This window comes from Arachis ipaensis, chromosome B2 (assembly GCF_059453495.1).
Source record: "Arachis ipaensis isolate K30076 ecotype BB chromosome B2, ASM5945349v1, whole genome shotgun sequence".
Taxonomy (NCBI): domain Eukaryota; kingdom Viridiplantae; phylum Streptophyta; class Magnoliopsida; order Fabales; family Fabaceae; genus Arachis; species Arachis ipaensis.
In genome coordinates, this window is record NC_142437.1 from 93,274,559 (window position 1) to 93,346,647 (window position 72,089).

A 72,089-nucleotide genomic window follows, 5' to 3' on the forward strand; every position below is an offset into this window, starting at 1 on the left:
TCTGGGTGTGATTCTCTCTCTCTTTCTCTCTCTCTCTCTCTCTCTCTCTCTCTCTCTCTCTCTCTCTCTCTCTCTCTCCTATTCTGTTTCTGTTGCACTGGAGACAAAATTGAAAAATATCTCTTAATCGGTTGAGACAAAAAAATGTCTTTTGACTGGTTACTTCTCTTAGGCACTGATTACCATCAATTGGTATCAGAGCTTGGTCTCAAAGAGATCAAGTTTTGCAGCTTGGAGAAAAGATCCTGATGGCGGCTAACAGTGGCTCAAATCGGGTGGCCTATACTCTGACAGAAGGGTAGTCAAGTAACAGACCTCCATTCTTCAATGGAAAGAACTACAGTTACTGGAAAGAAAGAATGAAGATATTTGTTCAATCTGTAGATTACAGACTTTGGTAGATAATCCTGGAAGGTCCACAATTTCCAACCACTACTGGAGCTAATGGTGTGGTTACTCTCAAAGGTGAAGCTGATTGGAATGATGATGACAGAAAGAAAGTAGAGCTCAACACCAAAGCGGTCAACTTGCTCAACTGTACAATCAGCTTCGAGGAATACCGACGGGAATGACGATGCACAACAGCAAAGAAAATCTGGGACAAACTTTAAATTACTCATGAAGGCACAACTCAAGTCAAGAGATCCAGAATAGACATGCTGAATAGAGAATACGAAATGTTCTCAATGAAGGAAGGAGAGACGATAAATGAATTGTTTGAAAGATTCAACGTCATCGTCACTGGCTTGGATGCTATGGGATCACATATTCTGAATGTGTGCTTGTGAGGAGAATATTGAGATGTCTCACAAAAGAGTGGGAAACCAAAGCAATAGTGATAGCTGAAAGTAGTAACATTGATACTATGACCTATGATGATTTGAGAGAAAATTTACTTGTCTTTGAAAACACATATTTGAAAAAAGATACAAAAAAGAAAGGAATTGCTCTCAAATCTGTTACTGAACCTCTGAAAAATGAATCCAGTGATAACTCTTCTGAAAATAAATTTGTTTTGTTTGCTAAGAAATTTAGGAAAATGGTGAAGTTGAAGGAACAAAATAAAGGAGGCAGCTCAAGGAAGTCAAAGAGGAATCTCAGTAAAGTAATCTGTTACAACTGTAAAGAAGCTGTGTACTTCAAGTCTGATTGTCCAAAATTGAAGAAGGAGGACAAGCCGAAAAAAGGAAAGAAGAAAGGTCTCATGGAATCTTGGGAGGACTTGGAAAACAACTCTGATGAAGATGATGAAACAGAAACAAAGTCTCAAATGTGTCTCATGGCCGACATAGTTGATGAGGTAATATTTCCTGAACCCTCAACTGAAGACCTTCATCTTATGATTGATCATCTTTCTGAAAAGATTAAATGTTTCTTAAATGAAACCAAGATCTTGAGTCTCAAATAGAAATACTAAAAGCTGAAAATGGTTTTCTTAAAGATAAATTAAGGGAAGCCAAAACCACCGTTAATCTTGTTGAGGAAAACAAGCAATTGAAAGATGAACTTAAAAGTTGTGAATATCACCATTCAGTGACTGCAAATTTAAATTATTTTGAATAAAATGAGTAGCTACATAAAGAGATAAAAAGACTTAAAGAGGACCTAGACAGCTTTGCTCAAAGCTCTGAAACTTTAAATCAACTCTTGGCTAGCCAAAAACCTCTTTATGATAAAGCTGGTTTGGGTTTTCACAAATCTGAAAAATTTATTGAGAAATCTTCTTTTACCAACTTGGCATCCACCTCGGATGACATAAAGTTTCAAAACCCAACAAGCTTTAGGAAAACAGCAACTCAAAAATTTTGTAGATTATGCAATCGGAATGGTCATTTCCCTATTCAGTGCTTTATAAGTGAAAGAATGATTGGAGATAAGGTTTACAAAATTATTTGTGATTATAATGGCTTGGGACAAAGAAGATGATTTGACATCAAAGGATCCAAAAAGATTTGGATACCTAAGGTCACTTAAACTTGTTTCATAGGTTTGCCTAACATCCAAAAGAAAGGACAACATATGGTATATGGATAGAGGGTGCTCTAGGCATATGACCGGAAAGTCAACATTCTTCATCAAGCTTAATGAGTATGATGGAGGCTTTGTTACTTTCGGTGACAATGGAAAAGGAAAAATAGTGGCCATAGGTAAAGTGGGTAAGAATTTCTCTTCTTTCATTAATGATGTTTTGCTTGTTGATGGATTGAAACATAATTTACGAAGCATTAGCCAATTATGTGATCTTGGATATTGGGTTATTTTTAGACAATTGGAATGCTTGGTTGTATGTGAAAAATCCGATGACATTTTGTTTGAGGCTAAAAAGTGCAATAATGTATATGGATTAACACTAGAGGACTTAAAGGATCAAAAAGTAACCTATTTTACTTCTCTTGAATCTGAAAAATGGCTTTGGCATAAGAAATTGGGTCTTGCAAGAATGTACCAAATTTCTAAGCTTGTTAAGAAAACTTTGGTTAGAGGAATTCCTAATATTAAATTTGATAAGGATATTATTTGTGATACTTGTCAACTAGGCAAATAAGTAAAATCATCTTTTAAACCAAAAGAAGAAATTTCCACTAAAATGCCATTAGAAATGTTACACATTGATCTCTTTGGTTCAACTAGAACTCAAAGTTTGGGGGTAAACATTATGGTTTGGTAGTGGCGGATGATTACTCTAGATTTGGTTGGGTTCTTTTCTTAGCTCATAAGAATGATGCATTTCATGCTTTTTCTTCTCGTTGTAAAAAGATCCAAAATGAAAAGGATTTAAAAATTGCCCACTTGAGAAGTGATCATGGAAAGGAGTTTAAAAATCAAGATTTTGAAAATTTTTGTGATGAACTTGGAATACCACATAACTTTTCATGCCCAAGAATACCTCAACAAAATGGGATTGTTGAAAGAAGGAATAGAAGCTTTCAAGAAATGACTAGGGCAATGCTTTGTGAAAATGATGTTCCAAAATTTTTGTGGGCTAAAGCTGTAAATACAGCTTGTTATATTTTGAATAGAACCATCATTCAAAAAGGTTTAAAAAAAAACTCCATATGAGCTTTGGAAAGGAACCCCACCCAATCTTAAGTATTTCCACATTTTTGGATGCAAATGCTTTGTACTCAACAATAAAAAAAATCTTGAAAAATTTAATCCAAAATCTTATGAAGGAATGTTTGTTGGATACTCCACCACTAGCAAAGCATTTAGGGTTTATCTCAAAGAACATAGAACTATTGAGGAATCCATACATGTGACTTTTTGTGATACTAATTCAATTCCCATTGCCTCTTTAGATGATGATGCAGGAAGTAAAGCTGATATGAACCATCAAGCAAGTCAAGAAAACTCCAAAATTGTCCCAAGTGATGAATCTGTCCGTCCAGAAACGTCTCATCAAGATGGAAGAGACATTTCAGTTTTGTCTCCTGAACAAGCCAGAGAATCCAGAACAGAGCTGTCCACTGAAACTCGTCAAGGCAGAAACATTCCTCAAAGGTCACGTGAATGGAAATTCTTGAAGGATTACCCACATGAATTCATCATTGGTGATCCCTCACAAGGCGTAACCACAAGATCCTCAAGCAAAAAGCAAAGCGAGTCAAGCAATGTTGCCTTCTTGTCCCAATTGGAACCTCTCAATGTGAAGCAAGCTCTTGAAGACCCCTCATGGGTTAAAGCCATGAAAGAAGAGCTAGAACAATTTAAAAAGAATGAGGTTTGGACTCTTGTACCAAATCCAAATGGTAAAAAGGTAACCAGTACAAAGTGAATTTTCAAAAATAAATTGGGTGAAGATGGTAGTGTTGTTCGTAACAAGGCTAGACTAGTGGCCCAAGGTTACGATCAAGAGAAAGATATTGATTTTGATGAGTCATTTGCCCCGGTAGTAAGAATGGATGCAATTAGGTTGCTTCTTGCCTATGCTGCCCACAAGGGCTTTAAAATGTTTCAAATAGATGTCAAATGTGCTTTTCTTAATGGTTTTATAGATAAAAAAGTATTTGTGGCTCAACCCCCCGGTTTTGAAAGCAAAGAGTTTTCAAATCATGTTTTTAAACTCTCTAAGGATCTTTATGGCCTTAGGCAAGCTCCAAGAGCTTGATATGAAAGGTTTAGTGCCTTCTTGTTGGAAAATAATTTTCAAAGGGGTACCACCGATACTACTTTATTTATAAAAGAATCTAATGAGAATATCTTACTTGTTCAAGTTTATGTGGATGACATTGTGTTTGGATCGGCCAATGAATCCTTGTGTGAAGAGTTTGGAAAACTTATGACTAGTGAGTTTGAAATGAGTTTAATGGGAGAATTAACCTTCTTCCTTGGTCTTCAAATCAAACAAACTCCTAGTGGCATCTTTATTCACCAAGAAAAATATGCCAGAGTTAATCAAGAAATTTGGTTTTGAACATTCCAAGCCAATGGGAACTCCTATGCATCCAAAAACTAAACTTGACAAGGATAAAAATGGAAAAAATGTGGATGAAACAAAGTATAAAAAAATGATAGGATCTCTCATGTATCTTACATGCTCTAGGCCAGATATTGTTCAAAGTGTGGGTGTATGCTCAAGATTTCAATCTCACCCAAAAGAATCCCATCTTTCGGCCGTTAAAAGAATCATTAGATACATTAAAGGCACATGTGATTTTGGCTTGTGGTATCCTAAATCTAATTAATTCTGTGCAGTGGGGTTTTGTGATACAGATTATGCGAGAGACCGATAATGGGTTGCTTCCTTGGAAGCTCACTAAACATGTGGTCAAGTAAGAAGCAAGCCACAGTTGCTCTGTCCACGGCTGAAGCTGAATATATATCAGCCACTGCATGTTGCTCTCTCTATTAATTTGGTTAAAAACTCAATTGAAAGATTATAAATTGAAAATTAATAGTATACATCTGTTTTGTGATAACATTAGTGCAATAAACATTTCAAAAAATCCTGTACTACACTCTAGAACCAAGCACATTGAGGTTCGGTATCACTTTATTAGGGAACATGTGCAAAAGGGTACTATTGATATCCAATTTGTAAAATCTGAAGAGCAACTTGCTGACATCTTCACTAGACCACTGTGTGAAGATAGATTTTGTTCATTAAGAAACAGTTTGGGAATGATGGATTTGAGTTTTGTTGAAAAAATGTGATTTTTATGCCTCTGTTTGTTTTTGTCTTGTAGGCAGTAGGGAGACAAATCTAGGTACATGATGAACAAGCCATTAAACAGGGGGAGACTGAACTTTGATGCCTTGGACTCAAGCCCAATCAACCTCCTTTGAAACCCATTCCATGATACTGGCTCATTAATTCTTTTTGCATCATGCTTTCAATAAAATTATTTTAACTTATTTCCTTTCACTTCATATCTTCAAAAAGGAAGTTTTTGTCAAATCAAATCTTTTTTTCATATCTTCTCCCACTTTTCAAGGAAGGGTCTTTTCAGTTATTTGTTTTGATTTTAAATTTTCTTATTAAACCGTTTCTCATTAATATTGGGAATCTTAAATGAGATTCTCTCCACTAAGCATTTATTGTGGCCTAACCTCTCTCCACCTTCTACCCTCTTCGGCCTCTCTTCAACTTCTCCTTCTCCACTCCATTCTTTCCATCATGAGAAAGAAGCTTGCAACCCGCAGAAGTACCCGAATCTCCATCACCGAAAATCGTCTATCTTCCAAAGGTCCTCAATCACACACACATATTCACATTCACTCCCACTCGCCCTCTTCACTCTCTTCTCACTTAATAGATTCCATGGAACGTAAGGGAATCCATGCAAGAGCATCATCAAGGCAGGAAGCTGCTTCATCTAAGAGGAATACTAAGGGAAAGGAGCAAGTCCGTGAAGAGAAAGAAGAATCACCACTTCCATCTCCACAACCGTCACCACCACCTCAGCATTCCACCCTTCATCCCTCAAGTCAGTCTCAACGTTCAAAAAGGCCAGTTCTTCATGACACCAGAGAACTCTCAAACTTGGACTCTTTAGATTTCAAAAACAAATATGATAAAAGCCACTCCCACTTTGATCCTGCCTGTTTCATATCTTGCGCTGCTTTTGAATTTCACTCACAAGTTTTGGCAAATCGTCATCTTTGTTCTTCTTATGTGGTAAATCTAGAAAATCTTTGTGAAAAAGGGATTGATTTCATTGTATTTTTTTTATGATCTTAAATTGGCTCCTCTCTTCAAAATTTGAAAACCAGTTTATCCGAACCTGGTTCGAGAATTTTATGCTAACATGATATTTCATGATGGAGCATTACATTCATATGTCAAAAAGGTTCATCTCACTTTGAATAGAGATACTGTAAGGGCTATTTTGGGGTACTAAGATGAAGGAGTCAGGGCATACATGTCTGGTAAATGGGATAACCATGTTGGTGTTACCCTTCAAGTAGCCCTGACTCGGGTTTGTAAAAATTTCTCTGCTCTTGATGGCACAACTCTGACCCACAAGGCTCTCGGACTTGTGCGAGCCTTGGTTCATCATATCATTAATCATATTTTGATGCCTCAAAGTGGTTCTTACCAGCGAGTTACGGTTTGTGATACTCTTGTGCTATTTGCTATTCTAAATTCTGCATCCATTTCATTTGCATATCTTATGGTGAGACACATGTGGGACTGTGTCCGCAGTGATAAGAAAGCAAATCTTCCATATGGAATGTTTCTAATTTAAATCTTTGAGTACTTTAATGTGGATCTCAGCAATGAGTCGGTTGAGAACAGGGTTTCCACCATTAAAGGCGGAGGGGTTCCCGACTCTGTAAAAGGTAAAAAGGGCAAGAGTTCAACGGCATCATTGATTTCTTATAGTGAAAGTGATAGTCTTCCTCCTGAATCTTCTCGGATTTCTGAAACTATCAAGGATGTTCTGAATGAGTTCTCCAACATGTCTAGCATGATGGTCAGGTCCTACAAAGAGGCTCGAAAGCAAACATATGAAAATGAGAAGGCCTGGACCAAATGTCATAAAAGGGTAAATCTACTAATTAAAAGCTTGGAGAAAGACATGGCTCATTCTGAAGGAGAAGATGACCATCCTGATTCTGATATAAATCTTTTTGATGCCTAAAGATTTGCTCACTGCTGCTTATGTTCTTGAACAATTTCTCTTATGTTGTCTTTTTGGATTTAGTTTCACTTGCACTGTTTTATGTTGGGATGACTGTACTCAATAACTTTGATACTCTGTTTGTGTTTTAATATCAAATATTATGCTTGGCATTGCTGTTTTATCTGTTTTGCAGGTTCCCTCCTTGATGACAAAAGGGGGAGGAAAATTAAAAAAGAGCTGAAGGAAAATTAAAATAGGGCTGAATTGAAAATAGAGTTGGGACTGCCAATTCTTGTGCTCTGTTTTTTGAGCCCTTTTGATTATTGTTTCATGCCATTTTTTGATGCCTTGTTTTGGTGGCTGAACATTGTGTTTTAGTGCTGGCTATATTTTTTTTATTGCTTGATTTGGTGCTTTGATTAATGCTTTGAATATATTGCTTTAAGCAGTATGTTGAGTCTTGATCATTTGTTGATATATACTCTAAATGTACTACTCTGTTTCATATTTTGTAAGATTTTTTAGCAGCATATTTTTAGAAGGATAACAACTAGAAGCCATGATTATGATTATAAAAATATTTTTACTCAAAATCAGGCTCTTGATAAATATGATTTTTGCTTCTTTAGGTTCCATATTTTGAAACCATAAAATATTTGTTTGGAACTATTTAAGCATGTTTACAGATATTGCTTCCATTGGATATATGAAGACATTAAGGGGGAGCAATGTGATAAATTGAAAGGGGGAGGATTCGGCCAAAATCTTTAAGGGAGTTCTTTAAATTCTAATCCTTTTCAATCCATTTTTAATAATGTTTGTCATCAAGGGGGAGATTGATGAGTTTGGAAAACTTGAAATTATTGTGATGATCAAACATAATCAAAAATGTTAATTAGAAAAATTGTTAATTTAATATTTGCTTCCAATTGTTTGGTTAATGGGTTTGTTAGTGTGCAGGAAAATTGAAATTAATTTTCTGTTGGGCCAAAAGACAATATAAGCCCAATGTGATGAAAATGTAATCAGCCTTTGTGCAAAAATATTCCATGCAGTATTGGCTGAATTATTTTAATGGATAGCAAAGGTAATTGGGCCAAGAAATATGTGTAGATCCCAAAACAAATCTTCTTCTTAGACCAACAAAGCCTTTGGTCCGAAATTGAAGGAAGAGAGAAAGACTCCAAGCAAAGCCACGGTTACCTACTCCCCATTGTGGATTGGAATTCAAAATCAAACTTGGTTAATTGCACAGGTAACCAAAACTGAAAATTAAATTGAGTTAATTTTACATTGAATGCTTTGTATCTTCTCTCTCCTCTGTCTCTTATTTTCGGTTGTTACTTCGATCAGAGAAAAGAAGCAAGAGCAAGTTATCATAGAAATTACAGTGAAGCTATGAAGAAGAAAAAGGCTAGGTTGATGATGGCCTTTGTAAAAGGAAGATCCAAAACATGGTATGGCTAAGATCTTTTCCATTGAAGGCAAGATTTCAGGAAGAAGCTTCAAGATCTTCCATACCAAAGATAGGAAAGATCCATCTCGGTCAGAGAAAAAGATCTCAGTGGGTAAAGCTCATCTCCATTTTTGTTATTCCAAGACAGAAGGTAGCTACATGAGCTACGTAGAGGAAGAAGCAAATATGGAAAGGAATGAGCTGTCAATGATCAGAGATTCATCAAGGGTCAGAGTTCTTTCTTGGAGTCAAAGTCAAGATCAAGGGCTCAGATTGAAGAAGCTTGATGAGAAGGGATGAGAGAGGTACATGCATGTTGATTTTCGATTTTCCTCTCTCTTCTCTCTGTCCGAACCGAAACTGCTTGAGTGTTGGAGAAGATGTTGGTGGCTTGGTTGAACCGGTTTTAACCTTGGAAGCTTCCCCTTCTATAATAAAGGTGAACGGCCAAGGTCGAGATAAGGAGAGAAAGCACCGAGTTCTCATAGCTACCCGAAGCTAACAGAGTTCTTCTCTTTCAATGAGTTTCATTTTCTTTTCTTTTCTTTAGTTTTGTCTATCTGAGTCTCATGGTAAAAGACAAAGAGAGTGAGGTTTGTAAGAAAAAGCCAGTGAGAGAAAAAAGGCAGTGAGCAAAATTAAAGAAAAAGTCATAGATGTCTAAGAGTTCCTTAGTACATCTGTATGTTGTGTTTCATGATCCTGTGGGGATTTCCTTGCAAGTTGGGTTAGTACTTTGCAGTTGAAAGTTTGGTAGGTGTCCAAGTCAAGTTCAGATTTGGAGATAGAATCTGGATTTGTCCCAGATAGGAATGAGTAGTTCCTAGGAAAAAATTAGTGTATGTAATCTGATGATTATAGTAAAATTCCGTCACTATTGTGATGGAGACTGGATATAGACTGCATTGCACTTAGCAGCTGAACCAGGATACTTTTGGGTGTAATTCTCTCTCTCTTCTACTCCTATTCTGTTTTTGTTGCACTGAAGACAAAATTAAAAAATATCTCCTAATCGATTACGAGACAAAAAGAAAATATCTCTTGACTGATTATGAGACAAAAAACAGAAATATCTCCTAAAACTATTTGAAAAAGCAAAAATTAATATACAAGAAAAAGGGGCTAAGATTCAATCCCCCTCCTCTTAATCACTTATTACCATCAATACTACATATAATCATATTACAATCAAACACATTCTAAAATCATATTACATAATCTATCTAATTATAATTAAACGCACTGAAAGTAATAATTAAACTCTAAATCAAAGTTTAACTTCATCATATATTTATATTATAATCAAACCCGCTTCAAAATTATTTTACAAAATTCAGCTATAATAAACGCGTTTAAAATAATAATCAAACTTACGTATGAAAATCAAAATTAAAAAAAGTTGCGAAACTTTCTTAATTAATTTGAAAAAACTCAGCTTTTGTGGCTCAATTTTTCACCCTACAAAATATGTGCTCTCTCACACTTTGTTTTATTTTAAATTCTCAATTCATAATAAGCAATTTTAATTTTCATATACACTTGTTAGCTGCATGAACATGTTGGAACAGAAAAGGAAAATGGACTAATATTAATTATTTATTTAATTATAGATCAAACTCATTATGTTTATTGTACTTACTATACCCCATATGGAGAAGAAAATAATAAAATATAATAAAAAGTCTTACATCAACTTTAAAAGTTGAAATAAATAGCAGAATAAAGTAATAATTAGATAGCTGAAAATTTTGATTTTGAAAATTTTGATTTTGGACTAATTAGTTTTTGGAAAAAATTAATTTGGTCTTTTATTATAGCAAATGATGAATACGTTGTGTCCTTCGATCAATTTATCACGTAAAATTTAGCGGTAATGTTTATATGTACTATTAACTATTGTGAGTATCTATTTATAAAAGATTCTTATGTAAATAATAATTTTTATAATAAAACTTTACTTGTTTTAATATAATTCATGATAAATAAATAACAATTAATAAATATTATATAAAAACTTAAAAAATAATAAATATTTTATTATCCAAAATCATATAATTTCTATGCTCACATGATAATATGAGAACATATATCACTACAAATAACAAAATAGACAATTTCATTTTGTTTCACATTATTCATTAAGAAAAGAACATACATATTCACTATTTATTATTATAAAAGATCAAATTAATTTTTTTTTTCAAAAATTAATTAATCCTTGGTCAAAATCATGAAAAATTTAATTGTCATCTTACTCTCCATGGTACAAGGAAATTTTTTGAATGTGAACATGATTATGTTTCCTTATTTCTTCTTCTATGACAAAATGCAACTAAGCTTCACTGCTCCATCAGTGGTAACAAAGCAACCATCGTCGCTTTTGGATTTCAAGGAGAATCAGAAGTGCTGAGAAGAGTAGAGTGAAGCTCGCTGTGAACGAAGAGGAGAGCGAAGGACGACGATCTGCAAAAGAGAAGAGAAGAAAACTTTCTGATTTTACATGCTGAGCGTTGCGTTGTTGGTGTGGGTGTTGAGCGTTGTGTTATTTGTGCTGGTGGCGTTGATGCTATTCTTTGAGGTTGTTCTGTTTTGGCGCATGAATGATTGTCAGAATAGTTATGAATTATTTTGTATACATACATATAAAAATACAATGGTTGATTTAGTAAGTGTTGCATCTGGTTGCTCTCTGAGTTTCATCACTGAAGATAAAATTGTTCCGGTTCCTCCACGCTGTATTGCCAACAACTAAATGAATATGTCACTATGCCATCAACTAAATTACATTAAAATCAATCTACCAATGGTGGAAAACAAAAGCCATCCAAGATTGAAACTTAAATGGTTGAAAAGCATGGGCATCCATAGATGTAGGTATATATCATAAATAATCAGCGGAGTCAGCCAGCAATATTTTTATTTATCGATTAGTCTTCTACATTAATTAGCCACCTTCACAACACAAGCACCTATTTGACTATATATACAACACTAATAAATCAACCAGAGTCAGCCACCAATAGTTTTATTTATCGATTATTAACAAAGCAATTCCTTCATAACCTTTCTCTATAGCTTGCATATCATGAACATGGCTTCCTCAACCTTAATGTTATTCCTTCTAGTCTTGTATTTTTCATTTCAATTCTCATCTTCTTTAGATGCACTGAACAAAGGCCACTCCTCTCTCTCAGTGGAGAAAGCTGAAAAAGACGTCATTGTTTCAGAAAATGGCATGTTCTCCGCCGGCTTCTTCGAAGTCGGTGATAATGCCTTCTCCTTTGCAGTATGGTTCACCACAACGGCTACCGTTGCTTGGATGGCAAATCGCGACAAACCCGTGAATGGAAAGCGCTCAACGCTTTCTCTCTCGCGCACCGGTAATCTTATTTTGGTAGATGCAGGTCAGTTCCAAATATGGTCTTCTGAGACGGAGTCAACTCTTCCAACCGAGTTACGTCTTGGAGATAATGGCAATCTTGTTCTACGAGAGTTGCAAGGAGGACGTGTTCTGTGGCAAAGTTTTGATTTCCCAACGGACACTCTTCTTCCCGGACAACGTCTTACCAGAAGAACACAATTAGTTTCTTCAAGAACAGAGAGTAGCCATTCCTCTGGTTTCTATATGTTGTCCTTTGATGATAGAAACGTTCTTAACCTTCTTTACGAGGGCCCTGACGTGTCAAGCTCTTATTGGCCCGATCCTGATCTCACAGTTTGGAGCGCTGGAAGGTTTATTTACAATAATAACAGAATTGCGGTACTAAATTCTCTTGGAGATTTTAATTCAACGGATAAATATAATGCAAGAACATCTGATTATGGCGTGGTGCTGTCTAGAAGGTTGACAATCGATCATGATGGAAATCTTCGAGTGTACAGTCAAGATCTATCACAAAAATGGTACGTGTCATGGCAAGCCATTTCTGATGGTTGCATCATTCATGGGATCTGTGGTGCTAATAGTGTTTGCAGATTTGATCCTCAAAATGGAAGGAAGTGCTCATGTGTTCCTGGGTACAAAGTAAAGAATCAAAGTGATTGGTCTTATGGATGTGAATCCACATTTGATGCTACGTGTGATGGAAGTGACTTTACTTTCTTGCTACTGGACCAAGTTGAGTTCTATGGCTATGACTCCAATTACGTGGCCAATTGTACCTACACTGATTGTGAAAGTTTGTGCTTGAATAGTTGTGAATGCAAAGGATTTCAGCTTTCATATGACAAGGATGTGGGCTACTTCAGGTGCTATACAAAATGGAAATTACTCAACGGCCATTTGCCAGCAGATGCAGGAAAACTAACCTACTTGAAAGTACCCAAACGGAAGAGCTTCCCCAACAGCTATGGAGACTCTGCCATCAGAAACAATGGTTGTTCATTGAAAATTCATAGAGAGTATTTGAAGAAAAATGTAAGCCGTTTTGTGAGCTTCCTTTTGTGGTTTGCCACTGCAATCGGAGTTCTTGAAGTGGCTTGCATTTTGGTTGTTTTGTTCTTAATCAGGCGCCGGCATAATTCTCGCATAGATCCACATGGCCGTCATCTCGGAACAGTGGGATTCAGAAAATTTAGTTATTCGGAGCTAAAAAAGGCAACAAAAGGATTCAGCCAAGAGATTGGAAGGGGTGCAGGAGGCATTGTATACAAAGCTCTATTGTCGGATCAAAGAATTGCCGCAGTAAAGAAACTCAATGATGCTAAGCAAGGAGAAGGTGAATTCCTTGCTGAAGTGAGCATCATTGGAAGGCTCAACCACATGAACTTGATTGAAATGTGGGGTTATTGCGCCGAGGGAAAGCATCGGCTATTGGTGTACGAGTACATGGAAAATGGTTCTTTGGCAGATAACCTCTCATCCAATACACTTGATTGGAGCAAGAGGTATAACATCGCTCTCGGAACAGCAAGAGGTTTGGCATATTTACATGAAGAATGCTTGGAATGGATTTTGCACTGTGATATAAAACCTCAAAATATTCTCTTGGATTCAAATTATCAACCCAAGGTTGCAGATTTCGGATTGTCCAAGTTATTGAACAGAGATGTTCTCAACAATAATCCAAATTTCTCAATGATAAGAGGAACCAGAGGGTATATGGCGCCTGAGTGGGTTTTCAACCTAGCAGTTACTTCCAAAGTGGACGTTTATAGCTATGGAATTGTTCTCTTGGAGATGATAACCGGAAAGAATCCGGCAGCAGATATTCAAGCAATTAATGGAGAAGAACCATACAATGGGAGGCTAGTAACATGGGTGAGAGAGAAAAGGAGAGAATGTGCATCTTGTGTGGAGCAAATCATGGATTCTACAATAGTGTCAAATTATGATGAGAATAAGATGGAAGTTTTGGCTAGAGTGGCATTGGAGTGCATAGAAGAGGACAAAGAAGAAAGGCCTACCATGAGCCAAGTCGTTGAAATGCTTCAAAGCCAAGATTATGATCCTAATAATGGTGGAGCATAATATTAATCGAGATTTTCAAGTGGTTTGTCAGTTAGTTTTGCATGCCTAAAGAAAGCCTTATCTCGGCTACATGTACCATGTATGTAGTTTAGATTGTTCACATAGAGATCTCGCTGGCCGCCTCATGCAAGTTCTCTAATTTGTACATTTTAATGCAGGATCACACAGCAATGTAGAATCATACTCTAATCTAGAGAACTTGTGACTTAATTTTGTGTGTGCAAGGTATGTTTTGAATTGTGATGTATTCTTGATGCCCTTTTTAGGTTGAAATGAGTAAATTATCAATTAGTGAGGAATAAGCAATTCCAAAAATGTTTAGCCTGAAATGTCTCTGTTTGAGTGTGGCTGAATGATTGTACGTTGTGTTTACATTTGCATGGTATGATTGTAAGCATTCAAATGATGGAACAGAGGAGGCAGTGCTTGCTGAGTTTATGGCTTTGGATATACATGTAAAGATCAAAGTTATGAAAGTGAAAATGATTGATAGAATGTGGCTTGAAGACTCATGCTTAGTAATATTTAGATGTTTCTTAATATAGTTTAGGAAGAATACTTGATTGGGCTATGTATAATGCGAATTAGTCCCTTTTATTTATGTTTTTCTCTTTCTGCCTGATTTGGTTAATGTACATGGCATTGCAGTGGTTATTAATATAAAGAATAGATTCAGAGTTAATGAATCTATTAAACCAATTTTCGCCTTGACTTTTTAATTTCGAATGTTGTTGCAAGTAGATATATACTTGCAAATCTTAAACATGAAGCCATAATTTTTTCTACCATGACTTGCAATCATGAAGATTGCAACACGTGTGTTATTTTTACCTTTCTTTCGGTGCCAAAAATGCAACTTCATCTTCTGTTACATGAAGACACTTAAAGTGAACGGTGGGTATAATTGGAAAAAGAAATGGGGATGCTGGCCGCTCAGTACGCACTCGAAACTTGTCAAGGTATTTATTTATTTTCAGCAGCGTGAGTTATTATCCCACTATCCTTGTTATAATAAAGCATGAAAAGACCCTGGAGGCAATATGAATTTCTTTTTTGGAAAAGGAAGGCCTGTAGCAATTCAATGCTTGGTTGCACTCTGGCTAAGATGTCTCAGAATAGGACATCGCCTACTGCAGCCAAATGGAGGAACATTTCTTAAATCCTCAGGGAGGAAGAGCTTTTCTTCTTCCAGATAAGTCCAGAACCATTGAAGTAACCAAATGTAAAAGATCAAGGAGTCTACATGAATAGAAGATGATATCTGGGGGCAAAACTTCCTTCGTCATTGAGGAGGAAAGAATCTCTCAATATGAATAACCCAAAAATTTGGTACAACATCTTCAACAGATAATTCTTAACAGGTACTTGTTTTTGCCCTCACCCAAAACTCACTGCATGTTCTCCAATTATTACAATGCTAATTGTTGGAATGAAAATTTTCATTCTTTGTGTCGACACATCCAACCTTTTCTTTTCTTTGTGTTTTTCTTACTTCTATCATCTTTAATCCATATTGATCAGCTCAAGATTGTTGAAGCTTTTATCTTCTTTTTTTGGTGTTTGTTTATGCAGAAACTAAATATTAGTATTCCAATATGCTTTTCTTTGTGAATATCTGTAATGTCTAATATACTCATATGGTGTTATATAGTTTGTGATTTTAAATGAAATTTTAGTTTCATTTTATAAGGAAGACTAAAGTGTGAATATTAATGCAAGGCTGAGACATTGTCCGTGTGTTGCAATTGCTGCTATCTCTTGAACTTGTTTATGTGTATTTTATTGGCTATATAAATAGGCGAAGTCTCTGGTGGCACAAAAGTGGTGATTACTGGTGGCTAATATTTGACTTGCCAATAGAAAAGTAAAATGTTAATATTGGAAAGAATCAATAGAGCACTTGTTTATTGTGGTGGTAACTTTGTCATTTTGTGATCCAACAACTTGAATGTCCATTAGCAACGTAAAATGGGTTTAAGAAAAATAAAAAATTAAAATAAAAGAGAGAAAAATTTTTTTTACCGCAAGTCCTTTGTAAATTAGATATTGATTTATTAGAAAAAAATAACTAAGTTCCAAAAATAAATGTTAGATTAAGGAGCTATTTTAAAATATTTTTTATTAAATAAAAAGTGTTGCACTTTTTATGATTAATTAAATGAATTTTAATTTTTTATTTATTATAATTTATATCAATTACTCATATTTAGAATTTAAGATTTAAAATTTAAAATTTATTAATTATAGCTAGAATAATTATATAATTTTAAATATAATAAATATATAATTATAAATATGACATACATAAAATTATAATTATTATATTATATAAAATAATTTTAGATATCTTAGATATCTATTATATATTACTAATTTTATAATAAAAATGTATCACATAGTCTCATTGCAATTGAAATCAAATATTTTTCGCCAAAATTAAATAGTTATCTTCTCTTCTCTCTCCCTTTTTCTTTTTCTCATCTTTTTCCACCCACTTTATTAAATGGTTATAATTATAATTTTAATATTTTAATTTTAATTTTAATTTTAATTTAATTATAATTAGAAAATATTATGTTGCATATTTTGATGGTTAAATTCGTAATTAGTTATTAATAATGATATATAAGAGAAATAGAGTGGGTGAAAATGTAACATCCTAACTTTTAGCACGTCATGATCGTACCAAAATTGAGGCGTTACTGACCTGTTTTCTGTATTTACTATTTAATACTGAGCCGATTTCGTGTTTTAATTTTTAAGAAAAAGCCGAAAAGTTTTGTTTCTTTTAATTAAAATCATATATTAAAGATCTTCAAGCAATACTAGTCACATAGTTATTAATAATAATAAATATCATACAAAAGAATTCAAATGAAACTCAGATACAACTCCTATCTCTATGTATAAAATAAAATCTTAACTAACAAAGGCGAGAAAATTCTAGGAAAGCAACTCAACACATAAACTTAACTCAAATAAGGCTAATAATCACCCGCAACTTCAAACTAAGTCTTCGAGCCTATGTCACTGAAAGGGTGGAAGATTTTGGGGTGAGAATAAACCATGCGTTCTCACTAGGGAATGGGAATGCCGTAAAAGTAATGAAATAAAATACAAATAATTAACTTTAATTAATAAAACTTGATGAGTTTGGAAAACTTTAATTTAAATTTGATGATGAACAAACATTATTGAAATAATTAATTACAAAATTATTAATTCTGATTTTCATGAAACTATGTTAATTAATAATTTTGTGATGCAGGTTTACTATTGGGCCGAAAAATAAAAAAAATGTTGCAAGCCCAAATCAAAATTTACACTCAGCTTTGTTGAATGTTTCCTATACTATAATGGCTGAATTGATTGTTTTGTTAATTGGGCAAGCAAATTATGATACAAGCCCAAATGAAAAGTCTTGGTACAAGACCAAAACATGCTTGGTCCGAAAAAAAAAGAAAAGAAAGCAAAGGTTGCAATGCTTGCAACGGATAACCACTTTCATCACATGCTGGATTTTAAGATTCATTTAAATTGTATTAATTGTCTTGAAAACATGAAAGAGAAAAAAACAAGTGATTTGATGGCATTAATGGAAGTCTACACGTTGCCACACAAAGCATGGAGAGTTGCACCTAATTAATTTATTTTTGATAACACTCATAGCCTTGCTTTTCCTTTTCTCTTTCTCTACTATTTCTTCTCTCTCTTGGTCATTTCCATCAGGAAACATAGAAGCATTAGCAAGCTATCAACAATAAGAAGAAGGAGCTAGTAAAAAGACCATCACAATGATGGCAAGAAAACATAAAAAATGTAGTGGCTAAGATCTGCAACCATGAAAGGAAAAGATATGGTGATGAGATCTCAGCCTCTCCATACCAAAAATGGATAAGGAAGATTTTGGCCAGCAAGGAGAAGATCTTGGAGAAGATGGCTTGTCACTACTTTTGGGTTCACTCATCACAGAAGATAGCTAGGGTGGCTACGTGAGGGAGGAAGCAAAAGTGGAGCAGAAGAAGCCATCATCATCATGAAGCATCAAGGGCCAAAAATCCATCTTGGAGAGCAAGCCAAGGATGGAGCGCTCGGATTGATGAAGAGTGATGACCAAGGAAGGACTAGAGGTAATTTCATGTTGGGTTTTGCATGGGTTATCTCTTCTCTCTCTCTGGCCGAACCGATTTTGTTCTTGGAGAAGAAGAAGTTGGCTTAGTTTTTGGTTTCAAGTGTGGAGGCTTCCCCTTTTTATAAAAAGGGAGAACAGCCACGGCTTGAAGCAAGGAGAAAATGTGAGAGTGCAAGGCACAGAGTTCTCAGAGCTACCTGAGCTAACAGATTTCTCTTCTCCTTCAATGTATTCTGTTTTGTAATTTTCTGTTTAATTTTGTCATGTCTTGAGTCTCATAGAAAAAGGCAAACAGTGAGGTTTGTATGAAAAATCCATAGAACGGAAAAAGGCAGAGAGTGCAAAATTAAAAGAAAAAGCCATAGATGTCCTTAGAATTCCTTTGTTCATCTATGTTGTGTTTCATGATTCTGTGGGAATTCTCTTGTAAGTTGGGTTAGCACTTTACAGTCTGTAATCAAGAAGATTATAGTAAAATTCCATCATGGTTGTGATGGAGACTGGATGTAGGCTGCACTGCACTTAGCAGCTGAACCAGGATATATCTGGGTGTAATTTTCTCTCTTCTCTACTCCATTTCTGTTTCTACTGCACAGGAGCTAAAACTGAAAAATATCTCGTGCCAAGTGACGAGACAAAAATAAAAGTCTTGTGGCTAGGGACGAGACAAAAATAAAAGTCTCGTGGCTAAGGATGAGACAAAATCAAAAAGTTTCCAGAAGTTGTTTCAAAGGTCAGCAAGTGTTATCAAGCGAAAAGGGGGCTAAGATTCAACCCCCATTCTCTTAGCCACTGATAACCATCAATTGGTATCAGAGCTTGGTCTCAAAGAGATCAAGCTTTGCAGCTTGGAGAAAAAGATCCAGATGGCAGAAAGCAGTGACTCTAATATGGTGTCCTACAACCTCACAGAAAGACAGTCAAGCAACAGACCGCCTCTTTTCAATGGGAAAAACTATACCTATTGGAAAGAGAGAATGAAGATCTTTGTGCAAGCAGTAGACTACAGCTGGAAGATCATCTTGGAAGGTCCTCAATTTCTAACTAACACAAGCGCAGAAGGAATAGTCTCTCTTAAACCAGAAGCAAGCTGGACCGAGGAAGATAGGAAGAAGGTGGAGCTAAATTCCAAGGCTATCAACTTGCTCAACTGTGCTATCAGCTTCGAGGAATACCGACGGGTATCACGATGCACAACGGCAAAGAAAATCTGGGACAAACTGCAAATCACTCATGAAGGAACCACCATTGTAAAGAAGACTCGGACAGATATGTTGAATAGAGAATATGAAATGTTTGCAATGAAGGAAGGAGAGTCCATTGATGAACTGTTTGAACGATTCAACATCATCATTGTTGGCTTAGATGCTCTGAAAATTACGTATCCTGATTCTGTGCTTGTGAAGAGAGTGTTGAGATGTCTCACAAAAGTGTGAAAAATAAAAGCTTTAATTATTTCTGAGAGCAGTAGCTTAGATTCCATGACATGTGATGATTTGAGAGGAAACCTTCTTGCTTTCGAAAACACTTATTTGAAAAAAGATTCAAAAAAGAAAGGAATTGCCTTTTCTTCTGTAACTAACCCTCTGGATGATGAATCCAGTGATAACTCTTCTGAAAATGAGTTTGTGTTGTTTGCCAAAAAATTCAGGAAAATGGTAAAGCTCAAAGGCAAAGGCAGCAACTCAAGGAAAATGAAGAAAGACCTTAGCAAAGTAACTTATTACAACTGCAAGGAAATGGGGCATTTCAAATCTGAATGTCCCAAGTTAAAGAAGGAGGAGAAGCCAAAAAGAGGAAAGAAGAAGGGACTAATGGCCTCATGGGAAGATTTGAAAAATGACTCAGATGATGATGATGATGAGGAATCCGAGACCAAGTCACAACCATGTCTCATGGCAGATCACATAGATCAGGTAGTCTTTCATAACCCTAATACTGAAGATCTTCATCTTATGATAGACCACCTTTCTGAAAAAATAAGATGCTTCTTGCTTGAAAATCAAGAACTTGAACAACAAGTCACCATTCTCAAAGCTGAAAACAGTTTTCTTAAAGAGAAAGTAAGGGAGGCCGAAACTGTTTGTGATCTTGTTGAAGAAAATAAGCAGTTAAAAGCCCAAATTAGGAGCTGTGAAAGTGACCATTCTATTGTTGCATATGTTGATTGTTTTAGAAGGAATGAAGAGTTGCTTAAAGAGGTCAAAAGGCTTAAAGAAGACCTAGCCAAGTTCACACAAAGTTCTGAAAATCTGAATCAAATCTTGGCTAGCCAAAAACCTCTTTATGATAAAGCTGGCTTGGGGTTTTATAAATCGGTTGAAAAATCTCATTTTGAAAATATTGCTTCATCTTCCAATGATATAAGATTTCAAAACCCAAGAAACTTTAACAAAACAGCAACTTCAAGATTTTGTAGGTTATGTAACCGAAATAGACACTTTCCCATACAATGCTTTTTTGGTGAAAGAATGATTGGTGATAAAGTTTGCAAAGTTATTTTTTATTATAATGGCTTAGGACATAAGAGATGGTTTAACGTGAAAAGATCCAAGAAAATTTGGATACCTAAGGTCACTTAAGCTTGTTTTGTAGGTGTGCCTAGCATCCAAACTGAAGGAGAATATGTGGTATATGGATAGCGGATGCTCTAGGCATATGACCGGAAAGACAACCTTCTTCATAAAGCTTGATGAATATGATGGAGGACTTGTCACTTTCGGTGATGATGCAAAAGGAAAAATAGTGGCTGTTGGGAAAGTTGGTAAAAACTTTTCATCTTGTATAAATGATGTCCTTCTTGTACATGGTTTGAAACATAATTTACTTAGTGTTAGTCAATTGTGTGATTTAGGTTTTGAAGTCATTTTTAAGAAGTTTATATGTTTGGTTGTTTGTGAGAAAAATGGAGATATTTTATTTGAAGCTAAAAGATGCAATAATGTGTATGGATTGACTCTTGAGGACTTGAAGGAACAAAATATGACATATTTTACATCTCTTGAATCTGAAAAATGGCTATGGCATAAAAAGTTGGCTCATGCAAGCATGTACCAAATTTCTAAACTAGTCAAGAAAAATTTGGTTAGAGAAATTCCAAATATCAAATTTGATAAGGATCTCACTTGTGATGCATGCCAATTGGGCAAACAAGTGAAATCTTCTTTTAAACCTAAAGATGGAATCTCATCCAAAAGGCCATTAGAGATGTTACACATTGATCTTTTTGGACCAACAAGTACTCAAAGTTTAGGAGGTAAACACTATGGTCTTGTGGTGGTAGATGATTACTCTAGATTTGGTTGGGTACTTTTATTCGCTCATAAAAATTATGCTTTTCATGCCTTCTCCATTCTTTGCAAGAAAATTCAAAATGAAAAGGATTTAAAAATTGCCCATTTAAGAAGTGATCACGGAAGAGAATTTGAAAACCAAGATTTTGAAAAATTCTGTGATGACTTAGGAATTTCTCATAACTTTTCATGCCCTAGAACCCCCCAACAAAATGGGGTGGTTGAAAGAAGGAATAGAAGCCTTCAAGAGATGACTAGGGCTATGCTTTGTGAGAATGAGATTCCTAAATTTTTATGGGATGAAGCTGTGAATACAGCTTGTTACATTTTGAACAGGACAATCATTAGAAAAGGGTTGAAGAAAACCCCTTATGAGCTATGGAAAGGAACCCCTCCAATTCTTAAGTATTTTCATGTTTTTGGATGCAAATGCTTTGTACTTAACAATAAAGAAAACCTTGGAAAGTTTGATCCAAAATCCTATGAAGGAATGTTTGTTGGATATTCCACCACAAGCAAGGCCTATAGAGTTTATCTCAAGGAGCATAAAACTATAGAGGAATCTATACATGTTACTTTTTGTGATTCTAATTTATTTCCCAATGCTGTGATAGATAATAATTCAGATGGTGAAAAAGCTGGAACAAGTAAAGAAAATCCCAAATCTGCTCAGAATGAAGATTTTGCCAGCCCAATTTTATCTCGTCAGATCGGAGGAGACATTTCCATTTTGTCTCCTAAGCAGACACGAGAAACTGAGACAGTGAGACCACCAGAAGCTCATCAAAGCTCAACACCACTTAGAAAGCCCAGAGAATGGAAGTCTATGAGGGGTTATCCTCATGACTTTATCATCGGTGATCCCTCTCAAGGAGTAACAACAAGATCCTCCACCAAAAGGCAATCCGAACCAAGCAATTTTGCCCTCTTGTCACAAATGAAGCCCAACAATGTCAAACAAGCTCTTGAAGATCCATCATGGGTCAAAGCCATGCAAGAAGAGCTTGCTCAATTCGACAAAAATGAGGTTTGGACACTAGTACCCCATCTGGATGGTAAGAAAGTTACGGGTACTAAGTGGGTATTTAAAAATAAACTTGGTGAGGATGGACAAGTTGTTCGTAACAAGGCTAGATTAGTGGCCCAAGGTTACGATCAAGAAGAGGGCATAGATTTTGATGAGTCTTTTGCTCCGGTAGCTAGAATGGAAGCAATTAGATTGCTTCTTTCCTATGCCGCCCATAAAGGTTTCAAAATGTTTCAAATGGATGTTAAATGTGCTTTCCTTAATGGCTTTATTGATAAAGAAATGTATATGGCACAACCCCCGGTTTTGAAGATAAAGAGTTTCCAAATCATGTTTTTAAACTATCTAAGGCTCTTTATGGTCTTAGACAAGCTCCAAGAGCTTGGTATGAAAGGCTTAGTGTCTTCTTGTTGGAAAATCAATTTCAAAGGGGTACCACCGACACTACTTTATTTATTAAAGCATCTAATGATGATATACTCCTAGTTCAAGTTTATGTTGATGACATTGTGTTTGGATTGGCTAATGAGTCCTTGTGTGAAGAGTTTGGAAAACTCATGACTAGTGAGTTTGAGATGAGTTTAATGGGAGAGCTTACCTTCTTTCTTGGCCTCCAAATTAAACAAACTCCTAGTGGTACTTTTATTCACCAAGGAAAGTATGCAAAAAAACTTATCAAAAAATTTGGCCTAGAAAATTCCAAACCAATGGGTACACCCATGCATCCTAACACAAAACTTGAAAAGGATGATGATGGCCAAGATGTGGATGAAACAAGGTATAGAGGAATGATAGGTTCACTTATGTACCTTACCTCCTCTAGACCGGATATTGTTCAAAGTGTGGGTGTATGCTCAAGGTTTCAATCTCACCCAAAAGAATCCCATCTTACGGCCGTTAAGCGCATCATTAGATACATTAAGGGGACTAGTGATTATGGCTTATGGTATCCTAAATCTGATGACTTTTGTGCAGTAGGGTTTTGTGATGCAGATTATGCAGGAGATAGGGTGGATAGACGGAGTACATCCGGCATGTGTTGCTTCCTTGGAAACTCACTCAACATGTGGTCAAGAAAAAAGCAAGCCACAGTGGCTCTATCCACAGCTGAAGCTGAATATATTTCTGCATCTGCATGTTGTTCACAATTAATTTGGTTAAAAATGCAGTTGGAAGATTACAAATGAAAGATCAATAGTATACCCTTATTCTGTGATAATATAAGTGCTATAAATATTTCAAAAAATCCTGTTCTGCACTCAAGAACCAAGCACATTGAGATAAAATATCATTTCATTAGAGAACATGTGCAAAAGGGTACTATTGATATTCAATTTGTAAAATCTGAAGACCAACTCACTGATATTTTTACAAAATCCCTCTGTGAAGACAGATTCTGCACCTTGAGAAAAAGTTTGGGAATGTTTGATTTAAGTTCCATTGATAATTTGTGAAATATTGATTCTGCTCAGTTTTGTCTCGTAGGAATGGACGAGATAAAAATAAAAGTGTTGGAAGGGCTGTGATCAAGGGGGAGACTGCGCAGAATTCAATTTTCATGGGCCCTACCAAATCTCTTTGACCCCACCATGACAGTTTTGTTAGTTCCTCATTTTTTTGAAAAATCATAATCCCCTGGTTGTCTCATCAAATCTTATTGGAAGAAGATCATGTCAAATCAAATCTTTCCTCTCAACTAATCCCTTGATTCAAGGAAATCACCTTTTTCAGTTTTTAGAAACCTCCCTGGTTAATAACCGCGCCCTTGATGGTCATTAACTTCCTCCACTATCTCTTTCCAATCAGCATTTAATGTACCTCTAACCTCCCTCCACTCACCTCACCCTTCGGCCTTCTCTTCAACTTCCATCTCCATTCATCTTTTTCATATAATGAAAAAGAAAACTACACCTAGAAAGAGCAAAAGAATTCATCTCTCTCAAAAGCCTTCCACTCCCCAAACTCACACACACATACATATTCACTCCACTTCTTCATCTTCTCCCTCACCTCCCACCAAGCAATCCGAATCAATGAGGTGCAAAGTAATAGCCCAGAAATCTTCTGGAAGGAGGAAAAGTGAAAAGAACAAGGAATCAAGTATGGAAGAAGAGGAAGAGGAATCTCACACATCACCCCCTCCACTACCACCGAAGAAGTCCACTCCACATGCATCTGGAAAAAGCCCTCAGAAGACCAAAAGTTTCTTGTTGCATGAGACTAGGGAACCCGCAAACCTTAGATCATTGGAATTCAAGAACGGATTTCATAAACCACATTCTCACTATGATCCCTCAAGGTTTTCTACATGTGCATTCTATGAATTCCACCAGGAGGTATTGAAAAAGCGGCATCTGTGTCTCTCATATTTGGTGAATCTCGATTCTCTGGCTGCCAAAAGGATCAATTTACATCCTCTGTTTGACAATCTCAAATGGTCCCCATTGCTCCTCATTCACAAAATGGTTTACCCAGGGTTGGTGAGACAATTTTATGCTAATCTAAGATTGATTGATGGTAGTCTTCACTCCTATGTGAAGCGTGTGCATATTACTCTGAACGCTGAGACCATCGGCTCTGCCATTGGTTACACGGATGAAGGACCGAGGGTATACATGATTGACAAATGAGATGCACATGTTGGGGTCACATATAAGCAAGCTCTTCAACATATTTGTGAAAATCTGTCTGGACTAGACGGCACTGTCCCTACCCACAAAGCTCTTGGACCAACCAACTCACTACTGCACCGCATCATAACTCACATTTTTACCCCACAGAGTGGCTCTTATAACAGGGTAACAGTATCTGATTCTCTCATAATCTTTGCTCTTGTTACTTCATCTCCTATTTCATTTGGTTATCTCATGATTAAACATATGTGGGAGTCTGTAAAAAGTACCAAAAAGGCTAATTTACCTTATGGAATGTTTCTCACGTGTATTTTTGAATACTTTAAGGAAGATTTAACAAATGAAGATGTAGAAAACAAAGTCTCTATGATCAAAGGGGGCGGAGCTGTTAAAGGAACCAAGGGTAAGAAATCCATGCCTTAGGATAGCGACTTTGAGAGCCAGCCTGAATCCTCCAAAGCAACTGAATCAATCAAGGAAATACTCACTGAATTCTCAAATATGTCTGAACTAATGGTGCAATCTCATAGGGCGGCTCGCAAACTAGCCTATGAAAATGAAAGGACTTGGACAAGATGCAAGGATAGAGTGAGTCTGATACTGGAAAACTTTGAAGAGGAATTGGGAGGTGGTAGTGAAGAAGGCGCTGAAGAATCTGATCTTAATCTCTCTGATGATTAATTACTGTCTTCTTTATTTGATATTGGCATTCTTAGGCTCAATTTGATACTTTGTTTTGTTGGGTTGGTTACTGTTAGTACTATAACTCTGTGATACTTTGTGGATACTTTTGGGTTATATTTTGCATACTCTATTTTCTATGTCAAATCTTTGCAGGTGCCCCTTTGATGACAAAGAGGGAGAAAGTGCTGAAAATTGAATCTGGAAAATAGAGGATGAAATTTTTTTTTTGAAAGTTCATGATCACCCTTGTTAAAAGGATACACCTGATGCTTGATAATGCATACTAATAATGCTTGGTTGATTATAATTGTGAGGTACTTGTTTTGAGTATATGACTGTCTGGCTGTTAAATTGGTTGTTAACATGTATTCTTGTGATGGATTTATCTTGATGAATATGCTTGCAACTAGTGGAATAGGAATATTCTGATTCATCTTGGTAAACATGCTTGATACTTTATTTTTGGCAGTTTCTTTAAGCTGTGATATGTAAATAAAATCTAACAGCTGCCATGTTTTGAGATGATCATGTGTGATTCAAAGTATTTTCCTTACCATAACTATATTGCTCTGATATCTTGACTAAAAAAAATTGAAAATCATTTGAACAGGAATTTTTTATGTACTCAATTGATGTGTGTAATGAGTGAGCAGACAATCAAATTATTGATAACAAATGAGTTTTGTATATCATTTAAATCTGCTCATAAATCAAGCCATTCAACATCTTACATTGAATATGTTGAATAACATTGTTGCCTTAGGCTTGATAAAATTGTTACAGGTTGGAGCTTCCCTTAGCATATATTAAGGAGGAGCCATGTGACAATTAGAAAGGGGGAGAAATTCAAATATTCAAAGGGAGTATCTTAGAAGATCTTGGAGAAGATGGCTTGTCACTACTTTTGGGTTCACTCATCACAGAAGATAGCTAGGGTGGCTACGTGAGGGAGGAAGCAAAAGTGGAGCAGAAGAAGCCATCATCGTCATGAAGCATCAAGGGCCAGAAATTCATCTTGGAGAGCAAGCCAAGGATGGAGCGCTCGGATTGATGAAGAGTGATGACCAAGGAAGGACTAGAGGTAATTTCATGTTGGGTTTTGCATGGGTTATCTCTTCTCTCTCTCTGGCCGAACCGATTTTGTTCTTGGAGAAGAAGAAGTTGGCTTAGTTTTTGGTTTCAAGTGTGGAGGCTTCCCCTTTTTATAAAAAGGGAGAACAGCCACGGCTTGAAGCAAGGAGAAAATGTGAGAGTGCAAGGCACAGAGTTCTCAGAGCTACTTAAGCTAACAGATTTCTCTTCTCCTTCAATGTATTCTGTTTTGTAATTTTCTGTTTAATTTTGTCAAGTCTTGAGTCTCATGGAAAATGGCAAACAGTGAGGTTTGTATGAAAAATCCATAGAACGGAAAAAGGCAGAGAGTGCAAAATTAAAAGAAAAAGCCATAGATGTCCTTAGAGTTCCTTTGTTCATCTATGTTGTGTTTCATGATTCTGTGGGAATCCTCTTTTAAGTTGTGTTAGCACTTTACAGTCTGTAATCAAGAAGATTATGGTGAAATTCCATCATGGTTGTGATGGAGACTGGATGTAGGCTGCACTGCACTTAGCAGCTGAACCAGGATATATCTAGGTGTAATTTTCTCTCTTCTCTACTCCATTTCTGTTTCTACTGCACAGGAGCTAAAACTGAAAAATATCTCGTGCCAAGTGACGAGACAAAAATAAAAGTCTCGTGGCTAGGGACGAGACAAAAATAAAAGTCTCGTGGCTAGGGATGAGACAAAAATAAAAAAGTTTACAGAAGTTGTTTCAAAGGTCAGCAAGTATTATCAAGCAAAAAGGGGGCTAAGATTCAACCCCCCTTCTCTTAGCCACTGATAACCATCAAAACTATTTTCATCAAACCTTTGAAAATACTTTTTACTATTACTTTATATAATTAATTACCTTCTTTAAATTTCCGAACTTAAGACAAATCTCAATCACAACCTCAGTTCTCAGTCACCTCGATACACAAACTAATAGCACAGGAAACAAATCAATCACAAACAAACATCAATAAGACAAACAGCACAATCACAGAGAGACAAGATAAGCAAACACAACCAAACACAAATGTGCAAACAATGATGATGCATGTCTAGTCCTATCGCAGGTAATGAGCTCATTTGTCGGTTTCGACTCGCAAGTCAGATAAGGCATTCCAGCGGCATAACCTCTGAAAGTTTCTACTTCTTGCAGGCGCTGATTCTCCAGCTGAAGCATGTGGCACTTTCTCCTGGAAGCGATTCCATACACACGGGCATCCCCGCACAATCATTCACACATAAAGCCCATGGCCTCCAGTGAGCGTTACGTATCGCCGTCCTCACTGAGCCGTCTCTATTGTGTCAAGTGAGCGTTACGTATCACCGTCCTCACTAGACACTTGGCACTAAGGCCCAACAATACTCAATATCTTTTCAGTCACTGCTCTATGCTCTTCTGTGGCAAAGGTCCCTTTACTTAATAAACCGAATTTAAGTCATTTTTATTTAAAACCAACACATCTCTTTATAATCTTTCCAAACCTCCGAAACCACTTTAAAAGAATCATTTATTAAGTAAATTTCACGGCAGGGTCTCGAGACTTTAAGGAGGACGACAATCAAACTCAAAATATAAAGTCTTTCTTAGTAAATCAAACCCAAACTTAAATCTTTTCTTAATAAATCAAAAGCCAAATAATACAATTTCTTGAGTCTAACCTTTTTCTAAATATTTCAAACAAAGTCTTAAGTTTCATAATAAAATTTCGACAGCATCTCCTCTAAAACTCGGACTTTGCCACCCTTTTCGGGTCCCAACCGAACTATTCTCAACCTCTTTTCAAACATTTCCAAAATCAGAAATCATTTTCAAATCTCAATTCAATACCAACAAATCAAACCGACTTTCCAACTCAACAATCAGAATTCTCAGCATTCCTAAACAATCAAGAAATCAAATACATATTCATCACATTCAGTCATAAATGCAATTCAAACTTATCATTCAATTATTCCAAACAAACATAAATTATTTGCAAATATCCACTAAACTTCCATGGCATTCATAAATTAAAACAGCTAATTTTAACATGAAATCCCTACCTCCGTACGAAATCAGAACCAACAAAAATTCTGGAAAAACCTTATGTCCGAGCCGTTAAAAAAGAAAACGTACAGAATCGTCTGTGCCTTCTAGAATTTCAATTGGCCGAACTCAAGGAGTAGAGAAGCTACATCACCGTTGATTTCTACCGATCAAAAACAACACCAACACATAAAAGAAAAAAAATACAAACACTTTTATCGAATTAGATTTTTTTTATTGAAATTACGGATCTCAAAAAAATCAACACCGAAAGGTTGGAGATTCCACGGTTCTCCTCACCCACAGTTCACTCTCTTTCTTTCTTGTTCGGTTTATATATATATATACATATATGAGAAGAAAGATGGTGACAGTAATTAACGAAAGAAAGAAGGTATATATGTTACTAAGTATATATATATATATGCATACCATTCCCATTTCAATTTCTTTCTTTTACTTTCATATTGGTTTGAGCCAAGTAAATGAATCCACCTTTTATATATATATATATCATTCATATGAGCCAAGTTTCAATTTTTCTTTTTTTATTACCTTAAAAGGCTTCGGCCACTCTTTTTTTTTTCTTTTTTTTTTCTTGAACTTTAATAATAATAATAATTTTTTTATTTTTTTTAAATATTTCATTATAATAAAAATTATTTAAAAATTTTAATAAATTTTAAATTTAAAATATCATAAAATTTAATTTATTTACTTTAAAAAAAACATAATTTTCTTTAAATAAAATGATAAATTTTGAATAACTCGTTATTCAATTTTCAAAAATTCGGGTTGTTATAGAAAGAATGTGAGAAATAAAAAAAGAAAGAGAGAGAGAAGATAACTATTTAATTTTGGTAGAAAATATTTTATTTCAATTGCAATGAGAGAGTGACATGTGGTATATTTTGATTGTAAAATTAATAATATATAATAGATATCTAAGATATCTAAAATTATTTTATATAATATAATAATTATAATTTTATATATGTAATATTTATAATTATATATTTATTATATTTAAAATTATATAATTATTCTAGCCATAATTAATAAATTATAAATTTTAAATCCTAAATTCTAAATATGAGTAATTGATATAAATTATAATAAATAAAAAACTAAACTTTATTTAATTGATCATAAAGAGTGCAATACTTTTTATTTAATAAAAAAAATTTAAAAATAGCTCCTTAATCTAACATTTATTTTTGGAACTTAGTTATTTTTTTCTTAAATTAATCAATATCTAATTTACAAAGGATTTGCAGGTAACAAAAATTTTTCTCTCTTTTTTTTTTTATTTTTTTATTTTTTTCAAACTCATTTCATGTTGCCAATGGACATCCAAATTGTTGGATCACAAAATGACAAAGCTACCACCACAATAAACAAGCCTTCCATTGATTTCTTTCAATGTTAACAAAGACTACCACATGTTACTTTTTTATTAGCAAGTCAAATATTAGCCACCAATAATCACCACTCTTGTAGCTACCAGAGACCTCGCCAAATAAATATCACTTTGCTTTGTTCAGGTGTTTAAGAGCATATCGATGAACTTGCTATCACAATAAATCTCTCTAGAACCACTAAATATGTCAATTAAAGGTAATTTGCTTAATCAGAGGTAACATAAGAAAAGTATAGTTGTCTTTTGTGTTGATGTTATTTATTATTTGAATTTTCTATACCCAACTTGGCAAACAAGACCTTTTATTCATTTTAGATGGGTAATTGCAATAGAATTTATCATTGTATTCCAAATTCCTTACCTCAAAACTACATCTCTAGTTTATAAGTCATAGCTTGCGAAAACTTCCCTTGCTGTAGTGAAAATACAAATTGATATAAGAGTAAAGTATCGTTTTTGTTCTCAAAGTTGGGGTAAGTCTCAAAGTTATCTCTCACATTTCAATCGTCTTATTTAAGTCTCTAACGTTTCAAAATTGAGTCAATGTTGTCCTGCCGTTAGGGATCCGTTAACAGAATTGACGGCGGGATAAAATTGAGACGATTTTGAAACGTTAAGGACTTAAATAGGACGAAAACGTTAGGGACAAAAACAATACATAAAAATAAATTTTAATTTAATTTTATCTTTCAATAATATTAATTTTTTACTATACATAGTATTCAATTATTTTTTAATTACATATAAATAAATTACACTTAATCACATTACTTTCATTTTAAATAAATTTATTTTTTTATAATTTTAAAGAATTTTGATACATTAGAGACAAAATGTATATTTATATTTTATTGTATATATATATATATTATTTTTTTTTTTTTGCAAATTTATATACTAGTCATTCTACAAACATTTCATATGATAACTAAAAATCTTTAAGAGTAAAATTATATAAAAAATTAATTTATTTAAAATGAAAGTAATTTGATTAAGTGTAATTTACTTAGATGTGATTAAAAAAATAATTGAATACTATGTATAGTAAAAAATTGATATTATTGAAGGATAAAGTTAAAATTTATTTCTATGTATCATTTTTGTCCCCAACATTTTCGTCCTATTTAAGTCTCTAACATCTCAAAATCGTCTCAATTTTATCCCGCCGTCAATTCTGTTAACATATTCCTAACGGTAGGACAACATTGAATCAGTTTTAAAACGTTATAGACTTAAATAAGACGATTGAAACGTTAGGAAACGATACTTTACTCTTGATATAATATATATTTGTTCTAGCTGCATTGGTTCATGTTTCTTCGTTCATAAAACAAATATTCTACTACCTAATCTGTTAGCATTGTATGGTACAATCTTATTATGCTTCTTATGGGAAAACTTGACAGTTCTTTCTCCTATACGGATTTGTGGAACTCTGGACTCCAAAGACCCTGAAATTCAATATGGACATGCTTCTCTGGAATTGCTGAATCTGTTACTGAGTTCTCACAATCAAGCATCTCTGATTTTCGTTTTATGCCCTTCTCTGCACTCCAATGAAAGCTTTTGCGTACACTACGAAAAACACGTTAAGGACGTCGGTAACCACTCTTAAAAAATATTTATAAAATTATTTGCGCCTTGATATAATTAAATAAATATTTTATTATTTTGTTTTACAGACAACTTTGCTGCCAAAAAAATAAATCCGCCAAATTTGTTTATAACATGCTCATCATAATAGAAATAAAGAGTAAACTATATTTTTTGTTCTTGAAGTTTGTTAAAAGTTTTAAAGTATCCTTAAGTTTTATTTTATTTCAATTTTGTCTCAAATGTTTTCGATTTGTATCAAATATATTTTTTACGGCTAATTTTTCAAAAAACTTAGAACTAAATCAACAACAATTTCACAAGAACAATCTTCAACACAAGCAAACCAGATAATGCTTTATAACAACAGAATATGGGTTTTACGTTGTTCATGAACTCTGCAATTCTTCTCCAAATTTTGGCCATTTTAGTTGCTCATAAATCGCAACAATAGCCATGTTTTATGAATTTTTTATAAAACCATATATGCTGTTGCAATCTATGTTCAAATCAACTCCAAACTAAAACTCGTTTTGTTGATGCAATTTATGAATAGCAAAAAACATGACACGAATTTAACTTATTGGTTTCGAAATACATACAAAAATTGAGCCTATAATATATTGAAAATTTTTTAAATGAGCATAATATGGTTGGAAATACCACTTTGATAAATTTGTTGAAAAATCATTTCACAAACTTTTTTAAATAGATGTAAAATAATTTTCAAGGGTAAATTGCAAAGGTACGTACGTCCAAAGAACATACTCAAATTTATGTTCTCATCACTTTGCTCCCCCAAATACATTAATTCAGTAATTGTAATTCTCTTAGGCAAATTGTCATGACAATGCACCATAAACAGAGCCTGATTCAAGCCAAGAGATTCCATGATACAAAATCAAACTTTTATTACAAGACATCAAATCAAAGTATTCCAACATTTAAGATTCAGCGAATCAAGTTATTTTAGCTTCATAAACAAAAAGCACAAGTAAACATAGGAAGCAAATAGTGTGTGATGAAAATCACAGTAAGAGACATTTTTGTTGTGATGTTTATAATCTATGTAGCACGATTTGAGCACCATATTGTGGCCTAAGAGTTTGTGAGGTGATTGGAGCATGAGTATAGGCTGGAGAAAGTTCGAAAGAGAAACGCTGCAGAATAAGTGCCAAAGCCATCTTTGCCTCCAATAACGCAAAGTTTTGCCCAATGCATATTCTAGGACCCCATCCGAACGGAAGGAATGAAACTTGACCTTTTGTTGCCTTTAAAACTCCTTCAGAAAACCTGTCCGGTTTGAACTCGTTCGCGTCATCTCCCCATAGATTAGAGTCATGGTGAATCATAAGACTTGGTATGGAAATTTGAACTCCTCCTGGTAAAGTTAAATTTCCAAGTTTCGTATCCTTGTGAACCTTTCGAACAACTACAGTTGCCGGAGGGTATAACCGAAGAACCTCATATAAAATCATTGTAACCTAAAGCAAAAGATTTATGGTAACATTAAGAAATCATTAGAGTAGGTGTAGTTTTCAACATATTGATTCACGAAAATAATACATAATACTTACAATCTTAAGGTGACTTAGACCATCAAAGTCTGGTTTTAGGTTGCCAAAGAATTCTGTGACTTCGTCTCTAGCCCGAGCTTGCCAATCAGGGAACCGACTCAGTAACACGATAGTCCAAACAAGCAAATTGGAAGTGGTCTCTTGCCCTGCTACGTAGAATACCTTGGATTCTTCAATCACATCTTTTAATGTCATTCCAACATCCTTGTTGTTTCCATGTTCTTGAATTTCCTTGTGATTTGACTCCAAAAGTATTCCCAGTAAATCGTTCTTGGTAGCTTCACCTGCCTCCAATGCTTTCTCTCTTTTAGTAATCATATCAATAAGCAATGCTTCAATCTCCCTATCAATTTGCACAATCCTCCTTTTTGTACTTGTTGGAAGAAACCTACAATGCAAGATTGCAAGTAAACATGATTTAACAAAAATTGATTTAACAACAATAACAAAACCTTATCCTACTAAGTGGAACTGGCTACATAGATCAAATGATGGCCGTTGATTCGTTTAAAAAAAAAAAAAAGAATCAAAGTAGTCTTACCTCCAACCCGGAATGCTAACTTTTAGTATAACTTTCGATATAAGTTGAATTTGCTCCTTCTGAAGTTCCGATATTCTTCTTCCTTCTTCAAGATTTCCAAATGATGTTTGAGAAATAATTTCACTAGTCAAATTCTGAAGAGAAGGCCATACATCCATTTCGCATGATCCTCCTTCTGACACCAACTTCTCATCCCATTTGTCGATCATGTCATTGCAAATTTTGAAGAATGTTGGTAACATACTCTATACAGCATAAACAAATAATTAAAAGATGAGTTAAAATTACCTATGTTAGTTTACTCATTGTATCAAGTTGAACAAATGTAAGTTTACTCATTAATACAAGATATTGCTAGAGTAATAGTTAATAAAGGGTAAGTAACCTTCAATTTTTCTACATTGAATGCAGGGTTGATAATCCTTCTGTGCTTGTTCCACTTCTCACCCTCAAGGTTAACAAGACCAGTAACTAGAATCCCAATAAGTGGATTTACATTAGGTTTTGGGAAGTCATGGTTGTTATTCAATACATCTTTGACAAGCTGAGGATCCGTGACGATAACCCTTGGTGTTGGTCCAAACCAAGTAAACGAGTTCTTGCCTGAATAACGTGTTATAAGCAACATTATAAGTATGAACAAATTAGAAAAGTTGAAGAGAATAGGCTTCCATGTATGCTGTTTGAAATTGTCATGAATTGCAAATCAAATATGCAAGAAGTTATCGATGAAATGCTTCAATTGTTCTAAGGGGCCAGGTGAGAATCTCAGATAATGCTTGCTGTGAGATACGAATTACTTGCCCTTGAGTTACAGCTTAATATCATATAAGGGTTAAAATGTAATTATGTAATAAGCCATGTCCAATGTGTTACTTTTTCTGTTTTAGATCTCATATTTTCTGTTATAACCGCTTTCCTCATCCGGAAACTGTTTTCTGTTTTCTGTTTTCTGTTACAGAACCATGCCTTATGAGAAAGCTTGTACGCAGCCCTCGTAAGTTGTAACTCGTAAATCACTTCTCTTGATGCAAGAAATAAAATATAATGAATACTTCAATATTCAGATATTTCTTCTCTAAAATTGAATTTTCTCAATCTCATTCTCTTGTTCTGTTTTAGCCTTGACTCTCACATGGGATCAAAACTTAGTTCTGATGCATTGCGCACTGTACTTGAGTATTGGAAAGTGAAGAATGTAAAAGAATAGCATAAAAAGGGGAGGGGGGGGGGGTGGAGGGGAAGAAGTAAAAGGGAAAAATGAGAGAGATCCACGGGGAAAGCATGGTGAATCAAAGATGTTACAAGTCTTGGTAGGGCCTCGTAACTTACAACCTCCATGACCAAATCTGTTTATAGTTATTACTTATTATAAACAAGTTCATATCCACAACTTTTGTTGAGTTATCCAGACTCCAATCATATCCGAAGGCATATGACAAAGCTTTTTTTTTTAATTAATCTATTTGATATGCCTGAATACCAAAATGATAATACCAACTTCACCTGCATTATTGCTTAAGTAACAATATTAAACATAATTCATGACTATAAAAGCAGTAGACATACCTACTACCCACTTAAAAAAGAAATAATATTAAAATTATATTGTTTTCTTTTTAAATTAGGTTATAAAAATGTAATATTTCTTTTATGATAGGGCCAATACATAGTGTCATCAGATATGAAGTGACATTTTTCATATTGGCTTCATCCTAATTTGGATAGTTGTGTGGTGGTGGTGGTTGAATTATGGGGAGCCATGAAATTTGACTTTATGGCTGCGGTGTTTTGGTTCATTCTAATTGAGTATTTGTTTGGGTGTTATACTGTTATTAAATCAATAAAAAAAAAATTTTTCATAAAAAAATTTTTTTAGTATGTTTAACAAATTTTTAATAATAAAAATAAAAATATTAAAAAAATTAAAAAATATATTTTTTTAAGAAGCTACCATTTATATTTTTTTAAAAATTTTTTTATTAAAAAAAATTTTACTCTTGTAAAAAAATTTTTAAAAAAATATCATTAAAAAAATCTCTTTCAACCGTATGGAAAAGACGAAATACGAAGGATCAAATCATAGGAAAAAAAAGATAAAAAAAAATAAAAATATATGGAAAAGACGAAATACAAAGGATCAAATCATAGGAAAAAAAAAAGATAAAAAAATAAAATAAGAGCACAAAGTCAAGTTATTTCTACTCACCAAACGGTGAGCGCTTGATAACTCAAAAATAGGTAAAAATAAATATATAAATAAATAAAATTAAAATTAAAAAAAAAAAACAATTAAGAGAGAGAAGCAGAAAAGATGCATACCGTGTTTGTTGATGGTGTAACAGAAGAAGGAAAAGATACGAGGAACAATATCATCTGAGAGTTGGTTCATGGGTTTGGAAGTGGCTTCTGTTCCCATCTTCACCATTTCCAAAATATCCCCAACAAAGGGCCTGTATGAATTACCATTGAGCCCTTGCTCTCTTAGCAACCTCTCAAGCCTCATTGGCCTCAGCCATAACCAGTTCACCACCTTCCATGCCCAATACACCACAGCAACTGTCAGTGCTATTCTTGCACCTGTGATCATGGCCCATGTTGCTTCCATTTGGTCTTTTCCAATGCAACAAAAGTCAGCGACCACGAGAGAAAACAGAGAGTGATTGTTTCTGTTTTTTTTTTTTTGGTTCTGGATTGTCTTTGTTTAGATAATGAATTCACCTTTCAAATTTTAAGAAAATAATAAATGCTACATTTAATTTTTGGGTCAATGATCAAAGTTTTGGTTTTCCATCCGTATCCCTTACTCCGCAGGACAAAAATTAATCCATGGTTATAATAGTTGTAAAAATCGAACCGAATCGGCCAATTCGACTAAAAAATCGACATGAATCTATGAAAAGTGAAAAAATCGATCAAATTCAATAAAAACCGACAAAAACCAATCCAACCGATTCGGTTTGATAATTTGCCACTCTATGGTGCTCCATAGTGCACCTCCCCCTGTGATCCAGTGGGGTCTACGGTCCTCAACATGCCATTTGTCATCTTGTTAGGGTGTGTTATTTTGAAAAAGTCTAAAATGGTAGAATTAGGATTTGAACATGGGACCTATTGTTTACAACGTCTTCTAATTACCACTCTACTACTATATTTTCTAATATTAAATATGACAAATATTAATTATATAGTAAAATTTTAAATGAAATAATTTTATAAATATCAAATTTAATTTATAAATTTTACATTCTCTCTTTTTTGAATTAATTATATTTTTAATTATTTACCATTTTTAATAGAAATATAAATTTTACTAAAAAATTATTAATTTACTTTATCTATTTCAATATTAATTTTGTGATTAAAGTTATCTATTTTGATACTAGTATTGAAATTTACTGATAGGAAAAGTATAGGTAACCAACAATATTTTTGAACAATGTGTGAACAATGTGAATTAATAGGGTTAAAAGAGTAAAATAATCTTAAATTTAATTAGTAGCATTAAATTAGGATGTAGTGTATTTTTATTTGATTGGTAGTTGTTCATGTTGTTCAAATTTGAGACTTGGTTGCTCTTAAAATATTGAAGATATGTATTTTTAATTTGTTAAATTTTTACTATTTTATCTTTTTTATTTACATAGGACCTGTTTTACCAGTTCAACGAGTGATTTATCAGTTGAACTAAAAAAAGTAATAAACCAGTAGTCTGATCGGTTTGATCACCAATTCGGTTCTTATAACTATGACCGCAGGAGACCAACACCATTAAGAGGATGGTGGGGTTCAAAACGTACAATATGTGAATGTGTAATCATACGTAGTGGTTTAGTTGCTAATCGGGACGAATCCAGAAATCTAATAATGGAGGGGCCGAAAATTAAAATCTTGTATAATCAAATATAATGTCACATAATTATAATTAGTTTTTTAAGTAAAAAATTAATGAATACTTGTTAAATAAAAGAATTATTTTGGTCTTTATAATTTTTTCATAATTTTTTATGATTTTACATCTAACAAAATATAAAATTATCTATTTTTAAATATTTTATTAATTAGTTTACTTTAGTAAGTATTTATGTGCAGCAAGTTAAATTTTTATGTTTTATATCATTGTAAAATATGACATAAAATAATATAAATAAATTTCACTAACAATTAAAATATATTAAAATATTTTTATATAATAATAGGGGTAAAAACTAATAGAAAAGTAATAAAAAAATTAATTATGTTTTTTTTACCAAAAATAGGAACTCAAGGAGGAAGACTATGTCATTTAGGCTATAACTCATATTATGGAGAAACAACTAAATTGCCAATTAAAAAAAGAACAATATTATTATAAATAATATTAAAATATTTTTTATATGATTATAGATGTTAAAATTAATTTCAATGAAATAAATGTAAAAAGAACTATAAATCAAATAAAAAAATACAAATAATATAAATGTATGTAGAGAAATTTAAACTCTAATACATGATGAATAATAACTCTTTTTATTATTATTACGCTATTAAATTTTACTCTATATAATGCATTTATTATAACCTCATATGAGTTTAAAATTTGTTGGGAGGCCAAAGTCACTACTTACCCCTCTCCCCCCTCCCCTTAAGTCCGTCCTTGGTTGTTTATCCTAATTTTTTTAAATTTTAAAATTTGAAAATAATTATTTAATTAATTAAAAATATAATATTTAATTTTAAATTTATCTTTTCTTTTTAAACACGTTGTTCACTATATACATTATTTCCTCGTACTTTTCTTATTATTTTTTGTCTAACTTTTTGCTAACCGAACCGATGAAATTTCAAACTTTACCTAGTCGGATTTTTTTCAATAATAAAATAAAAAAAATTTATATTTGTCCAAACATTACTTTTGGACTTTAATCTTCAAAATACGTTTTTTTTTTTTTTTTGCATTTAAGCAAGTTCGCCTAACCCTGCCCCGGCGAACTCCACTCAAGTTTTTTGAAAAACGCACTTTTAATCCATATCATTGTCTAGAAAATAGTATATAGATCTACAAACAGTATATAAGTGTTGATCGAAAAATATTTTCGATTAAGGTAAGTTGGTTCGAGATAGTGAAAAGTTCGATCGAGATGTGAAGCTGTTGTCGAGGAAGTGCACGAGTTGGTTGAAGGTATTTGACACGGATTCGATTTTAAATACTTTACTGAATCGAACGGGTCCAATCGAAGTAAGTATTCGAAGGAAGAAATCGAATAGTGGTTCGAATAGCAGATCGAGCAGTTACGTTAGTGGAGAAGTTGGAGGCTTTCTCCACATGAGGAATTGATGGGTAACGTTTCATTAGCAAAGGAGTGGGAACGATTATCGAGTAGTGCGCATTCAAGACAGCACTGTGTAATTAATAATTGGTTACAACAAGTAGACTATAAATATTAGAAAATTTTAGGGAATAAAGGTTGGGACTTTTCTCCAGAAATACACTCAAGCACACTCATATCCCAGTGAATTTCTGAGTCTGCATTCGAGTTTAATTTCTATAGGGTTCCTTCCACTGTCTTTAAATTTCATTTACATTTTCTGTAAACTTTACTTTTCTTGTCAAATTTATGTTTCAAGCAACAGTTTAAGTTTCAAATGCAATTTACATTTCAGTACCTTTAATTTTCATGTCAAAAGCCCTTTGACCCAGTCAAAGGCACCTTTACTATTTTTTTTATTTCAACGCAAACTTTTCGATTTCAGTCAATTTACATTTCGAATTGCTTGTTTTTAACTTCTTTTATCTTTTTTTATAATTTTTTATTCACTTGTTATTTTAATACCCGTATAATCGAGGAAGCTTTGATGCACTTATAGAAAACTGGTACCTACAAAAGAGGAGTAGGTTTCGCTCGCAGACTATTAATACCGAACCACCATCGATTTACAAAAAATCGACAAAACAAATTGGCACGCCCAGTGGGACAGTTTTAAATTGAAGTGTGTCAAAAAGTTTTTATATCATTCGGTGTATGCGACTGAGAAGTGGGAAGATCATTCACATGGCTGATGAAGTGTCAAATGTGAATGGTGGTTCCTCCACCAATGATAGCATACCAGTAATTGTGCAACAAGCGGACGTGACTTCACGTTTGGAAGGTGTAATTGGAAGTGAAAGCATAGCGGTTAACACCGCACATACTGGGAATGTTGGGCGCAATATTCGTCCATGTGGTACTTTACCACCAACCCAGCCTCCATTAACCACTGGTTTGCCTCCTTATGGTCTTCCTCCGGGTTATGTTCCACCAGTGGGTAATTTTGTGCCTTCTGTTCGATTTGGAAGTGTAAATGGAGGAAATAATTCTCAAAACTCACAACAATATTATGAGTATTCTCGTTATTATAATGTGGGCTCTACTTCGAATGCTGCTAATTCGATGGCAGTATATCGACAGCAAGTAGAGGAAAGTTATCATGACTTGGTCAATTTGCTGACTCAACAGATGACCACAATTCTGAATCCAATGATGGTAGATCATGAGTCAAAATTCGAATGTCTTGCTAGACAAGTCGAACAAATTGCCCGAATCATAGATTATGAAGAAGGCGAAAGGCATGATGCCAGGGGAAATAATGAAGGATTCGAAAATGTTTTCCAAAATGAAAATAATATTTTGAATAGAGGAAATCCTCATATAGTTCCCCACGGTCAAGATGCTAATGAAGTTCTAGCGTGATTACGAGCTAATCATGGTGGTGAACGTTATCAAGTCACCAGGTTTGTGGAAGAAGTGCTCAATCGAGTCAGTTTAAATGTTGGTTTTATGAATTGACCTCACTTTGTATCTGCTTTCCCTCAAGTTGTCCAAATGACTGAAGTGGCAAGAGGGGTGAAAAATCCAAAAATAATCACAAAGTTTGCAGGAGAAGTTGGAGAGTCAACCACTGAACATGTCGCTCGATATTTGGTTGAGATTGAAATTTTAGCCAATGATGAGAATTTGAAAATGAAGTTTTCTCCTTCTTCATTAACAAAGAATGCGTTTGCTTGATTTTTGAATCTCAGGCCAAATTCGATAACGACATGGAATCAATTAGAAACTGCTTTTCATGCTCAATTCTATCGAGGGAAAATGAATGTGGTAGTTACTAATCTGCTTGCTTTGAGACGTGAAGATGGTAAAACCATTGATGACTATATGATACATTTCAAAAACGCTAGAAGTAGATGCTATATTTCATTACCCGAGAATGAAGTTGTGAAAATAGCCATTATGGGGATAGAATTTTATATGCGCCGAAAGTTGCTTAATGTGCATATCTCTGACTTAGCCCATTTAGCTGAAAAGGTTCGTCAGACCGAACTCATTAAAAAGGAGAAGGAGAAATATAGGAGTGAGCAAAGATCAAAGGGTAAACCTTTCACTTGAAAAGAAAAAGTTGCTTATGTAACTATGGAGTCCTCAGCAGAGGAACTCGATTTCGAGGCAGAAGTCGATTTGGCCGAACTTAAGAAGGGTCCTCCATATGTCTGCTTTTTACTCAAAAAGTTTCCTAGTAATGAAAAGTCGAATGAATCAAAACTGAAAAGTGGCAAAAAGTATGGTTTTGATATTTCAAAATCTGATCAGATTTTTGATGTGTTGCTTAAAGATAAACAATTAATTTTGCCTGAGGGTAGAACTTTACTTTCGGTGAAAGATTTGAAAGGAAAACCTTATTGTAAATTTCACCAAGAAACTAGTCATTCAACAAACAGTTGTGTTCGTTTCAGGGATTTGATTCAGGAAGCTATTATGGAGGGACGTTTGAAATTCGACGATGGTAAGAAAGAGATGAAGGTTGATACCGATCCCTTTGATGCTGATGCCAGCTTTGTTGAACCGTGTTTTGGAGTGAATACGGTTGGCATGTCTTATGATTTTGATGTGGCTTTTGATGATTTTGAGTCACAAGTTTGATCGGTGTACCCTCGAGCAGGAGATGGTTTGCTCGATTTCTTGGTACAGTAGAAGATTAACGACCGGGATGTATCTCTGTGTCCTCGGTTTAACGCTGTTTTTAATGCTGAAACCGTAGCAATCTTTGAAAAAGAGAGAATGAAGGAGTGATAAACCCCAATTTTGTGGTTTATATTGTGTAGAATTCGAAGGATTTTGTCAATATTTTTTGCACTTATTCACAAGAATTACATGGTTTTGTGTTCTCTTCCTGATATTGCTTTATGATGGAAAACATGCTTCTTTTGCCTTAATATTGCCATATTTTGATCCTCTTTTATTACCATTCGATGCCGTGATGTGTTTGTTGAGTGATTTCAGTTTATAGTGCAAGAATGGCCTAGAAGAGAGAAAGAAAGCGTGCACAAGTGGAAGGAACATAAAGAATTGAATTTTGGGGAATTCAGCATTGGCGCGCACGCGCACCTCATGCGCACGCGTGGGTGCGGAAATGTGGAATTGGCGCATCCGTGTGGATTAGCGAAATCTCCATCGACGCACACGCGTGCATGGCGTATACGCGTGACAAGCTGCACGTGACCTCATTAAAGGAAATCGTACCTGGCAATTTCTAAGGCTCAACAGGCCCAAATTCAAGCTGGTTTTGCATGGAAAAGACCCAAGGATGCTAGGGGAAAGGGGGGATCATTCATTCACACTTAGGCATAATTTTGGCTAGTTTTTTATTTTTGGTTCTTCTAGAGAGAGAAACCCTTGTTCCTCTCTAGATCTAGTTTGATTTGATCTTCCGTTATAGAATTCTGAATTGGATCTTGTTGATTTCTAGTTTTGATTACTTAATTTGAATTTCTTAGTATAATTTTGTTTAGGTCTTGTGTTAGATTTATGTTTTCTTGTCAATTGTCATTTTCTACCCATTACATGAATCTTGTGGATCTTGAATTGTTAGTGTTACATTGATGATTTTCATTATTAATTGTGTTGTTTGAGTGATTTTCCATTGATAATTGTTAGTGGGTACTTGTTAATTTCAATATTAATTGTATTTTGAATATGTCTTTTAGTGATGCTTGCCATGTGTTTGATGAAATATTTCCTTTAATTATGGAGTAGTTTCCTTTACTCTTGGCCTAGGCTAAGGAAATTGGGTAAACTTGAGTCATTGGGTCTAATTGGTTTGGTGATTTGAGAACCCTTAGTGGTCAAGTTGATACCCATTGACACTAGTTCACTACTAAGTCAATTGGTAGTTGGATTAGGACTTATGAGTTGAGATTGATCAAACCACTTGACGTACCTCAAGCTTAGGAGTAAATATTACGTACTTAAAGCTCTTAGAGGTAGACTTAGTGAGTTTGGTTCCTTATAATTGTCAAGATATGGTAGTTAGACAAGGATGGTGATCCCAATTCCCATGCCTAGCCAAGAGTTGCCTTTATCATTCATATTTGAAAACTAAAAATTTCAATTGCTTGACTCTAGTTATAGTTGCTTGATAGTTTTAGAGTAGAATTATATTAAATGTTCTCTTGTTAGTTTGAAATTACTCATACCTTGTTTTAGTCACTTGAATTAATTTCTTGCACTTTAAGATTTCTTGTTTGTTAAGTCTTTTAATCTAATTTCTTGTCCATGACTTGCAATCCCAGAATTCTAACCAATATTGATGCACAGGTTTGCCCATTCCTTGTGAGACGACCCAAGGTTTGAATACTTCGGTTACTTTTTATTGGGGTTGAACTTTGTGACAACCAATTCCTTAAAATTTGATTCGAGAGTTGATTATCGGTTTGGGCTATACTGACAACGGAAGTATTTTGTGGAATTCTGAACCGGTATAAACCTTTGACCATCAAGGAGCTGGCTCATAGAGAAGAGCAGGCTCGACAAAGGCAGCCGGTTAGGCATATAGAGGGTCAGAGTTCTAAGACCCTTCAATAGAACGTGGTTTCACCTTTGAGCTGATCTCAGGCAATATGTGTTCAATGGATTCGGAACTGTCAAGAGTTCCAGAAGTGGGATGCTCTTTATCGACGCAATCCCCAGTGGGGATATCGGGGGCCTCCTCGAAACCAATATCCCCACTATCGTGGTCGAACTAGAGGGTACCCAAGAGGTAGAGGAGGAAGAAGAAACTTCAATCAAAATAAGAAGCCTCAGGCAGAAGTAAGCAAGGGAGCAGCGCCTTCTATACATTCCTGAATTGTCTTTCCTTCTGATGGAGAGACGTGTCCAAAGGAAATTCCATCTCCTGCAAAGATGGAAAAGGGTAAGGCAGTGGCCTAGTCTTCGGGGGTCGACAAAGGCAGAGAGGTTGATGTCGATGAAGAATATTTTGAAGAAGGGGATGATGATATGATTGGAACGATTTCGATCATTCCGACTGAATATCTGGGAGAGTATGAAGGTGACCCAGAGGAAGATTATGATATGGAGGGTGAGGAAGCTTTTTCTTTCATCCGAATTGAAGATGAGCCGAGATATTTTCTCCAGCCTACTGAAAACAAATGTCTCATCTCTGCCCACTCCATATAACCACAACTTTGACTGGGATCAAAGTAAATAAAGTCCTAATTGATGGTGGGGTGGCAATCAGTCTATTACCGGAAAGGATGTTGATGAAAGTTGGAAAACATCCTGATGACTTAGTCCCTACAAACATTGTTGTAACCGACTTCAGTGGGACTTCGACTCCAGCAAAAGGTCTGGTCACTCTGAGTGTTAAGGTTGGATCATCCGAACGAAATATTGTGTTCGTGGTGGTTTCATCAAAAGTAAATTACAATGCTTTGTTAGGGCGAGATTGGATTCATGGTGTGGGGGCTGTACCTTCTACTATGCATCAAAGTGTTCTTCTTTGGACGAAAGATGGCAAACCTTAAGTCATTAAAACATATTCGAACCTTTATGTCGAACAGCTGCATATTGATTTCAGAATGTATAATCCTAAATTGAAGCCTTTGAATGTTGACAGGACATTGAACTCTTATAATTGTGAAGGTTGTTACTTGTCCTCGGAAGGTTTGTCAGTGAAGCTGCGCTACCCAGAGTTGGCTTTTGCTCTAACTGGTTGGGATTGTCTCTCTTGAAGGTCTCTTGCACGGTTGCCCTATGGACCAGGTTGAGGGAGTTTCCGATTACCTGGTAACTTTGAATAATTATTTAAGTAATTTTCTTTTTGTAGAAAATAAAAGTGATTCATCTGATGAAGTGGAATTATTTAGGAATGTAAGTTCTTTAAGTAATTGTAATAACTCGATGCCTTCAATCGAGTTTTGTCATGGCTTCGTTTTTCTTATTTTTGTAATCCAAATAATGTTTCACACCGAATTGCTGATGCAGTAGCCGAAGTACACGGTGTTGAAAATCAAATTGATGTTAATTTAATAAATGATCAAGTATATTCAATTCCTAATGAATCTGTTGATTTTTCTTTTGATTGCATCTATGATCTAGAGCCTTTGGTTTTCGAAAAATATTCAGTAAAAGATGATGATCATTTCAAAGGGTCTGAATCTCAAGATCCCTTGGAAGAAATGAATTTGGGGACTTTTGATGATGTTCGAAATACATATATTTGTAAGGATCTTGTTGATCCTTTTTGAACAGAAATTTTGCATCTTTTATATGAGTTTAAAGACTGTTTTTCTTGGGATTATCATGAGATGCCTGGTCTCGATCATTCTCTTGTAGAGTATCAATTAGCATTGAAACCAAATGCTCGGCCTGTAAAGCAAATCCCTCGTCGTTTTGCTCCAGAAATTAATCAAAAGATTAAAGAAGAGATAGAATGCTTGATTAAAGTAAAATTTATTCGAACTGTACGATATGTGGAATGGGTTTCGAATATTGTTCCTGTGATGAAGAAAAATGAAAAGTTAAGAGTATGCATTGATTTTCGAGATTTGAATAATGCTACTCCAAAGGATGAATACTTTATGCCAATTGCAGATATGTTGATCGATTCTGCAGCGGGAAATGAAATCTTAAGTTTTATAGACGGTTATTCGGGATATAACCAGATCTTCATTACAGAAGATGATGTGTCCAAAACTGCTTTTTGTTGTCCTGGGGAATTAGGCACTTATGAATGGGTAGTTATGCCCTTTGGTTTGAAAAATGCTGGTGCTACTTATCAATGAGCAATGAATGCTATATTTCATGACTTTATTAGAAAATTTATGGAAGTGTATGTCGATGACGTCATGGGAAAATCGATTTCGGTGAATCAACATATTGATCACTTACGAAAAGCATTTGTTACAATGAAAAAGAAGGGATTAAAAATGAACCCTTTAAAATGTGCTTTTGGGGTATCGGCTGGAAATTTCCTAGGTTTTGTTGTTCATAAAAAAGAGATTGCAATCGATAAGGCAGATGCAATTTTGGTGTTATCTGCACCCAAATCGAAAAAAGTACAATCCTTCCTAGGAAAGGTGAATTATCTCAGAAGATTTATTTCGAATCTTTCTGGTCAAACTCGAGTATTTTCACCTTTAGTGAAGCTAAAAAATGACTCGGAGTTCGAATGGACGAATGAGCATCAGTCAGCATTCAATTCGATTAAAGCTTATTTATCTAAGGCTCCGATTATGGCAAACATTCGCCCACATGAGCCCTTGAAATTGTATATTGCGGCGTCTATAAACACAATTGGGTGTATGTTAGCCCAAGATGATGAAAATGGGCATGAACGGGCTGTTTATTACCTTAGTCGAGTTTTAACTGACATCGAGACGAGGTATTCTTCAATAGAGAAATTATGTTTGTCTTTATACTATGCCTGTATAAAATTAAAATGTTATATGGTGGCTAAATCAGTGAAAGTTATAGCACAAACTGATATCATCAAATATATGTTAAGTTTCCCAATGTTACAGGGATGTTTAGGGAAATGGATGCTAGCGTTGATCGAATTTGATTTACAATACGTCCCGGCCAAAGCTGTGAAGGGTCAGGTCATTGCAGATTTTCTTGTCGATAATTCGAATAATCTAAATGACCAGGGGGCAAATGTAGTTGACATTGAGGTTGATTATTGGAAGTTGTATTTTGATGGATCGAAGCATAAAGATGGTGCAGGGGTTGAAATTCTTATTATGTTGCCAGAAGGGATTCCCTCTGAATTTTTATTTGAATTAAAGTATCCTTGCTCGAATAATGTGGCAGAGTATGAAGCTTTGATTCTGGGTCTCGAAATATTAATTAGTAAAGGGGCATCAAAAGTTTAAATATTAGGGGATTCTCAGTTGGTTTTGAAGCAGTTATCAAAGGAGTTTAAATGCAATAATGAGAAGTTGTAAAAAATATTTAACTGCTTGGGAGTTGTTAACTTCCTTTCGAAAAGTTTCTTTGGTTCACATCCCAAGGATTCATAATGGAATTACTAATGAATTAGCCCAAATTGCTTCGAGATATAGAATCAGTGCATAGACTCTCAATAAATTGTCTAGTGTCCATCAAATATTAGTGCCTGCGAATGAAAGAGAGGCTTTTTGTGTGGATGAATGGGAAGATGATGATTGGAGAAAGCCTATTGCTGAGTATTTGAAAAATCCCAACACTTCAGTTGAAAGAAAGATAAAATTACAGGCGATAAATTTTGTCTTAATGGCTGATGAATTATATAAGAAAGGAATCGATGGAAGTTTGTCGAGATGTTTAGGCCTAGATGATCAAAGTATTGCTTTGGGTGAAGTCCATAGTGGGATATGTGGTGCACATCAGGCTGGAAAGAAGATGAAGTGAATGTTATATCGCAATCATGTGTATTGGCCATCTATGATAAAAGACTGTATTGATTATGCAAAGGCATGTCAAGAGTGTCAAAAGCATGGTTGGATATAACAGATCCCAACATCTGAGTTGCATTCGATCATAAAGTTATAGCCATTTAGAGGTTGGGCTTTGGATCTGATTGGGTTAATTCACCCTCCTTCATCGAAATAGCATAAGTTTATCTTGGTAGCGATCGATTACTTCACAAAGTGGGTTGAAGCAGTTTTCCTAATAGAATTTGGTCAAAATGAAATAATAGACTTCATTGAGGAACATATAATTCATCGATTTGGAATTCCTTAGATATTGAGTACTTATCAAGGGACTATGTTTACTGGTCAGCGAATTAAGAATATTGCAGCCTCGAGAAATATCAATATGGTTACCTCAACTCCTTATTATGCGCAAGCTAATTGGCAAGTAGAGGCAGCAAATAAAATTTTGATAAGTCTGATCAAGAAGCATATCGGGAATAAACCTCGAACATGGCATGAAATTTTAAGCCAAGTATTATGGGCTTATCGAAATTCACCAAGGGGATCAACAAATACTTCACCTTATAAATTAGTTTATGGCCATGATGTAGTGCTACCACTAGAGATTAATTTGAATACTTTAAGAGTATCGAAACAGAATGATTTGCCAGTCGATGATTACTGGAATGCAATATTTGATGAGTTGAATGAATTGGATTCGGAGCGAATCCTGGCACTTGAGAGTATGATTCGACAAAAAGAGAGTGTTGCTCGAAGTTATAATCGTCGAATAAGAGAAAATTATTTCAGTATAGGTGAATTGGTTTTAAAAGTTATTTTTCCCATGGAAAAGAAATTGAAATTCCTTGGTAAATGGTCCCATACTTGGGAAGGTCCATTCCAAGTGATAGGATTGTATTCGGAAAATGCATATCGAATTAAAGATATCAAATCGGGAAATATGATTGATTCGATTAATGAAAAATACTTAAAGCAATATTTTTGTTTGCCGATTTGAAGTCAGGATGCATAAGTCTGAGAGAAAGTAAGATTATTACAAATACTGAAATCAATACTGAAATCTACGAGGAATGAGGTGTCAGGAGTCTTGCCAGGTCTGAGCGTAGCCTTGCTCTGTTGTTGTCCAAAGTTGAGAGTGCCTCAGCATGCTTGAACTTTTCAAATTGGACCTTGTCAAGTTGTTTCTTATATTCTTCTTGCTTGGTCTCAATAGAAACAATTTCTTGAATGATTTGCTGTTGTTCTTGCTGGGCAGTAGTCAAGGGTATGGCTATTTCAGCTCGTCTCTCGCGTACTTTGACAAGCTTTTCATTGATTCGGGCCAATTCTGTTTTGAGTTTTATCTCTTCTTTGTTATGAAAAGGTTGAATATAAATAGCGTGAGAGATTCTCAGATCGAATTCTTCACGAGAAGCTTTTTTCGGTTGAAGAGCAGAGGAGCAATTATCTACTTCAGTTGTGATCTTAGCCTCTTCGTTTTTGATCTCTTGGAGTTTATTCTGGAAAGCTACATTGTTATTGGCAAGCTGTTTGAATTATTGGATTATGGCAGAATACGGGATAGAAGCCGGAAATTCAGAGGGAGAATTTAAAAGATCAGATAAAAGCTGGTTGAGAAGGGCATCCTTGATCCATGCAATAGGTGGATGATCCAAGAGTTTAAGAAGTGACCGAAGCTGTTCTCGAGTGTCAACATCCAATTGGAACAGAGGAATGGATGAAGATGGTTTAGGAAGTGTTGGTGCGAGAATAGGCACTTCATCCTCTTGGATAACTCGATTTAAGACGGAGATCAGGTTAGCCAATGTCGCACTTGTAGGTGTGGTGGAAGTGCCCAAGTCTATAGACTCTTGTCCGGGAGGAGTTTGAAATTCAGCTTGTTGAGGGGGACTGGAGAATCCTTGGGGAGTTTCGAAGACTCTGGATCGAGGTGAATCTGAATTGGTAGTCTCAGCAACTCGAGAGACAGAGTCAGAGTCTGAGGCCACTAGGTTTTCAGCAGAAAGTGCAGCTTGAATGTTGAGTGAGGGTGGTCTAAGGATTTGAGTTTGTGTCGAAGAATACTGTGTAAGGTCTTTCGTCAAATCAATCACCTGTGTTTCAGGGGGACGAAGAAAAGCGACCTGTAGTGGTTCGACAGATTCTGTAGCTTGAATTGAATCATGAGACGTGGAGTGTCCCAGATCCAGGTGTTATTGCAGAAGTGGTTGATCAGGTCCCACAGGGGATGTGATTGAGTGAGCAGCAGTGGTAGGCTGATATAAAAGGGACACAGTTATAAGTTAAGATTTATTCGAATTCAAATGAAATATATATAGAAATGATGATGTTACCATAATAAGTCTTAGTTTTCGAGTTAACTGAGCACCAGGGTCTGAATCAGCTGTATCCTCTGATTGAGAGGAAGCAGTAAGAATGTTCCGAATGGTTTGCTAGTGCACAAAATTGTTACTCTCTTACAATTTCGCACACATGACCAGCAAGTGCACTGGGTCGTCCAAGTAATACCTTACGTGAGTAAGGGTCGAATCCCACGGAGATTGTTGGTTTGAAGCAATCTATGGTTATCTTGTAAATCTTAGTCAGAAAATCAATTATGTTTATCAGTTTAAATAGTGGAAAATAAAGGAGTGCGAATTAAATACTTGTTGTGCAGTATTGGAGAATATGTTGGAGTTTTGGAGATGCTTTGTCCTTTGAATCTCTGCTCTCTCCCTATCTTCTTCTTCACGCACGCACGTCCCTCCTATGGCAAGCTGTGTGTTGGAGGATCACCGTTGTCAATGGCTACCATCCTTCCTTTCAGTGAAAATGGTCCAGGTGCGCTGTCACCGCACGGCTAATCATCTGTAGGTTCTCGATCATACCGGAATAGGATTCGCTATCCTTTTGCATCTGTCACTACGCCCAGCACTCGCGAGTTTGAAGCTTGTCACAATCATCCAATCCTAGAATCCTACTAGGAATACCACAGACAAGGTTTATACTTTCCGGATTCTCAAGGATGCTGCCAATGGATTCTAGCTTATACAACGGAGATTCTGATTAAGGAATCTAAGAGATATTCATTTAATCTAATGTAGAACGGAGGTGATTGTCAGACACACGTTCATGGATTGAGGAAGGTGATGCATGTCACGGATCATCACCTTCTCCATAATTAGGCGCGAATGGATATCTTAGATAGGAACACGCATGTTTGAATGGAAAACAGAGATACTTGCATTAATTCATCGAGGCACAGTAGAGCTCCTCACCCCCAACAATGGAGTTTAGAGACTCATGCCGTCAAAAGGTACAAAGTTCAGATCTAAAATGTCATGAGATACCAAATAAATCTCTAAAAGTTGTTTTAAATACTAAACTGGTAACCTAGGTTTACAGAAAATGAGTAAACTATGACAGATAGTGCAGAAATCCACTTCTGGGGCCCACTTGGTGTGTGCTGGGGCTGAGACTAAAGCTTCTCACGTGCCTGGGCTATTTTGGACGTTCAACGCCAGGTTGTAACCTGTTTCTAGCGTTGAACTCCACTTTGTAACTTGTTTCTGGCGCTGGACGCCAGACAGCAGCATGGAACTGGCGTTGAACGCCAGTTTACGTCATCTATCCTTGAGCAAAGTATGGACTATTATATATTTCTGGAAAGTCCTGGATGTCTACTTTCCAACGCAATTGGAAGCGCACCATTTGGACTTCTGTAGCTCCCGAAATTCCATTTTGAGTGCAGAGAGGTCAGAATCCAACAGCATCAGCAGTCCTTTTTCAGCCTAAATCAGATTTTTGCTCAGCTCCCTCAATTTCAGCCAGAAAATACCTGAAATTACAGAAAAATACAAAAACTCATAGTAAAGTCCAGAAATATGAATTTTGCCTAGAAAATAATGAGAATAAACTAAAAACTAACTAAAATATACTAAAATCTATGTGAAATTAACCCCAAAAAGCGTATAAAATATCCGCTCATCATTTGCTCATTTCCATCAGAGCTTTCACTTGATGGTTGCAACCGTAACTAATGGAAAATCAAAATCAAGAATTGTTAAGCAGATATGATTTTCAAAATATTCTAATTCAAAGTACATAAGTATGTGTAAAACTAGTTACCTTTCTAGAAGTCCTGGTGGGAGTCCTTCAGCTTTTGTGTTGTGGTTGTCGAGAAGAGGCTGTGGTGTCAGCTTTTCATTTTTTGAGACTTTTTTGGAGGAACCTTCAGCAGTGGGGTTTGTTTGAATGGCAGATTCTTGAATTTTCTCTAAAGTATGATTGTACCTAGAGTAGTAAGCAGCTTACCATTCGAGACAAGACTTGGTGATGTATGAGCTGCAATCATAAACAAGAAAATTGAAATGTTCCCTTTGTTGTTGATTTGTTGAGAGGAGGAAATCAAGCTCACTTTGAGAAGTCAGGGTGATATGGCAAAATGGTTTGTTGTTTCGAGGAAGAGGGGTTGGAATGGCTTGTGAGAATCCCAGTTGCCTAACTGTGAAGTGAGGGGCGTACAGGGTCACTTTTCTCAATATCATGTGAAAAAAGCAAGCGATCAAGCCACACAGGACCACAATTTCGACGCAAAAAAGGGGCAAAACTAAGGTTTTCATTATAAAAATCTTTACAAGAATGGAAGAGAGAAAAAACTGCCCAAAATCGGTCTTCATCTGATTGAGTATCTGGGAAGTTTGACTTGTAGTCAGCCAGTCGGAAGCCTTCAATGTGTTGGTTGTTAGTAGCGCCACCTCCAGACTTTATCATAAACTTTTCGAAGATGGCATTAAGCCATAATTGGAAAAGCCAGAGGGGGCCACCAGTACTGATCAGACAGTTGTTTTGAAGACAATGTACAAATTGCCCAAGCTCTTCGAAAACATGACCTAGAAGAAGCTTAGCCAAATTAAGGGTATTTCCTTCATGAAGCAGAGCAGCCAAAGGAAGGAAAAATTTTGACATATGCACACTTCAAGAACAGAAAATAATGGCATTTAGCCAATAGAATAGAAAGGCTACACGCTCGTCATCTATGACGGTAGTGCCCTCTTTGCCCATGTGATGAGCAATGAAATCACTATAAGAACTGGTAGGGGCAATGTTGTAATGGTATTTGGGTTGCATGTTAGGGGTGCAGTCTGGAGGATTGATGGGAAGCCCTGTAATAGCGGCCACATCTAAAAGAGACATACCAATTGATAAAGCCCAATTTTGTGGTTTATCTTGTGCTTAATTTGGGAGATTTTATCAACTTTTCTCACATTTATTCAATAAAATAGCATGGTTTTGTAATTCTCCCTAGATTTGTGCTTAAGTGTGAAAACATGCTTTTTAGGCCTTAAAATAGCTAAATTTAATTCACTTTAATTCCATTCGATGCCTTGATGTGTTTGTTGAGTGATTTCAGGTTCATAAGGCAAGTATTGGATGGAAGAAGTGAGGAGAAAATCATACAAAGTGGGAGAACTCATGAAGAAATGAAGGAACCGCAAAGCTGTTAAGCCTGACCTCTTCACACTTAATCGACCATAACTTGAGCTACAAAGGTCCAAATGAGGCAGTTCCCATTGCATTGGAAAGATAACATCCGGGGCTTCAAAATGATATAAAATTTTTCATATTTACTTGACGTATAGGGGCGCGTACACGCATATGACGCGCACATGCTGATGGATCAGCGTGGGTCCACTTTGGGCAACTCGTTGGGGGCGATTTGTAGCTCATTTTGGGCCCAATTCAACTCATTTATGATGCTATTGAACCCATGGATTGAAGGGGGAATGAACCAAGTAGTCATAGTTTAGTTTTTCATGATGTTTTAGGGTAGAATTCTAGAGAGAGAGGCTCTCTCCTCTCTCTAGATTTAGGATAGAAATTAGGGTAAAGTTAGGTTAATTACTCTCAAATTTCTCTTTCAATTCTTGTTTTGATTTCAATTCTCTTTAAATTTTAGTGTTCTATTGTCTTTGTTCTTCTAGTTTCTCTTGTTAATCTCTTATTTTGCTCTCTTTTGTGTTGATGAACAATTGATGGATCTTGATTTCCTTTAATGCAATTTTGTGTTTCCATGTTTCTTTTATGTTTATCTTCATTGTTATTGTTGATTTCTTGCTTATGTTAGTTATGGGTTTTATTAATTCTTGCATGTGGTGATGTTTACCTTTCTTGCACTCTAGGTGTTTGTTAAAATGCTTTCACTTGTTTTTGAGTAGTTTTCTTGACTCTTGGCCTAGGCTAAAGGGATTGAGTGACCTTGAGTCATTGGGTCTCAATGAATTGATGATTTGAGAACTCTTGGTGATCAATTTGATATCCATTGACACTAACCCACTACTAATCTAATTAGTAGATAAGTTGGGACTTATGGGTTGATGTGATCAAGCCTATTTGACGTACCTCAAGCTTAGGAGTAGATATTACGTACTTAAGGATTTTGGAGGTAGACTTAATGGGTTGGCCCCTCATAATTATCAATATTTGGTTTGTAGACAAGGATGGTGATCTCAATTACCTATGTCTAGCCAAGAGTTCTTTTTCTTTATTTTATTAAGTTCTTATCATTTACTTTCTTGTCATTTATTTTCTTGCCAATTATCAAATCAAACCCCCTTGCATCTTCATAGCCAATAATTAAACACTTCATTGCAATTCCTTGTGAGACGACCCGAGGTTCAAATACTTCGGTAAATTTTCATTTGGGGTTTGTACTTGTGACAAAACCGAAATTTAATTTGATGTGAGAATTGTTTCTTGGTTTGGAGCTATGCTTACAACAAAGTTCTTATTTCTATAAGAGAAATTCCTAACCAACACGATTCTTGCAATCAAATTAATGGCGCCGTTGCCGGGGAATTACAATGGTGTTATATTATTGGCTATTGTATATATGTTAATATGCTTCTTTGCTAGTTTTTGCTTGTTTTAGGAGTTAGTTTTTATTAGTTCTTACTAGTTTTGTTTTTATTTTCATTTGCTATTATGAATTCTCACCCCTTTGGCTCAAATTATGTTGTAGAGAATGGGAACTATTATGACAATATGCATCAAGGATGGAACAATCAAAGGTGAGAGGAGCCTCAAGGGATTGATCACCCTTCTTGGCAACAACAACCTCCGAATTCTTATGGGTATAACTCACATCCTAATGCATATCAATCTAATGGATGTGGTGACCCTTATTGTGATTGTCAACAACCACCACCACATGCCTATGAACCACCCCCTCAACATGGTTTTGAACCACCTTACTCACAAGCCCCATACCACCAAACATCTCCACATGCCCCTAATCCTTATCCACCCTACCAACCACCTTATGAGCCATATGAACTATACATAGAACCACCACAATTCTAACACAACTACTCTCAAGAACCACCTCAATATACACCAACTCCATACTCTTACCAAAATGAACCACCTTCCAACTATAATGCCTTCCCCTCAAATAATGAACCCTCTCTTCCACCACCGCCCCCCGATGAAGCCCTCACGCTAGAACTAAGAGATCTTGACTCTCAACTCCAAAGGCAACAAGAGGGGATGGAAAAGGAGTTTAAAGAGCTAGGAGCCAAGATGGCTATTCTAGCGAAAGTCGTTAGCAATATGGTCTCATCCCGCCTAAGCCTATATGACCAAGGCTCTCCCATTGTTGAATGTGGAGAATCAATCAAGGAGCATAGTGAGGGAGTGAGTTTAGAGCTTCAAGGTAAAGAAGAGGAATTGAAGCAAGAATAGCCACAAGGGGAGGAAGTTGAGATAATTGAGCCGGAAGGAGTGGTTGAAAACCTAAGAGATGTTGGAAGTCCATGGGAATGTAGCATTAGAGAGCCCTCTTTCAAGAAGCTTGACATTGATGTTGAGGAGGGTGTATGTTCACACCCTGGGTCGAGCTATCCGATCCGGGATGTTCAGTAATAAAGCGACCGACCTCCTCAGGTCAGGCTATCCGACCTCTTCTCAAAGAGGTCAGTCAAATCGACAGGAAAGCCCAGTAAGGGGCCCAAATAGAGGAACACAACTCAAATCCAAAGGCAGTCCAAGTCTATAGAGATAAGGGCGGTTCCCTTGAAGATAAGCTGACCTCAACTCAAAGATAAGATAAGATAAGATAACAAACTTATCTTATCTAAAAAGGTCACTCTACACCATTATAAATACACTGGAGCACCCAGGTATAACTCATACTCTGATTCTACTAAAAACCTGTTTAATACCCATGCTAACTTAAGCATCGGAGTCTCTTGCAAGTACCCCCCACCTTCCGGTGATCAAGGATCAACAGTGCAGCTAGTCCAACAAGTCGGACACGACAGCTCCGGCCGCCACCCATCAGCCGGACACGTCATCTCCGACCCGTACAGAAGATCTCGTCCAAAGATCGACCTACAGTTCAGATAACCCTCGGAACAGTGTACAACCTCCAAAGCATATCATGATTGAAAACTTTGAAGAGGTTGATCAAGAGATGGATTCAATCATTGATGAATTCTTATGTATAATTGAATCATCTCCCATTGAGCTTGACATGGAGATTGAAGAAGAAGATACCTCACCTTCCATACCCTTGGTAAGCAATGAAGAAGAGATTGAATTGGAAGGAAGCCACCAAAAGGAGGAGGTTGAGCAAGAAGCAAGCTCCATCATTGAAGATGATTCCACACCAACTAATGAGTCTTTTAGAATTAATGAATCTCCTTTATTGTGTTGTGAAATTGATGACAAGGAGGACTGTACACAACCTCCAACACATAGTTTGAGCAATGAAGGGTGTATAGAAGAAGTTGGTGAGCAAGGAATTGAAGTTGAAGAAGCTTACAAGGAGGTGGAGGTAGTCAAGAAGGAGCACAAGGGCGTAGACCTCGCATTGGCTAAGTGTGGGGAGGTCCCCCTTCCTAAGTCACCATCATCCAACACAACATTCAAGTGGGTAAATTTCTTATCCCTAAGCTTTGCTTTCTCACTTGAATATGGTTTGATTGAAAATGATGGTCAACTTATCGCCCTTTGTGGAGTTAAGAGTAGGAGAGATTGTGTAGTGGTTGGACACATCACTCTAAGTTCATGATGGTTGCATGCTCGAAGTTGAATAGCAATGGTTGGTGTAGAACCAAATTGCATGGGTCTAGGAGAATGTTTGGGTGCTTAATTGAGAATTCTAAGGTCATGCCACCCAATTGGAATCATGATGATCAATTTAAAGATGGGTGTCAAAACAAAATGTGGGATCCCGGATCGCACAAGGAGAATCAAATTTGGGAGCCCATGGCTTGTGTGAAACTCCATCAAGGCTTGGAGTTAACATCTTTGAAGACTAAAGCTTATTGGAGATTCAAGCATTGGTAGATGTTCAAGGATAGCTTCAAGCACAAGCCACCTTAAGAGGAGCTCCCCATAAGTCCAACTTAAGGACAATAAAAAAAAGTGCTAGGTGGGAGACACCCCACCATGGTAAATTCTTTTCATTTTTCCCTTTTGTACATATTGGTAATTAGTAAAATTTCATGTTTTGTTGAGTTTGTTGAGTATAATTGGTAGTTTAGTAGGATAAATAAGGTTTTATGGTGTTTTGGTAGCTGTTTGGAGGTTTAGAATGCTTGGATTGGTGCAAAAACATAGAAAAATTTTGAAAAACAGAGCACCATCCACGCGTACGCGTGCGCACGCACCATGTGCGCGTACGCGTGGATTGAAAAATTTCATCCCTCCATACATTGACCCGAGAGTTGTGCCTACACTGCGCCAGCACCATGCCTGAGGCACAAACCAACCCGCGCGTACGCGCACCTGGCACGTACGCGTCCTTGAAGCTAATTGCGCAATGCGTGCACTTGCATGCTGTGCGCGCACGCGCTGATAGCGCCACCTGCCCTTCTGGTAGATGTTCCAGAGAGTTGAGCCAACCTTGGGCTGACTCTGTGCCCCGCGCATAATCTCACCCACGCCTGCGCGCACCTGGCACGTCCGCGCCCTTCTGCCAAACTGCGCATCGGCGCGTGGGCGTGCATGACGTGTCCGCGTTGCAAAAAAAAAGAGTTTTTTTTTTCTCATCTTCCATTTTCTTTTGTCCATTGCCTTCACATACTTTTATTCTTTGTATTGTCATTTTGTTTTTATAGCTTGTTTTTACCTTCTTTTTTTTTTTGAGCTTCTTATTTGAATAATGGTGTTGAATTTTTCTTACTCAATTGTTGAGAATTTCTTGGTTATCTTGGTGCTTCTTGACATGTTTGATATTGTTGGGTGATGAAACTTATCAATGCTTAATCTTGTATGGCTCTTATATTCTTTGTGTATTGATTTGAACTTGATGCTTTTGAGTGCTCTTCATGCTTTGACTTTACTCTTGCATCAAGTGTTAGTTAATATGCCTTAGCTTATATTGTTTTCTCACTCACATGTTGTAGCTACCATGTAGTGAGAACCTTACTCTTATTTGGCATTAGCCCTCTCCTATGTTCTATTTGCTTTGATATCTTTGTTATAGGCTTAATTATCATTCTTTCTCTTTCCTTCTAGGTTGGCCACCAAGAAGGAAAGGAATGGAAAAGCTTCTAAAAGGGGCAACAAACAAGTTTACCCGCACAACCTTTTGAAGAAACTCATCAATTGTAGCAACCCGTCCACTTTACTCTTCTTTGCATGCACCGAGGACGGTGCAAATTTCTAAGTGTGGGGAGGTCGTCCGACCGATCTCCATGGGTAACAATTTTCTTTTTCAACACCAATTTTTAATTTTTGTATTTGTTAGATTAGTTGTTGCATTGCATGATAGGTTGCATGTTAGTTAGAATTTGTACATATTTCACCATTTCTTTTTATGTTATGACTACTTGGTTAGGTTGATGATTTCTTTTCCAAGAAAAATTATTCTAGGGCACCCTACCAATTTGAAAATTTTTTTTTGTGTTGAACTTGCTTGAAGAATTTATTTTGGAACATGGTTTTTGAGTTAAGAACACAAGCATGTGAGTTTTGAGCCAAATGGTGTGGTTACATCTTATAACCACTTATTTTCATTCTTGTGTGCATCATTCTCTTTCTATGATTGTAATCTTTGATTTGTTTGATTCTTTATGTCCATTATTCCATGTATACATGTATTTATATGATTGAGGCCATCATTTCATATAGCTCACTTACCCAAATAGCCTACCTTTCATCCACCATTGTTAGCCAAATTTGAGCCTATTTAACCCCTTTTGTTCTTAATTTTAGCACATCACTACCCCTAAGTGAAAAATAATAAATGTCCCTTAATTTGGATCTTTGATTAGCTTAGACTAGTGAGGGTGTGTATCATTTGGGTATGAGAAACTTGGGACATTGGTTGAGGAAAAAGTGCATTTTATATTTTTGTTGAAAGTTTTGGGAATTGGGTACATACTCACGCATTAAAAGTGTAAACCATATGCATTGAAATTCTTGTATATATTTTAGCTTGAAAAAAAAATTATATATATATATGTGTGTGTGTGTGTGTGTGTGTGTGTAGAAAAAAAAAAGAAGAAATAGAAAAATAAAAGAAACAAAAATATAGAAAAAGAAAAAAGAGAAAAAAAATAAAAAGGGGACAAAATGTCCCAAAGTAAAGTTCAATAAAAATCAATGCATATGGAATGTGAATTAAAGAGAATGCATGAGTATGTGAAAAAGTGGGAATCATGGGTAGCTAGGTTGTGTATTAGAATTGTATAGGTTGTTATCTGTGTTTGGTGAGAGCTTAGGTTAATCAAAGATTCAAATTCCAAGCTCACTTGACCATATGCATCCCTACCTTTACCCTAGCCCCATTACAACCTATGAATAAGTGCTCATGATAAATGTATGCATTCATTAAATGATTGTTGATTGTTAGATGAAAAACAAATCATGAAAAGCATGATTAGAAGAGAATTTAGTGATCGACCCTATACACTTGAGCGATTAGAGCGGATACACTTCCGGTGAGGGTTCGATGCTCAATTCCTTGTTCCCGGCTTTCATGAGCTTTTCTTCTTGCAAGTCTACTTATTGTACTTCATTTTGATATTTGAATTGGTAGGATTCACGAGTCATCATACTACTTAGCCCTACATGTGCATATGTGTTCTTGGAGATTGATTTACTTTTAACCAAGTAGGTAGAATCATTTTGCATTTAGTTACATTCATAAAGATAGGTGCATATAGTTTATTTGCATTGAATAAATGTTCATAGCCCTTTTCTTGTCCTTCTTTATTCTTAACATGAGGACATGCTTGGTTTAAGTGTGGAGAGATTTGATAAATCCCAATTTTGTGGTTTATCTTGTGCTTAATTTGGGGGATTTTATCAACTTTTCTCACATTTATTCAATAAAATAGCATGGTTTTGTAATTCTCCCTAGATTTGTGCTTAAGTGTGAAAACATGCTTTTTAGGCCTTAAAATAGCTAAATTCAATTCACTTAAATTTCATTCGATGCCTTGATGTGTTTGTTGAGTGATTTCAGGTTCATAAGGCAAGTATTGGATGGAGGAAGTGAGGAGAAAAGCATGCAAAGTGGGAGAACTCATGAAGAAATGAAGGAACCGCAAAGCTGTCAAGCCTGACCTCTTCGCACTCAATCGACCATAACTTGAGCTACAGAGGTCCAAATGAGGAGGTTCTAGTTGCGTTGGAAAGCTAACATCTGGGGATTCGAAATGATATAAAATTTGCCATAGTTTCTTGACGTACAGGGGCGCGTACGCGCAGATGACGTGCATGCGCCGATGGATCAGCGTGGGTCCACTTTGGGCAACTCGTTGGGGGGCGATTTGTAGCTCATTTTGGGTCCAATGCAACTCATTTCTGATGCTATTGAACCCAAGAATTGAAGGAGGAATGAACCAAGTAGTCATAATTTAGTTTTTCATTATGTTTTAGGATAGAATTCTAGAGAGAGAGGCTCTCTCCTCTCTCTAGATTTAGGATAGAAATTAGGGTAAAGTTAGGTTAATCACTCTCAAATTTCTCTTTTAATTCTTGTTTTGATTTCAATTCTCTTTACATTTTAGTGTTCTATTGTCTTTGTTCTTCTAGTTTCTCTTGTTAATCTCTTATTTTTCTCTCTTTTGTGTTGATGAACAATTGTTGGATCTTGATTTTCTTTAATGTAATTTTATGTTTATCTTCATTGTTATTGTTGATTTCTTGCTTATGTTAGTTATGGGTTTTATTAATTCTTGCATGTGGTGATGTTTACCTTTCTTGCACTCTAGGTGTTTGTTAAAATGCTTTCACTTATTTTTGAGTAGTTTTCTTGACTCTTGGCCTAGGCTAAGGGGATTGAGTGACCTTGAGTCATTGGATCTCAATGAATTGGTGATTTGAGAACCCTTGATGATCAATTTGATATCCATTGACACTAACACACTACTAATCTAATTAGTATATAGGTTAGGACTTATGGGTTGATGTGATCAAGCCTATTTGACGTACCTCAAGCTTAGGAGTAGATATTACGTACTTAAGGCTTTTGGAGGTAAATGGGTTGGCCTCTCATAATTATCAATATTTGGTTTGTAGACAAGGATGGTGATTTCAATTACCTATGTCTAGCCAAGAGTTCTTTTCCTTTATTTTATTAAGTTCTTATCATTTACTTTCTTGTCATTTATTTTCTTGCCAATTATCAAATCAAACCCCCTTGCATCTTCATAGCCAATAATTAAATACTTGATTGCAATTCCTTGTGAGACGACCCGAGGTTCAAATACTTCGGTAAATTTTCATTTGGGGTTTGTACTTGTGACAAAACCGAAATTTATTTTGATGTGAGAATTATTTCTTGGTTTGGAGCTATGCTTACAACGAAGTTCTTATTTCTATAAGAGAAATTCCTAACCAACACGATTCTTGCAATCACCAATCATTTCACAAGGGAGATGGAAATTGTTGGTTGTCCTGTTCCAAAAACAAGTCGCAGCTCTAATCATCCAGGGGAGTGTCGAAGACGAGAAGTGGGAAAGCCTTAGGAGTTCCTGGATCCCCAGAGCTCCCCAAGCAGCACTTTTTGAGGGAGCAAGGTGTTGAAGCCATGCTGTAAAATCAGCTCCTCGAGGGTTAATTTTTGGATTGTTCCTGAAAGAGTTTTTGATTGATGAAGAAGGAGATGTCTAGGGCTTGTTTGATCAATAAATCCTCCCCTTGAGCACTGGGGAAGAAAGGTAGCTTTTTGTTTGCCCTTTTCAGGGTTTCGACAGGCCCAAGAAAGCAATGAATGTCTCCGCCCACTGTGAAAGGGATTAAAATTTTGTTATCATCAACTTGAAGTTGGGGATCGTCAATAACTTCATCGTTAACTTGATTCAGTATATGAAGCGCTGGTGGAGCCGATGGTGCTACCTGGGGACCTTTTCCTTTGTCTTGGGTAGCGGCGTGAGAAGAGGAAGCGGCCATTACAGAACAGAAAAAAAAGGAAGTTTGAAAGGTTAAGGATTACACAAGAAAGACTGGTGCAAAAGGAATTCAGAGAGCAAGAGTTCAAGAAAAATTGAACAGAGGCGAAAATGTCAAATTTAAAGAAGTGTTGCTGTGCCCGTTGATGAGCGGATATTTTATACGCTTTTTGGGGTTAATTTCATATAGTTTTTAGTATGTTTTAGTTAGTTTTTAGTTTATTTTCATTAGTTTTTAGGAAAAATTCATATTTATGGACTTTACTATGAGTTGTGTGTTTTTCTGTAATTTCAGGTATTTTTCTGGCTGAAATTGAGGGAGCTGAGCAAAAATCTGATTCAGGCTGAAAAAGGACTACTGATGCTATTGGATTCTGACCTCCCTGCACTCAAAGTGGATTTTCTGGAGCTACAGAACTCGAAATGGTGTGCTTCCAATTGCGTTGGAAAGTAGACATCCAGGGCTTTCCAGAAATATATAATAGTCCATACTTTGCTCAAGGATAGATGATGTAAACTGGCGTTCAACGCCAGTTCTCTGCCCAATTCTGGCGTCCAGCGCCAGAAAAGGATTAAAAGTTGGAGTTCAACGCCAGAAATGGATCCAAACCTGGCGTTGAACGCCCAAAATGGCCTTATGCACGTGAATTGCTTAAGTCTCAGCCCCAGCACACACCAAGTGGGCCCCAGAAGTGGATCTCTGCACCATCCATCATAGTTTACTCATTTTTTGTAAACCTAGGCTACTAGTTTAGTATTTAAACAACTTTTAGAGACTTATTTTGTATCTCATGACATTTTAGATCTGAACTTTGTACTCTTTGACGGCATGAGTCTCTAAACTCCATTGTTGGGGGTGAGGAGCTCTGCTGTGTCTCGATGAAGTAATGCAAGTATTTCTGTTTTCCATTCAAACACGCTTGTTCCTATCTAAGATGTTCATTCGCGCTTAACTGTGATGAAGGTGATGATCCGTGACATTCATCACCTTCCTCAAACCATGAACGTGTGCCTGACAACCACCTCCGTTCTATATCCGATTGAATGAGTATCTCTTAGATTCCTTAATCAGAATCTCCGTGGTATAAGCTAGAACTGATGGCGGCGTTCATGAGAATCTGGAAAGTCTAAACCTTGTCTGTGGTATTCCGAGTAGGATTCAATGATCGAATGACTGTGACGAGCTTCAAACTCGCGAGTGCTGGGCGTTAGTGACAGACGCAAAAGGATGAAGAATCCTATTCCAGTATGATCGAGAACCGACAGATGATTAGTCGTGCTGTGACAGAGCATGTGAGCATATTCTTCACTGAGAGGATGGGATGTAGCCATTGACGACGGTGATCCCCTACATACAACTTGCCATAGGAGGACGTGCGTGCGTGAATTAGAAGACAGAGGAAAGCAGAGATTCAGAAGACAAAGCATCTCCAAAACTCCAACATATTCTCCATTACTGCATAACAAGTAACCTTTAATTTATGCTCTCTTGGTTATTCGCAATTCAACTAATAAACATATTTGACTTCCTGACTAAGATTTACAAGATAACCATAGATTGCTTCAAACCAACAATCTCCGTGGGATTCGACCCTTACTCACGTAAGGTATTACTTGGACAACCCAGTGCACTTGCTGGTTAGTGGTACGAGTTGTGAAAAGTGTGATTCACAATTCGTGCACCAAGTTTTTGGCGCCGTTGCCGGGGATTGTTCGCGTTTGGACAACTAACGGTTTATTTTGTTGCTTAGATTAGGAAAATTTTCTCTTTTTTGTTTAGAGTCTCGTATTATTGTCATGTTAAAAATTTTAGAATCCTTATTTTCTTATTAAAACCTTTTTCAAAAATAATTTTTCTATTAAATCCTGTGCTAAACTTTAAGTTTGGTGTTTCCTTGTTGATTTTTCTTAAAATTTTTGAAAATTTTCATAACTCATTTGGCTAGAGCGTTAATCTGTGTTCTTGGTAATTGGGTTAGAATCTTTTATATTCTTTTCAAAACCTTCTTTTTCATAAATAATAATTTCTCTATTAAATTGTGTACCAAACTCTAAGTTTGGTGTTTTCTTGTTGATTTCCCTTTGGTTTTCGAAAATTTTATTTTGGTTTTCAAAAAAAATTTTAAGTTTGGTGTTCTTCCTTCATGTTCTTGTGTTCTTGTGAGTCTTCAAAGTGTTCTTGAGTTTTCCTTGTGTCTTGATCTTAAAATTTTTAAGTTTGGTGTTCCTTGGTGTTTTCCCTCCAAAATTTTCGAAAATAAGGAGCATTAGATCTAAAAATTTTAAATCTTGTGCCATCTTATTGTTTTTCTCTTTCCTCTTAAAAATAAAAAATATTTTTTCTCTCTATTTTAAAAGTAAATTTTCGAAAGCTATTTCTAAAATTCAGATTTTTTTTTCAAAATTTAAAATCTTTTTTCAAAAATCATCATATCCTTTTCAAAACCTTCTAACCACTTTCTCTCTCCTCAATTTTTTTCGAAAATCTTTCACTCATTTTTATTTATTTTATTTTATTTTGATTTATTTTGTTTTCGAAATAAATAAATAAATAAATAAATAAATAAAAATATTTTTCCTATTTTACACCATCTCCCTTTCTCCATCATGGACCTAAGCGGAAATGAACAGTCCAAGAGGACTCTGGGGTCATATTCTAACCCCTCTACTGCTTCATATGGGAGTAGTATCTGCATACCCTCCATTGGAGTCAGTAGCTTTGAGTTGAATCCTCAGCTCATTATCATGGTGCAGCAAAGTTGCCAGTATTCCGGTCTTCCACAAGAAGAACCTACAGAGTTTCTGGCACAGTTTTTACAAATTGCTGACACAGTACATGATAAAGAAATAGATCAGGATGTCTACAGACTATTACTGTTTCCATTTGCTGTAAAAGATCAAGCTAAGAGGTGGTTGAATAACCAACCTAAGGCCAGCATAAGGACATGGAAACAGCTGACAGAAAAATTCCTGAATCAATATTTCCCTCCAAAAAGGATGACACAGCTAAGGCTGGACATCCAAGGCTTTAAACAAGGAGATAATGAATCTCTTTATGATGCCTGGGAGAGATACAGAGAGATGCTAAGAAAATGCCCCTCTGAAATGTTTTCAGAGTGGGTTCAGTTAGACATCTTCTACTATGGGCTTGCAGAAGGAGCTCAGATGTCTCTAGATTACTCAGCTGGTGGATCTATCCACATGAGAAAGACAATTGAAGAGGCTCAAGAGCTCATTGATACAGTTGCCAGGAATCAGCATCTGTACCTAAGCAGCAACCCTTCCATGAATGAAGAGGTTAAAACAGTAACTGCTGAACTCAGTCCTGTGAAACAAGCTGCTGAATTCAATCAGCAATTGGACTTCCTAACAAAGCAATTAGCCGAATTCAAAGATAGACTACAAGAGACAAGGATGGCTAATATACATATGGAAGAATAGTTTAAGCAAACAAAGCAGCAGCTGTCAAGACAAATAACAGAAGAATGCCAAGCAGTTCAATTAAGAAGTGGGAAAACATTAAACACCCCACCTCAAGGCAGCAAAAAGCTAAGGAATGGGCAAACCACCCAAAATTCACCTGAGGACAGTAAGAGCCTAGGGAAAAAATAATTCTGGCACTAAAACGCCAGAAAATTGGTGGAAGGCTGGTGCTGAACGCCCAGACCATGCCCAAAACTGGCGTTCAACGCCAGAAACAAGGCAAAACTGGCGTTCAACGCCAGAAATGGGCAAGGATCTGGCGTTGAACGCCCAAACTGGGCAAGATCTGGCGCTGAACGCCCAAAATGGGCACAATTTTGGCGTTCAGACGCCAGGAACAGACAAGGAGTTGGCATCTAACGTCACTCCAGTTTCTAACTCTGGCACTCAATTGTCAGTGAGGGATCAGACACACACAAATACTGATAACAACCCCTCTAAAAAGGCATCTTCAACCACTTCTGTAGGCAGTAAATCTACAGCAACTAAGGTTGAAGAATATAAAGCCAAGATACCTTATCCTCAAAAACTCCGGAAAGAGGAGCAGGATAAGCAATTTGCTCGCTTTGCAGATTATCTCAGGACTCTTGAAATAAAGATTCCATTTGCAGAAGCACTTGAGCAAATACATTCTTATGCCAAGTTTATGAAAGAGATCTTGAGTCATAAAAAGGATTGGAGAGAAACAGAAAGAGTTCTCCTCACTGAAGAATGCAGTGCAGTCATTCTGAAGAGCTTTCCTGAAAAGCTTAAAGACTCTGGGAGTTTTCTGATACCAAGCATATTAGAAGGTAATTGCACCAAGACAGTTTTATGCGATCTTGGGGCAAGCATCAACCTAATACCTGCATCCACTATCAGAAAGCTTGGCTTAACTGAAGAAGTTAAACCAACCCGGATATGTCTCCAACTTGCTGATGGTTCCACTAAATACCCATCAGGCGTGATTGAAGACATGATTGTCAGAGTTGGGCCATTCGCCTTTCCCACTGACTTTGTTGTGCTGGAAATGGAGGAGCACAAGAGTGCTACTCTCATTCTAGGAAGACCCTTCCTAGCAACTGGACGATCCCTCATTGACGTCCAACAGGGGGAAATAACCCTGAGAGTCAATGATGATGAATTCAAGTTGAACGCTGTCAAAGCCATGCAGCATCCAGACACATCAAAAGACTGCATGAAAGTTGATCTTATTGACTCTTTGGTAGAAGAGATCAACATGGTTGAGAGTCTTGAATCAGAGTTGGAAAACATCTTTAAAGATGTTCAGCCTGATTTAGAGGATTCAGAGGACATGAAAGAGCCTCTGAAATTTCTTCTGGAAGAGGAAAAACCTCCTAAACCCGAGCTCAAGCCATTACCACCATCCTTGAAATATGCGTTTCTGGGAGAAGGTGACACTTTTCCAGTGATCATAAGCTCTGATTTAAATTCACAGGAAGAGGAGGCACTTATTCAAGTGCTAAGGACACACAAGACAGCTCTTGGGTGGTCCATAGGTGACCTTAAGGGCATAAGCCCAGCTAGATGCATGCATAAAATCTTATTGGAGGATAATGCCAAACCAGTGGTTCAACCACAGAGGCGGCTAAATCCAGCCATGAAAGAAGTGGTGCAGAAAGAGGTCACCAAATTACTAGAGGCTGGGATTATTTATCCTATTTCTGATAGCCCCTGGGTGAGCCCTGTCCAAGTCGTCCCAAAAAAGGGAGGCATGACAGTGATTCATAATGAAAAAAATGAACTGGTTCCTACAAGAACAGTTACAGGGTGGCGCATGTGTATTGACTACAGAAGGCTCAATACAGCCACCAGAAAGGATCATTTTCCTTTACCATTCATAGACCAGATGCTAGAAAGACTAGCAGGTCATGATTATTACTGCTTTTTGGATGGCTACTCAAGCTATAACCAGATTGCAGTAGATCCCCAGGATCAAGAGAAAACAGCATTCACATGTCCATCTGGAGTGTTTGCTTATAGAAGGATGCCATTTGGGCTATGTAATGCGCCTGCAACCTTCCAGAGATGCATGCTCTTTATTTTCTCTGATATGGTGGAAAAATTTCTGGAAGTCTTCATGGATGACTTCTCAGTATATGGAGACTCATTCAGCTCCTGTCTTGATCACCTGAAACTTGTTCTGAAAAGATGCCAAGAGACCAACCTAGTTTTACACTGGGAAAAATGTCACTTCATGGTGACTGAGAGGATTGCCCTTGGGCATAAAATCTCAAACAAGGGAATAGAGGTAGATCAAGCAAAAATAGAGGTAATTGAAAAATTACCACCACCTGCCAATGTTAAGGCAATCAGAAGCTTTCTGGGGCATGCAGGATTCTATAGGAGGTTTATAAAGGATTTTTCAAAAATCGCAAAACCTCTAATCAATCTGCTAGCTGCTGACACGCCATTTGTGTTTGACACAGGGTGTCTGCAGGCGTTTGAAACGCTGAAAGCTAAGCTGGTCACAGCACCAGTCATTTCTGCACCAGACTGGACATTACCATTTGAGCTAATGTGTGATGCCAGTGATCACGCCATTGGTGCAGTACTAGGACAGAGGCATGACAAGCTTCTGCATGTCATTTATTATGCTAGTCGCGTTTTAAATGATGCTCAGAAAAATTACACAACCACAGAAAAGGAATTACTTGCAGTAGTTTATGCCATTGACAAGTTCAGATCATACTTAGTAGGATCAAAAGTGATTGTGTATACTGACCATGCTGCTCTTAAATATCTACTCACAAAGCAGGAACCCAGGCTTATCAGATGGGTGTTGCTTCTGCAAGAGTTTGATATAGAAATAAGAGACAGAAAAGGGACAGAAAACCAAGTGGCTGATCATCTGTCCCGGATAGAGCCAGTAGAAGGGACGCCCCTCCCCTCTCTTGAGATCTCTGAAACTTTTTCGGATGAGCATTTATTCGCCATTCAGGAAATCCCATGGTTTGCCGATATTGCAAACTATAAAGCTGCAAGGTTTATACCCAAGGAGTACAACAGTATACAAAAGAAGAAATTAATCACTGATGCAAAGTACTACTTGTGGGATGAACCTTATCTCTTTAAGAGATGTGCAGACGGAATAATCCGTAGGTGTGTGCCTAAAGAAGAAGCACAGAGGATCCTATGGCACTGCCATGGATCTCAATATGGAGGCCATTTCGGAGGTGAGCGAACAGCCACCAAGGTCCTCCAATGTGGCTTCTATTGGCCCACACTCTATAGAGATTCCCGAGAGTTTGTACGTAACTGTGACAGTTGCCAAAGAGCTGGTAATCTGCCTCATGGTTACGCCATGCCTCAACAAGGAATCTTGGAAATTGAGTTGTTTGACGTATGGGGAATTGACTTCATGGGACCTTTCCCACCATCATACTCAAACACTTATATTCTGGTGGCAGTTGACTATGTATCAAAATGGGTTGAGGCCATTGCCACACCCACCAATGATACTAAGACAGTGCTGAAGTTCCTCCAGAAACATATCTTTAGCAGATTTGGTGTCCCTAGAGTACTAATCAGTGATGGGGGCACTCACTTCTGCAATAAACAGCTTTACTCTGCCATGGTTCGGTATGGAATTCGCCACAAGGTGGCTACTCCATATCATCCACAAACTAATGGGCAAGCTGAAGTCTCTAACCGAGAATTAAAGAGAATCCTAGAACGGACAGTAAATACCCGTAGAAAGGATTGGGCACGGAGCTTGGATGATGCTCTGTGGGCTTACAGAACAGCATTCAAGACCCCTATAGGGACCTCTCCATACCAACTGGTGTATGGTAAGGCATGTCACCTGCCCGTGGAACTGGAACATAAGGCCTACTGGGCAACCAGATTCCTAAACTTTGATGCCAAATTAGCAGGAGAAAAAAGATTGCTCCAGCTAAATGAGCTAGAGGAGTTCAGATTCACAGCTTTCGAAAATGCCAAGCTTTATAAAGAGAAATAAAAAAAGTGGCATGACAGAAAGCTGTCATCTAGAATCTTTGAACCAGGACAGAAGGTTCTGCTGTTCAACTCTAGACTCAGGCTATTCCCCGGGAAATTGAAATCCCGGTGGAGGGGACCATACGTGATTACAAGTGTATCACCATATGGTTATGTAGAGCTTCAAGATATTGACTCTGACAAGAAGTTCATTGTTAATGGACAGAGAATCAAGCACTATCTTGAAGGCAATGTTGAGCAAGAGTGCTCAAGGTTGAAGCTAGATTAAAAGCTCAGCAAGGTCCAGCTAAGGACATTAAAGAAGCGCTTGTTGGGAGGCAATCCAATTTTTATTTATTTTCATGGTTTTTCATGTTTTATTAGGTTCATGATCATGTGGAGTCACAAAATAAATATTAAAAATTGAAAACGGAATCAAAAACAGCAGAAGAAAAATCACACCCTAGAGGAAGCACCTGTCTGGCGTTCAACGCCAGAACAGAGCATGGTTCTGGCGCTGAACGCCCAAAATGGGCAACATCCTGGCGCTGAACGCCCAGAACAAGCATGGTTCTGGCGTTCAACGCCAGAAATGGCTAGTAAATGGGCGTTGAACGCCCAAAATGGGCACCAACCTGGCGCTGAACGCCCAGAGTTGTGTGCAAGGGCATTTTGCATGCCTAAATTGGTGCAGGGATGTAAATGCCTTGGCACCTCAAGATCTGTGGACCTCACAGGATCATTTCAAGATCTGTGGACCCCACAGGATCCCCACCTTCCCTCCTCATAATCCTAGTTTTTTTTTCCACATCTTCTTCTTCATCTATTCATTCTTCTTTTGCTCGAGGGCGAGCAACATTCTAAGTTTGGTGTGGTAAAACAATTATGTGAAGGATCTATAGCTCAGTGGTAGAACATGTGGCTGCAAATCAAGAGATCCCTGAGATACCTCAGGGGATGCACTTCCCTCCACATAATTATTGGAAGCAACTGAGGATAGAAATACCAAAAATCACTGGGAATCAAGCCACAAAGGCAAGGAAGAGACAGAAAAGAGCTCAAGAACATCATTGGTTCCTCAAGAAGGAAATGCCATCATCACTAAGGTGGACTCGTTCCTTGTTCTTACTTTCTCTGTTTTTCGTTTTCTCTATGTTAAGTGCTTATCTATGTTTGTGTCTTCATTACATGATCATTAGTAGTAATTAGTGTCTATTTTGATTTTATCCCCAATTAAGTTATAGTATATTTTTCTCATCATCAGCAAACATGAATAAAATAGTAGATCTTTTGAATAAGAGGCAATAAAATTTTTAGTTTTTAATAAGAAAAATTCTAATTAGTAACATGTGGTGGCAATGCTTTCTGTCTTCTGAATGAATGCTTGAACAGTGCATATGTCTTTTGAATTTGTTGTTTAAGACTGTTAAATATGTTGGCTCTTGAAAGAATGATGAACATGAGACATGTTATTGATAATCTGAAAAATCATAAAAATGATTCTTGAAGCAAGAAAAAGCAGCAAAGAACAAAGCTTGCAGAAAATATATATATATATATATATATATATATATATATATATAATAAAATAAGCGAAAAAAAAAAGAAAGAAAAAGAAAAAGCAAGCAGAAAAAGCCAAAAGCTCTTAAAACCAAGAGGCAAGAGCAAAAAGCCAATAACCCTTAAAACCAAAAGGCAAGGGCAAATAAAAAGGATCCCAAGGCTTTGAGCATCAGTGGATAGGAGGGCCTAAAGGAATAAAATCCTGGTCTAAGCGGCTAAACCAAGCTGTCCCTAACCATGTGCTTGTGGCGTGTAGGTGTTAAGTGAGAACTTGAGACTGAGCGGTTAAAGTCAAGGTCCAAAGCAAAAAGAAGAGTGTGCTTAAGAACCCTGGACACCTCTAATTGGGGGCTTTAGCAATGCTGAGCCACAATCTGAAGAGGTTCACCCAATTATGTGTCTGTGGCATTTATGTATCCGGTGGTAATACTGGAAAACAAAGTGCTTAGGGCCACGGCCAAGACTCATAAAATAGCTGTGTTCAAGAATCATCACACTGAAATAGGAGAATCAATAACACTATCTGAATTCTAAGTTCCTATAGATGCCAATCACTCTGAGCTTCAATGGATAAAGTGAGATGCCAAAACTGTTCAGAAGCAAAAAGCTACTAGTCCCGCTCATCTAATTAGAATCTGAGCTTCACTCAAAAACTCTGAGATATTATTGCTTCTCAACTTATTAGTCTTCTATTTTATTTGTCTAGTTGCTTGAGGACAAGCAACAGTTTAAGTTTGGTGTTGTGATGAGCGGATATTTTATACGCTTTTTGGGGTTAATTTCATATAGTTTTTAGTATGTTTTAGTTAGTTTTTAGTTTATTTTCATTATTTTTTAGGAAAAATTTATATTTCTGGACTTTACTATGAGTTGTGTGTTTTTCTGTAATTTCAGGTATTTTTCTGGCTGAAATTGAGGGAGCTGAGCAAAAATCTTATTCAGGCTGAAAAAGGACTGCTGATGCTGTTGGATTCTGACCTCCCTGCACTCAAAGTGGATT

General features: G+C 36.3%; 3 protein-coding genes across 3 annotated transcripts; 2 read left to right on the forward strand and 1 right to left on the reverse strand.

The window, feature by feature from the left end:
• Nucleotides 1-11,584: 11,584 nt before the first annotated feature.
• LOC107628398 (putative receptor protein kinase ZmPK1) lies at nt 11,585-14,288 on the forward strand. The gene has a single exon (XM_016331088.3). It carries the CDS (start codon nt 11,609-11,611, stop codon nt 13,991-13,993), a length of 2,385 nt encoding a protein of 794 aa, XP_016186574.1. The 5' UTR covers nt 11,585-11,608; the 3' UTR covers nt 13,994-14,288.
• An 18,494-nt stretch (nt 14,289-32,782) lies between these two features.
• On the reverse strand, nt 32,783-36,837 carry LOC107625489 (cytochrome P450 72A68). Its single transcript, XM_016328136.3, has 5 exons — nt 36,332-36,837; nt 34,395-34,612; nt 34,010-34,254; nt 33,469-33,856; nt 32,783-33,375 (listed from the first exon to the last, which is right to left on the reverse strand). Exons 1-5 carry the CDS (start codon nt 36,615-36,617, stop codon nt 32,950-32,952), a joined length of 1,563 nt encoding a protein of 520 aa, XP_016183622.1. The 5' UTR covers nt 36,618-36,837; the 3' UTR covers nt 32,783-32,949.
• An 11,211-nt stretch (nt 36,838-48,048) lies between these two features.
• On the forward strand, nt 48,049-48,714 carry LOC110269254 (uncharacterized). The gene has a single exon (XM_021116959.1). The coding sequence runs from the start codon at nt 48,049-48,051 to the stop codon at nt 48,712-48,714; it is 666 nt and encodes a 221-aa protein (XP_020972618.1).
• The last annotated feature ends 23,375 nt before the right edge of the window (nt 48,715-72,089 follow it).

Excerpts from the sequence above, each read along its gene's own strand:
- LOC110269254 (XM_021116959.1), top strand. The coding sequence starts at position 48,049 with ATGTTTACTGGTCAGCGAATTAAGAATATTGCAGCCTCGAGAAATATC.
- LOC107628398 (XM_016331088.3), top strand. The coding sequence starts at position 11,609 with ATGAACATGGCTTCCTCAACCTTAATGTTATTCCTTCTAGTCTTGTAT.
- LOC107625489 (XM_016328136.3), bottom strand. The coding sequence starts at position 36,617 with ATGGAAGCAACATGGGCCATGATCACAGGTGCAAGAATAGCACTGACA. Across the intron at positions 34,613-36,331 it reads TTACACCATCAACAAACACG|GCAAGAACTCGTTTACTTGG; the intron begins GTATGCATCTTT and ends CACGTTATTCAG. Across the intron at positions 34,255-34,394 it reads TCAATGTAGAAAAATTGAAG|AGTATGTTACCAACATTCTT; the intron begins GTTACTTACCCT and ends TATGCTGTATAG.